Genomic DNA, 60,948 nt, shown 5'->3' on the forward strand with positions numbered 1-60,948 from the left:
TCTAATATCAATGTCAAGTCAAGAAGTTGGTCTTAAGAGCTAAAATCCACTGTATTCAGACAAGAAGTAGTGCAGCTGCTCATAAAATTAAAGTTAGGTGAAACCTTGTCACAGGAGCAGTGACAGAAACTGGAATTTTAAAAGGTCTTGCTACTCAGACAAAAGCATAGCAGATTGAGGCTGTTCTAATTAGTTCCTTGCAGTCAATTATGTCCTGATCTTCCATCACTGTTTAAGTCTCTTATTGCAGATCACTACATAAAAAGAAAAAAAGCCTGAATTGTTCCTGGAGGTAACATCATGCAGGTTCCAACTGAATGAAAGTGCCAGCTTTAGAAGTCCAACTGGCTACATTTCTAAATCACCCCTTGTCTTACAGACCCTAAGTTACATTCAGAATCTTTATCAGATTCTCCCATCCTCCTTCTAATAGTATTGGATTAGGTTTGACTCTGTTGGATTGACTGTGCTGTTATGTAATGCTGTCAAGTGAAAATCAGGTCAAGTACCGTGTTAGGGCTTCCACACTAAGTTTTCCTGCCAAGTTGTGTGCTACACTGGTTTTGGGTTTAAAGCCACACCTGTGTTTTGGGTTTAAAGCCACACCTGTGTTTTGGGTTTAAAGCCACATCTATGTCACTGCAACACGAGCTAAATTTGGAAGTGCAGTGCCCAAGCAGGACCTCAGTCACCTGTTGATAGTGGGTGCAAGCAACACTTGCTCAAGCTCAGAAGCAGATGTGGGCTCATTGACAGGATCACTGAGAAGCCCAGCAGCAGCGTGGTGCAGGCTCTGAGCAGCTGTTAACCCCTTCCTTTCAGCCATGCTCCCTGTGAAGGGCATCTCCTGCTGTACAGCCTCTCTCATGTACAGCCGTGCTCCAGACAGCAGAGGAGGAGCTTCTGGAAAGGATGGAATGTGCAGGTCTCAAACAGTGTCTAGTTCTGGATTGGAATGTGCAGGTCTCAAACAGTGTCTAGTTCTGGATAAAGCTACCAAGAGCATTGCTTCCAGCCAGAAGAGGCCTCAGTTTGGTCCCCAAGGTGGCAGTCAGAAAGCCATGGCCCTGCATTCCCTGGGGTCACTGAAGGAAGCCCTTTTGTGACATTTTCTTTTACCAGCCCAGGGGAAGAGCCCAGGCAGTATCAGTGGCACAGAGCAGGAGCTGAAATTCTGGTTGGTGGTGACTGAACAAGAATGACTTAACCATTTCATGGAACATTCCCAGGCAGGCAGTTGTAACTGCCCAGACATTTCAAACACAGAGTGGAAGGCAGTCAATCCTGGCTGCACCACAAATGAGAGCTCCAACTGTGTTTCTATAGATTGTGCCCTGCACCAGCCTGCACAGATGGGAGAGATGCTGTTGCACAATCTCTGACCCTGAACAGTCCTCCATCACCATGTTCTCCTTGCTCAAGGTTTAACCCTCTGCAAGAGCAGCTGAGTTCTGTGCATCAGACACATTTGTTCATGCTCCCTGGGCAGAATTAGAAAGATTACAAGGCTTATCTCACCAATGACAACCAACCAGCACAGCACAAGCAGTAGCAAACATTGAGCATTCAAGAGCACACCATGGGTCAATGACTTTGAAAAGTTAAACACGTTAATTTACCATACTTCATCACCACACAGGAGGAAATAGTCAGGAGGAAACATTCTACAACCCACTAGAAGGTAGGTTTCTTAACTCTTCCTTGCAAATTCTCACTTATATTTAGCAGTCATCCCCATTAGTTACAATTTTGAGAGAGAATAGGTCCACATTCCACAAGGAGCAGTTTCTGTTCTCCACTCTCACCTAAAGGTGAGATTTTATTTTGATTATTAACTTGCTTGAACTACATTAGCTGGGAGAATGTGAGCTTTGCATCCTTGTAGCACTTCCACTGCAGTTTCACGTGGGAGCTTTGTGTGTTTGCAGCTAGAGGATTCAAACTCTTTGATGTGTATTTGCACTCCTATCAGCTGAGTATCAGTTCAGCCTCCCAGAGGAGAAGGAACATCTGTATTAAGGCTCAGTATCAGCATTTCCCCTTCCTGATTGCACCACCTCCAGCAAAAGCTGTCCCCATCTCATGAGTGTGTTCAGCAGAGAAGCGCTGGAAGGACACCACGCTCAATATCAATATCAATAAGAATACTGATATTGATAATATCAATTATCAATATGAATAACAGGTGTGGGTGGCAGGGTCCCACTATCAGCAGATAATTCCTTCAGATCAGATGTCAGATAGCCTTAGCAGTTTAACAAGGCTCCTGAAGTTGGATGGCTCATTCCTCTCCCAGTGAAAGCTAATGCATACACAGTTGTGTCACCTCACAGAGTCAGGTCTTTCATCCCTGCTACATTTTTGTCCAGCCCAGGAGGATTTCTGAATTGTTTGGGTTCTCACCCAGTGAAGGACTGAATGATCAGGGCATACCAGGGAGTCCAGTATCACATTAGTAACTTTGAATATTCAGCTTCATTAAGACTGGGGCCACTTTTGACTTAATGATATGAAGTAGTACACATGACTGGAAAGTGATAAATATTTAGGGAAAAATGCAACTGGAACCTTTCAATTGATCATTACTTATTCTCTCTGCAAAATTCTACTTCAGCACAGTTTTTATGTAGATTCACAGCAAGAAACTGGTCAGGCTCTCAATTTTTTTTACTCTAAACCTATGTCAAGAGAAATACTTCTCAGTGGGAATAATTACACTACTATTATCACTGTTTCTATTCCCTAATTAAATTGCAGACAAAAAACCCCAACCCATCAAATTCATTATTTTTATTTCTATGAATTCTTTTTAGAAATTCTAAAGGAGTTATCCTAAAAAGACATTTTCCTGAATTTCCTGGCTCAAAATTTGATTAATTCATTTATAGTTTGGTTAAGGATGATTAAACTATTCACTGTTTTAAAAAGAAAAACAAGAAATTCACCAAAGCATAAAGAACTTTCTTTCAAGCCACAATATATAATTTCTTTTAATTACATCAAATGTTAGTTTAAATTAATTGAGTATAATAGGTATCTCAGCTGAGCACTTTACAAAGATGACATAATAGTCTATGAACTATCCACATGCACAAATTAAAATATATCTTTTTAAAGCCTATTAACACCCCTACTTTCAACAGTGTTTCTGTTCTTTCCTCTTCTCCAGGAAAGCTTTGCTAGGCACCCTTCCCTTTCTCAGCCTCTCCCCACTGTTCCCCCCTGCCTCCTTCCTGATTTTTGAACCATCCTGGCAGTGGGGACCATTTCTGCAAACTGCTGCAGAGGCAGCTCCCTCCCCAGAGCTGGGCAGACATCACCAACGCTGCTCATGGGCCTCAGGTCAGGGCCCAGTTATTGGGGATTGGCATCCCAGAGATGTCCCATGGAACCTGACAAATGGGACCTTGAGTTTTCAGCAAGAGACTGCACCTGAGCCATTTGTGGTGCTTGCATCACCACTTCTGCATTTCCCTTGGCTTTTTCAGGACTGTGCTAGCTAATGCTTTTTGGCTGTCACACAGGGTTTTTTTTCCTTTCTGGCTTTCATATTGAGGCCATCTTGCTTGTTTAGAACACCAAGAGGTGTTTTCCATGAGGAAAAAGATTAAATCCATAAAAGATGATAAACCAGTCTTTATTTATTTTACTGCAGACAAGGTTTTTAGACTTGGATTCTACATCTAAGCTCAAAGAAATCTGTGTTTGGTTGGCTAAACTGAAACATGATATCTTACATGAATACTTAGAGGTATCACTCTCTTCAATGGGAGTAGCAGATACATCTGACAATGGATTTTGCCATCCAACTTTAGAAGCTCAGATTGAGAATTTTGGTCCTAATGTTTGCTGCAACCTTAGATTTGGGTCCAATTCACCTGGCAGTGTCCCTTTAAAACAGGAGCTTCTCCACAGCTGCATTCTCTGATTCTGAGATGGTTTAGGATGCTTTTCATATACTACAGTTTCTGAAGGTCAGTGCGTACACATCTTAAGACACAGTGATTAGACAGTGTATGGAACTACTTGGCAGTATTTAGCTGGTACAGTTTCTTGTGGAAACAACAGAATTCCAAAATACACCACACTGAATGCTTATGGGTTATTACAAGCAAAAATCCCAAGACAGCGGGAATTAAAAAGCGGAGTTCAACAAAGGAACACTGATATCGTCGGTTGATATGAACAAAGGTGTGCCAAGTCTTCCTTCTCTGCTTTTTCAAGTGGAGAAATAAACTGGGAAATGAAACAGAAGGAAAGAAAGATTAAAAGAAAAGACAAAACCCAGGAGTTATTACAGTTACTGTAGTGCTTTGTCTCACAGCAGTGTGCGAGGACTGCAAACACCCTTAGCACATCCCAGCTGAAGGAGCGTGGTGTGTGGCAGACACAGGGATGCTCCTGGGGAATTTGGAGGGGAAACTGGGGTAGAGAGCAGGGGAGACTGTGGCTCAGAAGGCAGAAAGGGCAAGGTCTGGCAGTGATGTTATCTGCTGTCCCCAGTACAGCAAAGCCATGTGCTGTACTGCATCCTCCTGCAGGCAGCACCATGGCAGCTGACAGGGATGGCTCCATTTGTCTGCACCCACAGCCACCCCCGTGGAGGGGATGGCCTTGCTCCCACTCAAATCAGACTGGAAAAGCCATGCAGGCCTTGTCTGACAGCACCTGGAGGCTTGATGTCTATGGCATTTAAACATATACTTGAGAGCTACTGTAAATAAACACAGCATTGAGTCAAATACACAAGGTCCTTCGTGAAGCTGCAACCTTTAGATGCAACTTATTACAGAGGAATCAAATAAACTGGGAAAATAATTTGAACAACAGGTACACTCAAATCTCACTGACCTGGTACTGGATCTCACTGTGGTGAGCTACAGCCTGGGTTGAATAATGTGACATTCAAGTTTGTGATTAAATACCCTAACTCAACCTAACCCACATCAAACCTGCACTGGCTTTTTCTTCTTCTTTTTTTTTTTTTAAATTTAGCAGAACAGGCATTCAGCATTTTAAACCAGGATGAAACAATGTTCCTACTTGTATATGTTTCAGCCTAAACTTCCATGGAGGTTGATATGAGCTATCTTGACCACATTTTACTTTCTTAAAACTCACATAATGCTCAATGAGGAATATATACCCAGCAATTACTTCAATGGCTGCACATCTTCTTTTGTCTGGTTGCTGCACAAGGGCTGGTCTTTCTCTTGAGTACCCAGTTAATATAGTTAATTAATATCTAAGCATTTCCCATGCTTACTGTATCAGTGTTACGAAACCCTGGAATTATTCTGGGTCGCTCTGGTGCCAGCATTCATAGGGCTAATAAACTGTCACATGTATCTCATTCCTTTTAGTCATGTTTACAGGTGATCCTGCAAGCTTTCTTTACAGGAGCAACAGAGGAAAATGGAAACATGCTGAGTATCAGGCATGTAACTTGAGAGCTGGGAATTAACTCACATCCACAGTCTGGCCTTCTGCTGAATCTCTTCTGGGTTACCACCTGCATTGTGTATCTGAAGAATCTCCCTTTTAGGAGTTAATGCCATATTACAGTTATGTCACCTAAAAGCTGTTGCTAACACAGGGTTACATAAATGAAATGTTCAGTTCCTGTCATTACAAGGTCCCTGAGTCCCAACCAGCAGGACTGCTATTATTCATTCATAGCTACCTTCCCTACACAACTGTGTGGAACGAGATGATCTTTTGAGAAAAGAAGGCAGTGAGACTTTGGGCCATCTTTTAACAACATTTGGGCATTTGAGGTGCAAAAGGATCTTCAGAAACACTGACATCTCAAATTCTAGCTGATATGGCAGAAACCAGGCACCTACATGCTTTTAAAAAATTCATCAGATGCCTGTTTGCCTTCACCCTCTTTTTATAGGCATGAGGTATTTCAAGAATTACTGTTCTTAGCAGAAAACACTGGGACTGTGGCAGTCATCATCATCATCATACTGAAAGGAAGATCTCTGAGACTGCATAAAAATTTATTTAAAACATAAAAAGGGAGAGCTTTTAATCCTAGGGAAAGTTATGTAACATGCTAATGTTAAAAACATTAAATGTCAACAAATTCTGCCAATATGTGTCCAGGGAGTTTGCAGTAATTCTCACTATAAAAGCATAACACTAGAAGGGAAATTTCACAAATTAATCAGTTTAAATATTTTATATCCATTTTTTTTGTTGCTTTGTTTTTTAATGTATCAGCCATTCTTAAGTCACAAGCTATTGAGAACATAAATAAAAGAGAAAATGAATTACTCACTTATAATTATAATGAGAATGACTGCACATACTACACCGAGGATGATCATCATCTATAAAAAGAGAAGATATGAGAAAGAAAAAGAGAAAGTCAGGTTTCCACGTGAGAAACATTAACCCCTCAATTTTTTTTTTCTTTTACTTAATGACTCAATCCTCATACTTCTAACTCTGTAAAGACTTACTCCAACAGAGTTGCTAAGGCCCCAGATTTATTGCTGGTTTTAAAATGAGCAATGAGCAGAGCCTCTTGTCAGAGCTGGCCAGACACAGGTGGGTGCCAAGCAGAGCAGAGGCAGCTGTGCACAGCCCAGAGCAGCAGGAGATGCCCAGAGCCCCCTGAGAGCCCTCCAGGGAGGCTGCAGCCCAGTGGCCATCGTTACCCCAGAGAGCAGAAAGAATGAAAAACAGCAAACATGGGAATGTCAAATCAAAGCCTTCATTCCTCCCAGCACGAGGACAGAGCCAGCCACTGGCTTGCAGGAGATCCTTTTTAAATTTCTTCCCTCTCTTTGCAGAGTTTGGGAGCCTGAGGAGGGACAGGGGGATTGTTAGGCAGGAGAAAGCAGGAAAGGAGGATGAGGGCAGGTTTGAAGGTAGTGCAGCTCACTGTGGTGACTGCAGGCACATGGGTGAACCTAACTGCAAACCTGTGCTTGTAGCTCCCAAAGCCCTGCTTCCTGCACTTCTGGATTTATCAGTTGGGCAACAGCTAAAAGAGGCCCAGAGGACCTGCTAAGCTAAATTTCTAATGCAGATCCTTTTATTTCTGGGGTGTTTTTTACATGTATTTTACCCAGAATATTTTGTCTGCTCTACATTTCATGGAACTGTGGATTGAAGAGACAAAGCAGACAACAGCCCAGTGAGGGACACATGTGGGATTCCCCCTTGGGAACAGCTGGTTTGATTTGGGTGGACATAAGTGGTCAGCAGGAAAGTTGGTGTTGAGAAATGGAAATCAAGCTGAACTTTTGGCACAGTGTTTGTGGTGGTGGTGGTGCATGGGCAGGAAGAAGCAAAGACATGAGCCTTAGAAGAGCAAGAGAAGATGAAGTTTCTGGGTCCAAAATCCACAAATATTGGAGAAGGTCTGAAAAAGCAAAGGAGAGTGAGGCTCCCTCTGCTCTTGGGGAAGAATTAGACTTTGGAGACAGCAGAGAAGGCAGCTGGTTGATCAAAGTCCTGCTCTGTCCTAACCAGCCCCTCTTCAGAAGAGACTGTCATTTTATCCCTTCTCACAGCAGTTTGCAGAACCCAGTTTTGGGTATTTTTTATGGTTTACAATCCTGAAGAAAAATCAGATCAATGATCCCCACAAGGAAAAAACTTCTTTTCTCCCACTGCTAGATTTCCCTGCACCTGATCAGGTTTTGTGATTCCCACAGAGAACTGACATGAATTAACATGGAATGGTTTCCCATCCCTATTTGAAGGCACTGGGGAAGCATTAAACGTTGTATCTACATTTTATATACTGCAGAAATTATGGGTTCTGGTAAAGATCAGAGTTGCTTGACTTCTGGAGCCTTGAGGTCAAGGCACCTCCTTCTCACCTTGACGAGAAGAGATGAGTCAGAGGTGCCATACTGCAGGCAAAGTCCCACTAAATGCAGGTGAAAGCAATTCCTGCCATGAAGTGATTCCAAACAAGGGTTTCTATTTCTTACCTTGCAATTTTTCCACCAGTATTTCCTCTTCAGCTTGGCTGCACTGGTCTCAAACTGTGAGGCACCTGCTTGCAATGCATCTGCCCGGTTGTCGAGCTCTGACAGCTTCTGGTCCCTTTCCAGCACCTTGTCCACGTTCATCCTCATGATGTCCACCACCTGTGAAGGCACAGACACACCTGAGACCCCTCCCACAGGAAAGATGAGAGGCAGGTCACACCCTGGAGTGTCACAGCTCATCCTAAGCCCAGCTGTGGGAATTGGAGACACAGAAAATTCCACAGACACAGGAGGGTTGGATCTGCAGCCTTGGAAGAAGCCTGGATTGATGTAAAAATATAATACACAGACATTAAGCAGAAAAATCATAAACTTATGTTTCTGTAGTTGTAAGTAAGGGTATGCCTTAAGTGAGAAACTGCATTGATAAGATGGTGAAGGGTTATAATATAGGGGTATAATTGTGTAGAGCAGCTCAGAGTTGGGGGTTATAACAGAAACATTTGTGTGCATGTGAGACAGAAGCCCATTGGATAAATGTATCTGCAGTGCAGTAGAAGTGAGTAAAGGTGATAGGTTAGAAAAGCAAAATAAACCCAGTGGCAACTGTCCATTGGATCAGAAGGTTCTATATTGCCTTGTAATGAAGAACTTGTGACTGCTTTGAGCTGTGGCTGACTGCTTGCTCCTCTAAAATCTCACAGCCTCTGAGACTGATGTTTATCTGAGCAATATATTATTCTCAGCCCCAAAATAGTTCCATCCTTCATTAAAAGCAGCAGCAGTGATGCCCAGCCTTTTGCCCTGTGGTGTGTGATGGCATTCCCTGAGCACTGCCTCAAAACCCCAGCCTGTGGAAATACCCTCAGTGAGCTACACTGTGCTGGGTGTCTTTAAGGGAGAAAATAAACAGACCTCATGAAACACCACATTTAGTTTGATTAAAGTTTTTGGCTTCTTTTATACAGCTACAAAGACCTGATGAAGATCTCTACAGCACAATTTGGTTGGCATCACTAAGAACAAGCCATTGTTTCCTTGTACATTTAATACCTTCCTTACCTGAAGTAGAGAAAGCAGACAGACAAAAGCCACTCTAAAGGGAACTGGGTGCATTTCCTTACCAAAGCATTTCCTCATTCTGCAGATCTTTTGGGCAAGATGACTTCTCAGCCAGGATCTGAAGTCCTGCTTGGAAGTGGAGGAGGAGAACGTTTCACCTGAGCCAATTCACCCAAAGAGCAGCAGAGAGCCAGGATGCAACAGGCAAGGGCTGCTCATGCATGGATTTTATACATTGGCTAAGGTGAAAATCCTCTTCTATCAGGCCAATAATTAAATAGGAATCCTGCAGAAATTCACCACTAATGGAAATGTCAGACAGCATCACAATCTCTGTAAAGTTGGGTCCAATTTTTCTAGCAGTGAATGAGGCTGATGGTCTGTTAATTCTCACACTCTATAATAAGGAATTCCATGTTATACATATTTAATAAAATTTAACTATTACCTGCAAAAATCCAGAATTATTTAAAGGATACATTATTCAAATACAGCGAGAGGAAATTGATAGTGAAAGAATCTTTAACAGGACTGGAGAAGGTCTCAAAAGATTTGTTTCACTTGTCTACCAAACCTAAACCAAAATGAAATATTTTGATCAATCCAAATTTTCATACTTGCTTTTCCAAACCAAAACCTTCCAAGCACTTATGCTCATATAAAACAATGCTAATTTTTTTAATTATTGATTTCTCAGCTAGTAATTAGTTGAATTCTGTCTTGCTACAACGATTTGGAGTGAAAATTATAAACTATTTTAAAATGCTGATACAAAATACTTTGCTATTTCCTACCCATTATCTTCATTTTTGGGGGGTTTTGGTTGGGCTTTTTTGTTTGTTTGTGGTTTTTTTGTTTGCTTGGTTTTTTGGGGTTCTTGTTTTGTTTTGTTTGGTTGGCTGTTTTTTTTTTTGGTTGGTTTGGTTTTGGTTGGTTTAGTTTTTTGTTGTTGGGTTTTTTGTATTGTTTTTGGGGTTTTTGGGTTGCTTTGTTTTGGTTTTTTTAGGTTTTGGTTTGGGTTTTTTGGGGGGTTTCTTTTTTTGTTTTAGTTTTGCTGGGGTTTTTTTGGCTTTTTTGTTTGTTTGTTTGGTTTGGTTTGGGGTTTTTTTTTTTGCTTAGTTTTGTTTTTTGGTTCTGTGTTTGTTTTGTTTGTTTGTTTGTTTCCCTAGAACTACTTCTTGAATTTACCCTGGCTGCAGTGAACACTCACCCAGCTGGGATTTCATTTTCTCAAATAGATAAATGTTTGTCTGGGCCTTAGAAAATAAACTCTAGAGGAATCGGGGGGGAACCCCAATAGAGGAACAGCTGAACCATCCCCGGGCACTGGGGCAGCATCACCAGCACCGGAGATCCCCGAGCCCGGAGCTCTGCCCGGGCTCTGCCGCCACCTGCGGGCGGCACGGAGGGAAAAGAGCCGGGACAAAGCCAAGGTGAGGGAGAAAAGGGGTTTGACTTCGGTATTTCATGAGTATCGTTGTTGTAGGTGTGAAAAATGCATGTATTTTATGAGTGGCTTTTCGCAAGTATTAAAATGAATATTATATGTGTTGTGTTAGAAAGTAATGCTGTGTTAATTTTATTAAGTAGTGTGTTAAATACAGTTTTAGGTTATAAAAATTGTTAGAATAGAAACTATGCTATGTTGGATACTTTCTTTAAAGAAAGGACTTGCAGCAACACAGCAGCCACAGGACACCTGAATCTTTCAGAGACAGAGAATTTATTGCTCCACTATCAGAAGAAATGAACTTCTGCCTGCCTCAAAGGCACTGTTAGGATTCAGAGGAAGAAGCTGACACTGCCCAGACAGAATCCTGTGTTTGAATGGAATTTATGCATAATGTATGAGATGTATGGATATGCAACAGGCTATTGTTTTTAAGGGTTAATCCTCTGTTAACGTGGGTCCCCTCTCAGGCTTATGCTGCCCAGAAAGGTACCCGGACATCTGTAACTCTTCATTTTTATTGTCTCATATTGTCCTAATCCAAATTGTCCAAATTATTATTACTGTACTTGTATTACTATTTTTATAACCATTGTATTACTATTAAACTTTTAAAATTTTAAAAACAAGTGATTGGCATTGTTCACAGTAGTGATGCCTCTGGATTTTAGCTTTTATATTTTTCACATCCTGTACTGGATCAGTGCAGAACTGTAAACTCACTGTAAACTCCATAACCTGTCAGCTGCTGTTCTCCCTTTTATTCAGACAAAACAATTCCTCTCCAGGCCTGGAACCCAAGGACACCCCACAGCCTCAGAACCCAAAAGGTACAAACAAAAGTGAATTGGGGGGAGCAAACTGGGGGTCAATGACTTCATTAGCTGAAGCTGTAACTGGAGAATTAACCCCTGATATGTAAATGGACCAAATTTATAATTGTCTGAAAAACTGGTGCCCATTGTCCAGCTTGGGTGTAGCCTCTGGGAGGCTGTGGCTGCCCAAGGTGTGGCTGTTGAAGGCCTTCAATAAATCCCCACTTTATTCTCTAAATCTTGTCTGGCCTCTGTTCTAGGCAGCCCCTCCAAGGCATCAGTACAACAATTCACCAAGGTGCAATGTGCTGAAATGCACACACACAGGAGATCATGTATGTAAATGTACAGACCTTGCAAATTAGCATGTCTAACAAAGATGCCTCAATGAGAGGCTTAAATGAATGGCCTGACACCTCCCTATTCTAAAGTATTCCCCCCCAGAGGGGCCTAATTTTAGTTTACAAGATATTTTAGAGTTTTAGAGGGGGCCTTGGTATCTCAGGATAGTGTGAGGCTTTCCAGTCCCCAGCTGCAGGGCTTTTAAGATGTTTGGCCTTCTGGCCTAGCAAAATACCAGGACTATGTTAAGATATTAAGTTTAAAAAGTTACATATATGCTTGTTAAGGGTATTGAGAATGCATAAAAGGCATATAAAAATAAAAAGTAAAAAAACCCATCATGGCATCCCACACTGCATCCCTTGGTGTTACAAACCAGCATCACTCCAGCAACCTCACAGTGCTGGAAGTGCCAGTTTGCCTCCCTTGGCTATGCTTATATTGTGATTTCCCTGCTAAAAAGGACCTGCTGACCATGTGCTACCAGCTCCAAACCTGTGAACAATTCTTCACAGAAAGAGTGATTGGGCACTGGAAGTGTCTGCCCAGGTGGTGTCACCATCCCTGGAGTGTTTAACAAAGCCTGGATGGGGCACTCAGTGCCATGGTTTGCTTGGTGAGGAGGTGTCAGGGCACAGGTTGGACTAGATGACCTTAAAGTTCCTTTCCAACCCAGATCAGTCTGTGGTTCTGTGACAGCAGCAGCCTCTCTCTCAAATGGCAGCAAAACCCCCACGAATCCTGGATTTCACCAACATAATCCTCAAATCCAAGAATTACTCATTGTCCCCCATACTGGGCAAGAGTAACATCCAAAACTATCTCATCTTCTCCACAAAAAGACAGATTTTCATGGGTCTGAGTGAAAAGAATCAGAATACAGAGTATCTTAACCACAAAGCAGGGGTTCACTACCCTCACTGATGCCATCTCTACTGATCTACTTGAAGAGCCCTATGTATCTGACAGGCATCACTCATTTTAAGGTAATAAAAGACAATTTTTATCATCTTTTAGGGATAGTTACTTTTGCTGTCATTCACATAAACAATTACAGGGCCTTCATGATGGAACATATTGAGGACAAGAAATTTATTTCATTATTCTGACCAAAGACAAAAGTTAAAATGTAACATTCCTTTCCCCACTGGAAGAGGAAATAAAGAGATTAAGAGAGAACCTAGTCTAGACATTTCTGCAGGCATTTCTGCAGCCAGAGGATGTTGTGAACACATCTGAGCACCAACAATGGGAAGACCAGAAAGTTCCAGATTTTCAACAAAGAAAAGCTTCTCAAAAAGACAAGGCCCATTTTGACAGGTGTATTTAACTCATCTTAAATTCATTTGAGTTGGATATTTTGAGGTCTTCTCTACTATCTTTAAAGCGTGCCCAAAGCTTTTGAAAATAGAGGCTTTTAGGCATGTAAGTTATTGTATTTGCAGGGTGCCCTGTGGCAGGAAGGATTGATGAGTCTGACTCCACGTTCTCAGAAGGCTAATTAATTATTTTATGGTACTATATTGTATTAAAGAATACTGTACTAAACTATACTAAAGAATACAGCAAGGATACTTACAGAATGCTAAAAAGATAATAATGGAAACTCCTGACTCTCTCCAGAGTCCTGACACAGCTTGGCCCTGATTGGCCAAAGAGTGAAAACAACTCCCAGCAGAATGCAATGGAACAATCACCTGTGGGTAAACAATCTCCAAACACATTCCACATGAGCACAACACAGGAGAAGCAAATGAGATCAGAATTGTTTTCCTTTTCTCTGAGGCTTCTCAGCTTCCCAGGAGAAAAATCCTGGGCAAAGGGATTTTTTCAGAAAATATGAATACCACAGTAAGTACATATTTTCTAATGTGTATTTTATCAGATTGGCTTTTAAGAATCACACAAGCTCTGTGCACTTCACCACAGACAGTAAGCATGAGTGACTTCAGCCTTTGGAGGAGTTGAACAATATTCTTTCCTCAATAGCCAGCACACAAAGGCCCCCAGCAGGTGTGTAAGGATGCTACAGCTGCTGCTTCCTCCTGCTGCACCCAGGAGCAGTGGTGTGCTCACTGTTACCATTCCCACTGCAGCTGGAGGGACTCTGGCATTACAGCCAAGACAAGAATTTAAGAATGTGCTGGAACAGGCATATGGCCCCCCAAGAGCAAGAGAAGGAGTGGGGATTTGTTAGAGATGCTGTTATGACATCATGTGTGGGTGCCTTTCTTTGGGAATAAATTGAGATGATTAATTAATAGAGCTCCTGCTAATGAACACCACCCTCAGTGGCTCAGTTCTGGTGGTTTTAATCTATCTGGGAGAAGCTGATGCTCTTCTGTCTCTGTGACACAGTCTGAGAAATTAGCATCTAACCTTTAGGAGTGCAGAACACACTACAAGAGCTGCTTCCACTATGACATCTCCTCCTGAGCAGACTGGGAGGAATTGCTGAACCGGCAGTGTTGGAAAGATGAAACAGGAAATCTTTATAAATATGATTGCCTGGCAAAAGATTTTGAGAATATAGAAACTGTAAGTGAGATTGAGATGAAAGCAAGCTTTGAGATACTTTAGTTACTGAACAACTAGAAAACAGTGTATGGCCAGCTGAAGGTGATCCCCTTTTGATGGAACAACACCTTCTGCTTGCAGACAGGCCCAAGGGTCAGAGCAGACCCTGCCAGCTTGGCAGAAGAGGCCCAAAGAGGAGTTTATAGGGTTTAAAATGTAACACAGTATGGTAATGTAGTGATTCTTACAGGCTGTATGGAAATGCTATAGGATTTGTATATTGTACTAGACTGGTTAGTGAGAATCAGAATATTCAGCACAGAAGAAGATTTATGGTATTGTAACGGGAACCTTGCTCTCTCATCCATCCTCTTTTACTCTTCCTTGCTCTCTCATTTTCTCTTTACCACTCTCCTGCCTTCTCTCTCCCTCTTTGGAGCCTGCTCTGAGCTGTGCCTGGCAGCTCCCAGCAGGGCCCTGCACCCAGGCCCTTTGCAATGAACCCCCAGTTCCTGCCCTGGCTGCAGAGATCTCTGCTCTCTGTCCATCCCCACCGTGCTACCCCTGACACTCCTGCATGGCATTAATGCCCACATTTGATCTGCAGAGCTGTTCCTGGTGCAGGGATGTTTCTATCCAGGATCTCTCTTTACTCTCTGCCTCCTCTGGTAAATCTCAAGTTCTGGATCCTTCAGATGAGCAGGAGCTGCACAAGGGGGACCAAGCACAGGAGTACCTGGTGCTGAGCACTCACCTCGTCCACCTGGGCTTGTGTCTGCTGCAGCCTCTTGTTGCTGGACACGTTGGTGGCAGGAGGGGGCCCTGCAGCCCCTGCAGCCCCTGCAGGACCCTGGGCAGATGCTGGAACAGACCTAGGGCAAAACCAGAGAACCTGAGTGACCAAACCATCCTGACTGGCTCATGACCCCTTTTCTGGAACTCATAAAATGTACCTTTCTCTTCAAAGAACTGCTGAAGTTTCAAAGCACTTTCTTTTTCTTCAAAGACCTTTTCCATTATTTCAATCCATGTTTTCCATTCCTGGATCACAACCCTACTGTTCCATTCTGTCAGACAGTACTATTTTCTGACCCAGAGATGGCATTTTATACACTTTTATTCCATTTTCAGTCTCATGGGAAGGGTGAGACAATACAGATGTTACAATTCACACCATCACAATCAGAAGCCAACTCTTTTTTAATTACAAAACACTCTAAGCCTTTCTTGGCTTATCAGCTTTTAGCCACACCATGCTGCAGATGCCTTAAAGCCAATAATTTAAAAAGCCCTCATGGGTCTTACTACAGTGCATCTTTCATACTTCTATTTCTCCAAAGTATGCAGTCTTTTTTATAAGGCCATCCTTTGAAACTTGTTTCTAGTTCCATTTCTCTCTCAACAATTCCTGTCCTATTCCATGACATTTCTAAATCAGCATTTCCTATCTCAAGGTTTATATACAGAGGCATGCTATGTGAACCTGCTGTCAAGTTTTGAAAATTTTCTACAAATCTACTTCTCACACTATTCCTTCTCATACCACAATCAGTTTTTACACTATTTCCTGATGGGACTTTATCAAACTCTTCCACCTCCCTTGCTGCTTTTTTAAATGGCAAACAATTCAAGTTATCTACCCTAAGTCAGGCCAATGGCCAAAGTGACCACAGGCCTGAGTAGCAGGGCAGAGCTTCTGTGGCACAAGGGAACCCCCTGTGCTCTGGGCACTCTGTGTTACTGCAGGAGGGGATGGGCTGTGACCCTCTCAGTGAGCTGATAAAGCTCTGCCCTGCTCCTCCTGTTTGGAGCTCACCAAGCCAAGAGAAACAGAAGGAAACAATCTGAAACAGGAGGAGATCACATCCATCACAAACAGAAGAGAGGAGAAACAAACAGAGTGTCGGAACTCAGTGCATCCCTCTGGGTGTCCAGAGCTGCCAGGACCCCTGCCAGGGGCTCAGAGACCCTGGCACACAGCCCAGAACACCTGGGGGTTTGATTATGACCCATGGAGCAAATTACCAGCTTTGGATGAAGACCTGAAAGCCACAGAAGTTTAAATAATGTAATAATAAAATTATCACTGGGTGAAGGGGTAGATTTTGGGGTTTTTAGAATGGGGGTTTTGGGGACAAGATGGAGGGACTTGGGCATGTCCAGCCTTCCTTCTTCTTCTTCTCTATCTTCATCTTCTGCTGTGATGATGGCACTTTTGGATTGGTCTAGAGTAGAAGCTCACTGTCTAACACAGGTGATAGGTATAGGAAAGTAATTGTAAACATGTTATCTGTAGTTTGCAGTATAAAGAGATAACACCGCCCCAGGGGCGGGCAGAGCACCGCTGTCTGTCCTGCTGAGCGCACCTCGGCTGGACAGGAGAAAAATTGTCATAGATAAGATACAACAAACAACTCTGAGAGCGAGAACTGAAGAACTCCGACTCAGGCCGAAACAGGGACTTTTCCCGTGTCTCGGGGCTGCAATAAACAGCAATCCCGAGAGCAGAGGAGGAAATGGGGCTGAGAATTGCACACAGCATGGGGTCAGTCACTCTGACCCTCCCCATCTGGTCCCCAAATACCCCCAGAGCAGCTCCAGCACCTCCACAGCCCTGGAGGAGGAGGTCAGAGCCCTGCAATGATGACCTTCCCCATTTGGTCCCCAAATGCTCCCCAGAGCAGCTCCAGCATCTCCACAGCCCTGCAGGAGGAGGTCAGAGCCCTGACTCCCTGCACAGCAGCTCCCAACCTCCAGCACTGCCCTCCTCCAGGCTGCTCTGCAACAAAGGACAAAGCAAATGTCCTGAAAACCCAAGAGCAGATCTGCTCTGTCTCAGAGTGTGAGTTTGTGCACTCAAATCTGCCCCCCAGAGCAGGGTCCCTGAGCCTCAGCCAGTGACACCCACACTCCATCCTGTGGAACCTCAGCTCTCCTTGCAAGGGACCCCTCACTGCTCCCCACAGGGAAATAAACCCTTCCTCAAGCTGCAGAGGAAATCCCTGAGCATGTGAACTGAAAAATATCACAAATCCCACTCATGCATCACCAATGCCTTCCCACAGTGACAGACTGAGAGAACACAGCGTTTCTCTGTGAATCATTCCCTTCTACATCCTGGGCTCTGATTAATGCTGCTGGAATTATGGCCTCATTAATGCACTGTCAAAATGCCTGGGGCACTGAAGTTGGCTCCCCAAAGGCGCCTTTGGCTGCAAAATTCAGTCTGGCAGTGTTGCCTGAGGGCTGGGATCCCTGTGGGCAGCAGTGGCTCCAGAAGCTCCCAGAGCTGTTTGCAGCCCTGCTGGGGCTCACACCTCACCCCTTCACTGGGGCTTGAGCTGAAAGAGCAGAAACTGAACCTTGCCCATCCTTTGAGGACCTCACAGCCACTACTAAAACCATTCAAACCAGAGGCTGCTGCCACCTGCCAGGGAACCACTCCATCCATGGCCACATCCCAACAGGATTTATTTTGAGTTGCCACAAAGGATCAAAATCTGACTATAACACACATCACACACAACACAAAACAAGATCTCCCTGGAGCATCAACAGCCTCAAAGGAGATCCTTCCACAACAACAGAGCTAAAATTAAAATTGTTAAACTTCTTTCCAGTTAAGGAAGCAAATAGGCATTTTCCCAATCAGCACAAGCAGATTTTCTCCTGTGGAAACACTGTGTCACTACTACAAACGTCAGGAGAGTTCCTCTCTTGAGTTATGCACTGTTGGAATCCCAGAGACCACAGAAGAGCAGTATGTGAGAAGAGCTTTTCCCTGCCACATGTTTTGCTGTAAGCAGAGCTTATAAATTCAGTGATGTTCTTGGTCAGAGCTATGAGATAACTCCACATTTGGAGCTCTGCCAAGCACCTTTTCTGCCTAGCAATTCTCATCTGTTTTTCGCAGCTCCCAAGCTGTCCTTAAAATGACTTAACATACAGTAGATACTTTCAAGGTTGTTCTCTTCCAGCATTCTTGCTGCCATCTAATTTGGTTTCAGCTGCATTTTCTGAGCTTCTCTGCTCCCTGCACAAGGCAGGAGATGATGGGAAGGATGGGTGGGTTTACAGCTGCAGGAGTTGCAGGATGTGGAGCTGTGAGGGTCCCCAGGACAAGGTGAGAGATGAGAATCTGACTCCAAGTTCTCAGAAGGCTGATATTATATTATTATTATATTACTATATTACATTATTACATTATTATATTATTATATTATATTATATTATATTATATTATATTATGCTATACTAAAACTACACTAAAGAAAGAGAAAGGAGACATCAGAAGGCTTAACAAGAATGAATAATAAAAACCCATGACTGACTTAGTCTGACACAGCTGGCTGGGATTGGTCATTAATTAAAAACAATTCACATGGAATCAATCAAACATTCACCTGTTGGTAAACAATGTCCAAGCCACATTCCAAAGCAGCAAACACAGGAGCAGCAATCAGATCATTCTTGTTTTCATTCCCCTCTGAGGCTTCTCAGCTTCCCAGGGGAAAATCCTGGGCAAAGAGGATTTTTCAGAAAATATGACAGTGACAGCAGGAATTACTGCAGCCACCAAAGAGAGGTGACAAATCTTTATGCTCAGGCACAGCAAGCTTGTAATTAACATGCCCATCCTAATTAATTACCTAAAATCTCATCCAAGCTTTCTGGTAAAGAAGGGAACTGAAGGCCTGCATCACTTGAAAGCACAAACATTCTCTGCAATATCACAGAGCAAAAATTAAAGCTGGAATTAAAGTCCAGCCTACATTTACATCATTCTTCCTGCATTTACATAATTCTTCTATTATTGCCTCTGGACCATGTCGTATCAGCTTCTAATTTCTCAGAAGTGTTAGTCAAAGAAATTTATGCAAAAATATTAGCACTGTGTTGTAGAAGCTTCCTTTTGAAATACATGAAGCAACACAACTTTAAAGTATAATTTCTCATGGTCTGGCATGATTTTGGGGAGCTACAAAGAATGCAAAATCCATATAAAAGCTCCATCACTAGGCCCCCAGCCATCAGACTTGTGTACATTTTTTTTTTAGGAAAAGAAAAGAAATTACCATTGGTGCTGAGAACTGCCATTCCCAAGAACAAGTCAAATTATTTTTGAAAGAGGAACAAAATTCTGCTATTGTTGCTGAAAAAGGCTACGAATCCCTAGGAAATACTCTTGAATGGCAGCCACCCTGTGCCATCAGAGCACCAGGAGGTGTGGGTCAGTCAGCAAACTGGGAGCACTGCAGGCTCTGTGTTTGCAGCCACCTTGGGAGAAACGTCCAGGGATTTTCTGAGTGATTCAGCAAAATGGGCTCAGCTGACTCAGACATGCTCAGCTCTGCCAGCTGGGCCTGGAATGGGGGGTCAAATCCATGCCTGGGAGGTTTTGTCATCTCACTGAGATGTTTTGGAGACAACTTGCTCTTTGGATCTGACAGTGAAAGGCAACTCTTACTTGAGAGACAATTGGAGATACCCAGTGTTACTGGTTTGCATTTCAGCACTGGCTGAAAGAACATTAAGGACGATTGTGTATCTAATATTTTGGCAAACCATCTGACACACACTTTCATTTTTGTTCATATGTGTGAGCTACAGAGCAGAATTTTTCCCTTAGTCAGGATAGGGAAGGGAGAGGCAAATACCAGGAGGATGCCAGGCCTTGGTACAGTTCACATGAGGACCTCCAAGGCTGCTTTCAGCATCTTTTATCTATCCAAAGTGCTTCTTAAAGCCTTCAGCTGCAGCACCTAATCCCTTCAAAGGCTTTATCCTGACAACAGGCACTGAGCTAAGGAGCAGCTGCTATCCCACACATGCCAGGAACAGGTACAGGGGATGAAGGGGCTTCTTTCTCCCTGGCACAGAAAGCTGGGGCAGAGCAGCCTCCTCACTGTCCTCCTCCTGCTCCTCTCCCCTCTGACTCCAGTCAGAGCTCACAACCTATTTCTAGCAGCAGGAGTTATTTTCCACCCCTCAGACTCAAGCAGGGAGAAAAGCTGAGGCTGTGCCCATGGAAGTGAGAATCCCATCAGGCAGCTCCAGGGGGTGTCAGTGGCACAGCCCAGGGGAGGGGCACTGACTGCACCAGTGCAGCACATCTGACTCATGATCCCTACCAAAAATGAAAAGAATTGTGTAAGAACCCCAGTCTGAGTCCTCTTTCCTCAAACTCTTTCCCTGTTGTTCAAATTAAAGAAAATTGAACTGCCTCTCTCCCCTTTTTTATTACTTTTTTTTTTTTTTTTACTGTGCAGGTATGATATTTGTGTAGTACATATTTACTGCTGTAACTTACACATATTTAAGACACTTTTTCTACATGGACCCCTTCAAAAGGCACCCACCCATCTGGGCTTTGCTGTGGGAGCAGAGTCTGACAGTCTGTGGTTTCAAAGGCACTTGAAAAATACACCACAAACACCCCTTTGTTCAACTCTAAAGTAAATCAGAGCACTTCCATAGCTTTGTACTCTTCAGATTTAACTCTAAAACAATGACTAAAATTAGCTATAAATGCACATTTATACACTATTTTAGTGCATGTCAGTGAAGGTTCTGGCCCAAGGAGCAGCTGCAGAAACAAACCCATCTCCCATTGTCCCTGGTGCAGTAATGTTCATCTGGGAATTGGGATGCTTTGAGGCACAAGGGTCTCTAAAGAAATAAAGGAGCTCCACAGCCCTGGGGGTTTGCTGTTAGTTTTGGGCTTGCCTTGTTTATCCCTATGCAGTAACAGCTAAACCAATTTTTCCACTGCTGGTTTGCAGGGAGGGACTTTTACTGCCTGTGCTTGGAGATTTCTGCATCCTGGGGGAATTTGCAGCTTTCCAGATGTGTTAATCCCACATGGGATTTTATTTCTGCATGGGGTCAGTTTAGCCAAGCCTAGCTCAAAAATCTTTCTTCCCAATCAGCGTGGCCATGTGAGGTTTGGCACCACCCTAACAAAAGCCAGCCTGACAAACAGAGCAGACTCAAATTCTGTGCTCCTCTATTCAGGTGTCACCTCTCAAAGAATTGATATTTAAACTCCTTAAGATTCTGAGCCTTCAGACTCAGAACCAAGCTCAACATCAGCATGGGCCCACCACAGCTGTGGGAGGACAGTCCTGTTTCTCCTTGTGTCCAGGAAAGAGACATTCATTATCCACCCCAGCACCTCCCACCAATGTGTTTTTGCTTTGCCACAGTGAAATGGGGTAATGTCAAATGGCAGGTCCTGCTACTCTTTGAAAACCACACACTAATTCTGTCAGGAGAGGTGCAGAGACTTCCAGCACCCCCATAAAATTAAGTGTTCTTCAGGCTCCCATTCCTCTCACAGGTAGTTAATGAAGTTCTCTGCCTGCAGAGTGAGGACTCTCCAAGGACAGCCCTGGCTGGAGACCATCCCCTCCCACTTCTGAGATGCTCTCAGAGGGGTAATTTGCTTTTCAGTTCAGCTGTATGTATTCCAGATTTCTAGCCCATCTTCCCCCTCAGTTACTGCCCAGCCTATTTTAATAAGCCAGGTTTCTCCTTGTTTGCATTCTACTCCTCTCACTTCTGCAGGGGAGCAAACAAAAGCTGCTCCAGGGGAGTAAAAAAGCCACGATATCATAAAACTGGTTAGGCTGAGGAGATAAGAGCTGAGTGACAGAGGAATATCACTGCTGGGCTGGTGGCCATCTGCAGGGATTTTCAGACTACAGGAAGATGATTTCAACCCTCTGAGATCTTTAGAACTAGCTCCCAACAAGAGCAAAGAGGCTCCCTTCACCTACAAGAGAACAGAGATTGCTCTTCATTGTCTTTTTTTCCATCTGAGCCCTTCAGTATTCAGTAAAAATGTGACTATTGACAGGTAAATGGCTTCAAGCTTGGACTAATTCCAGTCCAGGACTATCAAGTTTCAAATTATTCCTCATGTTTTTTGTAATAACTGTGTCATGATTAATAGTGAATTGGTGGTAGAACAAAACCCCAGGTATAAATAATTAGCATTTGAGATGTCTTCATTTTGGGAAGAAAGTTCTGCTTTGAACACAGCTCTGTTCTCAAATGTGCTTTTCATGTATTACCAACAATATTCTACAAGGACTCTCCCTTATTACCAAATATTTACTCTGATCACCAGCCAAAGAATAATGCTCTGCATTTAATGTCCTGGGAACACACTTAATTAAATATTCCCACTAGTTTATTATGACTGCATTAACCATCTGGTGTACTAAATATGCACACAGAGGAAAAGGAGAGGAACCCTAAGACATCATCTTTAATTTGATCAATGTTTGTTAGGTTAGTGATGACCGACTGATTTATCTTCTCCAGTATCTTCTACTCAAGCCAAATGAATGTTGCTTACTAACTTGAAGGATTAGAGGAAATTCTGATATTTTTAAGAACATTCTTTCATCATTTGAAGCCCTTGAATTTACATACCTGCACCTTGACATTTTTTTCATAAACACTATTTGCTCTCTGTGTTATGACTGTGAGCTTTTTGTGTTTCCTTTCCTACCAAGAACAGAGAAATATTTTTATTTGTCACATCTTCATTTCTAGCATCTATAACATCGTATTCATTTAGAAACATTTCAATTTCTGGACACTTTGCTGCTGGATACAATAACAAGGCAGATCTCAGTCTCTGTCCACATGGTTCAGCAGTACAGAATTGATGCAGGTGACTGATGGGGACTGTCAGCCATGCCTTTAGATCCCACTTGCCCAGTCCCATCTTCACATCTGCAAATTTATATACTCACATGCAGAACAATGAAAAAACCCAAACTAGCTCTAAAGCAAATCTCCTTTTGTGGTAATTTCCACAGACTGACCTGTGACTTCAACCACTTTTAGTCCCATACTATGTGCTTTTTCTTAGAAAAGGGTTAATTCTCATTGGCTGGTATGAAACTAATTGTAATTTTTATACTAAATGAGATTTATTTTCATTAGGGAATGAAAGCAAATACAGGTGTAAGCAATAATAAAAAACCTTTCTCTTAATATTTATACAGATATTAACATTATATTGTAAAAGGAGACAAATGTCATTTATGGTTTTCTACATTTTGCTTGTTTAAATTCATAATTTGCTTAATTTCCATCAGGCTGCTTTCAGACAGAAATTTGTTTAGTAAAACATATGGAAAATAATTTCTGTGATATGTTCATAATAGTTAAAAATAAAATCTATCTTCAGTGCAATGTCTACAGAGAAGAACACCAAAACACTGTATTGCACTAAAGTCAGCTTTCAGAAGGAAGTGTTATCTCTAGTTCCTAGGTAGTATTGATTGCACCTTCTGTTAATTCTTACAAGGTTTCAGAATTTCCAGGTGGCAGGGTCCTGTAGTAATTTCTCTTCACCAGCTGAAAGAACACAAAACTTCTTTTTTTCCCCTTTTTAATTTTTTTGATGCTTTTCATCTTGTTAACCTTGAGTCATCTGGGTGAAGATGTGGGCTAAAGGCAATAAAACTGGCACAAAGATCAGCTCTGTGATCTCCTTTTCTCTCAAAACAGTTACTATTTCAATACAGATGAAATCTAGTGTATGTAAATGGACACACAGTTACAAAAAACATCCAGAATTTTCTTTTACCAAGGTTCCTTATGCTCCATTAGCCCCATCAGTTATGTTAGTGGGGTTCATTTGAGCTGAAGTGGCCCTTAAATCCCTTTCAGCACCTTCAGCTCTGTCCTGCACACTGAGGTTACACCCTTGGAAAGAGAACCCAAATTCTGACCATCACAGGAAGAGGTGCACTTTTCTCCCCAGAAAACTTTATTAAAGGAATTTTAGTTTATAAATAGGAAAGTGCTTTTACTGGGCATAAGAAGACACAACCCCCCTCAGCTACAGTGACAAAACCCCAACAAACCAAAACAAGAGAATCAGCAGAGAAGTCAGATCCTGGATAACACTGGATAAATAAAAGTAAAATAAATAAATAAAATAAATAAATAAAATAAATGAATAAATCCTGGATAACACAAAGCCTTTCTTTTTCTTGCCCTAAGTTACTGATGTGAAATTAGGGAAAGAAAAAGGTGATTGCAAACACACAACGCTGGATTGGAGCATAAATCACCAAAGTACAGCAGTACAGAGAGAGAGGAAGCCTAACAGAACAAAGCTTTACTCAGAGCCTTGGTGAGACACATCTGAAACAAAGCAAGAACAAAACAATAAATGAGTCACTGTCACTGCTGCCATTTCTTACTGGAAGCTAAGAAATGCAATCTGCCTCCATAGCAAACTATAGGGCAAAGACATAAATAGCAAACACGTTGCTAGAGAAACGTCTCCGAAATTCAGGACTCCAAAGCTGGAGCAGATTTGAAGAAGCCCAGTGAGGTTGAACACCCTGGCGTGGTCTGGCAGAGTTCCAGACTCACAAACCTGGAAGGAGAAGCTTGTCCTGGATTGTCAAGCAAATTGTATTCTATTTGCCATCTGTATGGCAATTGTGTTCTGTTCACTGGGCAGTTTTCCTTATCTCTTCCACAATTGGGGAGAAATCTGCTGATAACAGCCATTGAATGTCACTGCATGGCTGATAAGAACTACAGCATCCCATTGGGAGATGTGAGCCCAGGGGGAGGAGCCAAGCATTCCTACCTGGATATAATCTGGAGATTCTGGAACACCAGCACGGCTTCTGCACTGGATTCCCAGAGGAACAGCAGCTGCCTCTTGCCCTGGATCTTCAGAGGCAGAGACTGCACCTTTCTCCAGGATCCCTGCTCCAGCAGAACCAGCCCTGACACTGCAGGAGGGCTGAGCCACAATTCCAATGGTTCTGCTGCCAACAGCCTGACCCACAGGGTGTCAGGTTGGGTTCTGACTCTGTCAGTGCTGTTTTGGTTTACTGCATTGTTTATTTTATCCTTTCATTTTCTTCCCCCTTAAAGAACTGTTATTCCTGCTCCCATATTTTTTGCCTGAGAGCCCCTTAATTTGAAATTTATAAAATTCAGAAAAGGTGGAGGGGGGGGGGGGGGGGGGTGTGTTACATTTTCAATTTCAGGGGGGGCTGCTGCCCTCCTTAGCAAACACCTGTCTTTTGAAACCAAGACAAAGCACCAGAGAAGTCCCAGACAACACAGGTCAGCTCTAAGCAAAGTTCCTGTCTCTGGGCAGGTGTTACAGGTGTTACCTGCAAAGTTCCTGTTTCTGGGCAGGTGTTACCTGCAAAGTTCCTCTTTTTTATGTGTCACCTCAGGGTTGGACATCACCTGTGCAGAGCAGTGAGAGCATCCCCTGCTTCCAGCTCCGTGGGGGTTACTCCAAGGAGTACCCAGGGAGCAGCTGGGCAGGGGTGGAGGGGAGGAGCAGGGCAGCCTTGGCTCAGCACCCCCTGCTCCTGACTCATGGGCTGCTGCTGACGCTTTTAAAAGAGCAGAAACAGAGGGAAAAGATTGGTGAAACAGTACGACCCAGCTTGTGATGACACTGTTGACACATGGAGCAAGGCTCAGAGAATTGCAGGTGCAATATTCTCACCTCAGGCAGCGTCAGGAGCAGCCCTGGCCCAGCTGGATCACATGGGTTGTTGGCAGAGCAAGCAGGCTCGTGCCAGCTCTCTTACACTGAGTGACAGGTTAACAGACACCAACAGTGTGAGAGGAGCCCTTCTTCAAAACAGGGCAGCAATTGATTATTTATTGCTGGCACATGGGCACTGGTGTGAAGAGTTTGAAGGAATGTGCTGCATGAACTTGTCTGATCACTCAAAGTCAATTCAAGAAAACATAAAGCAATTGCAAGAAGATATGGCCAAACTTGGAGAAGTTACTGGATCTTGGCTAAATGGTGTGTTTGATTTCTCTGACCTTTCACCATTGTAGAAGGAATTTTTGAAAACAGCTTTTTTACATTTTAGTAGAGCTCGTAATTCTTCTGCTCCTTTTGCCATGAGTTTTTCAGTGCATGTGATGGGCCATGAACAGGGCTGCAAAGGAGGTGTTCTTAGTGCAAACAGGAGAGGGAGATGCCAGAACCCAGGACATTGCTCTGGCTGCCCTGGAGGACTCCAGACCCTGGCAGGGGCTCAGAGACCCTGGGATGGAGTCACAAACACCTGTGCCTTTGATTTTAGCCCATGGAAACAATTCCCAACTTTGTGTGAAGAGTTACAAGCCACAAGGGTTTGAGTAAAATGACAGTGAATTTGTCACAGGGTGAAAAAGTAGAATTTTGGGGATTTAGAATGGGGGTTCAAGAGGCAAAATGGAGGAATCTGGGCATGTCCTGTCCTTCTTCTCACCCTCCATCTTCTGCTGGGATGGTGGCATTTTTGGATTGGTTTAAAATAGAGACAGACTGTCTAACATAGGGGATAGGTATTGGAAAATTATTGTCAATAAAGTACACGTAGATCTCAGTATAACAAGCCAACACCACCCCAAGGGCAGTCAGTGTGCCACAAACCAACCTGCTGGACAGATCTCAGCAGGTCAGAGATGGAATGGAACAGATAAGAGAAAATAAACAACCTTGAAAAGCAGAACCAATGAATCTCGACTTCTTCTTTGGTCACAGGGCTGGGAAAAAAGACCTTTTAATACCTCAGGGGTCATCCCAACCACAGAAACCTGGGAGCTGCAGCCAGGGAAAAGGGAACTCTGACACAGCAGCAAGGAAGGCTCTCAAAGCACTGCTGAGGCTGATAAGCTTTCCTTGCTTTTAAGCAGTATTTCCTTAAGAGTGAAAGATGGTTTTTCTTCCTGTCATTTAAGAGACTCAGATTAAAACCCAGAGAGACTTCTAGCACTCCCATAAAATTAAGTGTTCTTCAGGCTCTCATTCCTCTCTCAAATGGGCAATGATGTTCTCTGCCTGCAGGGTGAGAGGACTCTCCAAAAGACAGCCCTGGCTGGAGACCATCCCCTCCCACTTCTGAGATGCTCTCAGAGGGGTAATTTGCTTTTCAGTTCAGCTGCCCACTAACTGTATGTATTTCAGATCCAAACCCAGGAGGCTTTGGGGCTTCCCATTTTTCTGTACATCACTTCCCAGCATTGCTGATTTAGAAGCAAATTTTAGAATTAAATAATTTTAGAATTTCTGCATTTTAGAAGTAAATCAACTCTTAACATGTTTTTTGTTTGTTTGTTTTTAAAGTCCCAGAAACAACAAAGCAGCTGAAAGAAAGTCACATTTCCTTCAGCATGAAGAGTTTTTGTAGCCTATGTATTTGCCACTGCTATTCAGTGGCAGTTTCATCACAGCTAAACTTCACGGGGTAATTACCACCTCTACTTAAATCTTAATTATCAGGAGGCTTGTTAAGTTGAAATCTTGTCTAGCTACTTGGCCAAGCAAACTGCAGTGAATATTTTATCCCACCTATTCATTACTTAAATAGCAGCCTGTGCAAGTGTCAGAGAACAGCACAGGGATCTGTACAGAGAGCCAAACTCTCACCCTCATTGCTCCCAAAAGGTCACACTCAGTTCCTGAAGAGCTTCCATGAAGTGCAGCTATCATTTACAAGTGTCTGTCACAGGGGCTGCACCTTCCCACAGTGATATATTCACACATAATATCCCTTCTTCCCAGTTTCAACAGCCATCAATTCCTAACACTGGATTCCATTTAACCAATGAAATACATTGAACCAATAAAGGGTAACTTCTCACTTCAAGTTCTCATTGAATTGAAAAAACCTCTCCAAAACCACAGGATATTTTGAATAAAACAAAGCCAGAGCTTTAAAGATATTTCTAAAAAGATTTTTGAGATTATCTGGCCAAATAAATTGCTAATGCAAATTCATTACACACAGAAAACTATGAACTATATTGAAACTTCAAATATGCCAAGTAAGATTGGTCTATAGCATTACAGCCACCTCTCCTGAGCTCCCCATCCTCATGGGATGCCCAAGAGCCCTGTGGTTTCTCCTTGGGCTAAGCTCCCACTTTTATTTTACCATCTCTCTTGCCCTCCAACTCTGATTTTTAAAGATCCTCTTTGCATTACACAGAGCCCATGTTTAAATCCCATTTCCAGAGCCCTGGTGTGGTTTCTGGAGCTCACAGCCACGCTCTGTGGATCAGTGCTGTGAACATCTGCAAAATGCCACAGGCCAGAAACTGAACTTCAATTTTGCTTTTCTTCCCCAATAAATCTATGAATATCTACTAATTCAGTAGAGACTAGTTTACTCTGGTTGTATCTTTCAGGTTTGGTACATTCTACCTCTTGCTATTTGTGAAAATGCCCAAACATTTTCCTGCCTGAAAATCCCCAGAGATTTGCAGCATTCCAAGCAGCCCTTGGGGCTCTCTGGGTAAATGGAAGGAGTCTCCTCCCTGTCTGCTGAGGGAGCATTTCTACTTTGCTTTCCATTCCTCTGAAACTTGCAGGTTAATTATTTCTACAATACTTCAAAAGTAATCACTTGTTCCTCATGTCCTTCTTTGGAAATAAAAGCTCCTTGCAATTGAGAAGTTTGAATTTATGCTTTAAAAGTCAAAGACTCAATAAAAATTTGAATTGCCCATGTTATTGAAGTGACAAGAAGAACTGGTGACAATCATACTTGGGACAAAACAACACTTTTCAAATCAGCCATAAACTCCTGTTGATATAAATAGAGCAGAAATCAGCTGACTGGAACATTCCCATAGTTGGCATTCCCTGCCCTCAAAGCTGCTCTTCAGGCTCTCTCAGTCTTTCCATCTGCTACATCATTTGAAGGGCAAAGGATTACCTGCTGCTACTACAATTCTGATACAGATACAAACTTTAAAAGTTAATGTTATTCATGCATTTTATTTCCATAAAAATAAATAACTTTCTACTGCTAGCCCAGCTGAATATTGGGAATTACATCCACCTATCCACAACAAATTCAGCCTACCTACAGCAAGATTCAATGCACTGACAGAGTTATTGCATTTTATTACTATTTTTGGCCTCTGTGTCCTTGTGCAGTGCAGTCATCGCTCTGGGGCAGTGCTGGGCTGTGGGATCCAGACTCCAGTGCTGCTGGAGCCCTGTGGATGGGATGGATGCCTTGTAGAATGCCTCAGGATTTCAGCTTTTATATTTTTCAAATCCTGTGCTGCATTAGTGCATAACTCTAAATGTCATATAAAGTGTTAACTACTCTCTTCACATTTTGGTCAGACAAAACAATCCCTCTGGGCCTGGAACCCAAGGACACCCCACAGCCTCAGGCCCCGAAAGTACAAACAAAAGTGAATCAGGGGGGAGCAAACTGGGGGTAAATGACTTCATTAGCTGAAGCTGTAATTGGAGAATTAACCCCTGGTATGTAAATGGACCAAAGTTATAATTGTCTGAAAAACTGGTGCCCATTGTCCATCTTGGGTGTAGCCTCTGGGAGGCTTCTGCACTGCCCAAATTGTATTTATTGAAGGCCTTTAATAAACACACACTTTATTCTCTGAACCTTGTCTATCCTGCTCTAGGCAGCCCCTCCAAGGCATCAGCTGGCACACCTGACAGGCAAAGAGAGGAAGGAATGAGCAGGGCTGGAGCCAGTTCCCTAGGTAACCAAGAGATGTTTTAAAAGGGAAAGTGGTGATAAGTAAATAAATGCACACAATAAAGGCCCACACACATGACTAACTTTCCTAGATACCATGGACAATGGAGGGGCAGAACATGGAAATTCATCAATCTGTGAAGAACCAGACAAAATTCTCCCCCCTGAAATGGTTACATAATACCCTCATTCACAAGCTCCTTGTGATGCCTGGAGGTGGCTACCTAGAACAGAGGCTAGACAAGATTGAGAGAATAAAGTGGGGATTTATTGAAGGCCTTCAATTGTTGTTATTGAGTAAGAAATGATACAGACTTACTAGAAGGGTGACTGGTATAACATGTTGTATATTTGGATTTGTTCTTTTTTATAAGTTGTTTTGATCTAGGTGGATGTGATTGGTTATTTAGTTAACACATTTTACCTGATTGGTTAATTAACAAGATGCTTTTCTTATAAAAAAATCTTTGAGGAAAACAAGAAAATGGAGAGTAGGAAAACAACACCTGTGAGCTGTTTATAATAATAAGCTGTTGTGTTATATATCAAGAGTTCTATTATCATTATAGTGCAAGGGTTCCATATCACCCATATCAAGAGTTTCTTACCTCCCTGATGTTTCTCGTGGGCAGCTCCTCTAAGCACTGACTGTTCCTGGTCCTTGCAGTAACCATCTGACTCCAGGTCCCACCAATCCACTCTTTTATGCCACTGTTCTTATTGGCTACAGCTGTGGCCTGTTAACATCAGGCCTGCTCCTAACCTTTAGTAATTGGTTCAGCTGGAACTCGTTGGGGGATAAGATTGCATTCTACACCACCTTCATTTACCCATACTGTATCCCCCTACAATAACCTATTATTGTTTATTTTTAACTCCCTGAAGTCTCTCAGGCCAGTTCTGGGAAAACTTATTTGGTTTCCTCTCTCTCTCTCTGACCAGGCTGTCACATCCACATTCAACAGCCACACCTTGGGCAGCCACAGCCTCCCAGAGGCTACACCCAAGCTGGACAATGGGCACCAGTTTTTCAGACAATTATAACTTTGGTCCATTTACATATCAGGGGTTAATTCTCCGATTACAGCTTCAGCTAATGAAGTCATTTACCCCCAGTTTGCTCCCCCCATTCACTTTTGTTTGTCCTTTTTGGGTCCTGAGGCTGTGGGGTGTCCATGGATCTCAGGCCCAGAGGGATTGTTTTGTGTGACCAAACTGTGAGGACAGGAACTCACACTCTGTGTGGAGTTTGGAGTGATGCACTGATGCACTACAGGATCTGAAAAACACAAAAGCTGAAATCCTGAGGTATCACTTGCAGGCAGGCAGGAGCACTCTGCTCCCCTTCCCTCCCCATGGCTTCCCCACCTCTCCCATCTCAAGCAGCTCCTGAGCAGCAGGAGCTCTGCAGAGCTGAGTCACTGCCCTGTGGCTGATTTTCTGTGTGTGGAGCTCAGCCACCTGTCAGTGCTCAGCCCAGTGCTCCCAGAAATCCAGCAGGATCCCTGAATGCAGACAAGCTCAGGAACCAGCCCTGCTTTAGAAGGATGCAGTTTTAAGCCCCACCTTGAGCTCTGTCACACTGATGGTTCTGGCCCGGGCAGGGACTGCTCCCTGCAGATTGCTGACACATGGCAGCAAGCATTTCACACCAATAAGGCACCTTGAAGTTAATTAAACAATAGATTAGTGTTGGAATAGTAAAAAAAAAAAAAACCCTAGATTTTATTTGGATGGCAATAGGAAATCATTAGGCTTTGGAATGATAGTAAAAATCATGGGAACTCTCCACACAAGGTCAGTCAGTTCCCAATGTGAACAACTGATTTTGACATGACTGGGAGTGTTTCTGGCAGGAAATTCCCTTCTGTATGAGGTTTTAATTTCTTTTTTTTTTTTTACTCCCCCTAAGACAACAATGGAAAAGAGAAAATTGATGTGAAAAAGGACTGGAGAGGCCACCCTGACACCCCTTGTCTCCAGGGCTGAGTGAGTGCTGCTTCTGATCTGCCCCTGCCTTGTCTGTGCCCTCCCCAGCAGGATTTGTGTTGGACATTCTGGGGCTCTCTGAGCACTTCTAACCCTTGCAGGGATGCTCTGCAGTGCTCAGGGTCCCCAAAATGCACCTGCAGCATTTCAGGCCCTGCAAGCAGGAATCAGCTGGGAGAACACAGCACCCAGAAAAGAAAGAATTTTGACTTGTGAGGACAAGGAAATCCTGGTGCCTGCATGAAAACCTTAAAATTGGGCTCTTTATTTTATCCATGAAACCCTAGAGTGGCTGAATATTCATAGAGGAATTCAGTACAGAAATGAATAGGAGTAATTTTCTCTGCTAAAATTTCCTTGGATAATCTTTCCTTTCCTAATCTTCCCTGGCTAAAGTTGTACCTTGATAGAAACCACACCTATTCTGGAGAAGTGTCTATGAAATCACTGGCAAAGTACATTTTACCCTGTTCTGTGCCCCCTCTCTTTATATCTTTATAGCTTTAATTCTATATATCTATATCTCTTTACATCTTTATAGCTTTGATTCAATTCCCTGGTCTTAATCAGAAGTAACTTGTTAAAAATAATTTAATAATATACTCATCAAAATGTTGAAATTTGCAGTCTGTGACCTGCTGCCTGTGAATATTTAAATTATTTAACTAAGGCAAATATTATCAGAAATACAAACTACAGAGTCATTGGGAAAAAAGGTTTTGAAGTTGCATTCCAGCATTGAAATGGAGGAGAAAATAACAAAACTAGTCCAGCCTAGATGAACAGACCACATTTCCATTTTTACAATAAAAATTTAAACAAAATTTTAAATTTATTAAATTTAAATTTATTTAATATTTATTTAAATTTATTTAAATTTATTTAAATTTATTATTTGAATTTAATTTTTTAAAATTTAAATTTATTTAATTAAAATTTAAAAATTTAAATAATTTTTAATAATTTTAAATTATTAAATAAATTTAATAATTTTAAATAAAAACAACCAACAGCTTGTGAGTAATCCACTGAATAGAAGTTCCCAGAGATTACTTCTAAATAATTTTAAAAAAAATTAGATTATCAGACTTCTCATAGGCAATTCTGAATTGAAAAGTTAAATAATAAACTGTGAGGTATTCACTTCAAAATCACAGAGGTTACTAGCACAAGAGTTTGTTATGCTACTTAGGAACCTGCAGGAATCCCACAAATATGTAAGCATGGATATATATGTGCATGTGTATCTCAAAACCAGAAACCACCAGAGCTCAGGGAGATGTCAGACATTAGATTATTCTCCAATCTAGCCAACAAAGCCACAATGATCCAGGATTAGTGGGTTATCAATTTAAATGGTTAAATGAAGGCTAAATTTCAATTTTAAAAAGTTGAACATCAACACACTAGTCCTTGCTGGAATTCAAAAAAGTTGTAGTGGCTTAAAGAAACTAGACTGTGAAATAATCTATCTACACAACACAATAAATCAGGATTTAATGGCATTTTGGCCTTAGACTGTGTTCCAAGCTGCAGTTCCTTTGAAAAAAAAATCAATTTCTAGCTGAAACAATTTGATTTCTATCAATAGCTGTTAAATTAAAGTCAGATGAAGTATATATTTGGTGATTATGCTAATCTCTCCACCTTGCTACATCCAGGTTATTCAAGTATATGAATTGTAATCTGTAACTTGCAGAAAAAAACCCCCAATTTTGTTGACAATCTCACCTTCTGGGTTGTTGCTGATTCTGAAGGCTTTGTTTTGCTCACACACTGTTTATTCAGTCACTGAGCACTACAGAATCCTTTAGGAGTGAAAAGAGCAGCATTCCCTGTCCAGAATGAGCCAATAATCCCCACAGTCTCACCAACACCATCCAACCAAGCAGGGCTAAATTATCTTTTACTCTGTGCTCACACAGGGAGCAAATATGGGGAAAAAACGGGATCCAACTTGTTTTATCAATGGAAAAACTCAGCAGTTTCTCCTCTCCTGCGCTCTGCTCTGGATAAAGCTGTCCCAAACTCCCAGATTTCCCCCAGGCAGTCTCCTGAGGAATCAGGACCTCACCAATATTGGAACAAATATTAGAAATATTAGAAGTGACTGCACAGCATCACAGCTTTTTAACAACAAGTGCAAGTTGTTTCCAGTTGCAGCGATTGTGTTGCACTCCATCCCAGCAGCACCAGGTGCAATGCACCCCCTGCCCATGTGGATTTACAGCAACACTTCCATGCTTCCAACCAGCATAAAAGAACAGTTTGGAAGTGGTTTTTGATATTTTGACACCCCATAAGAATCTTTTATGGCAGCTCCCTGTGCTTGTTTCCATGCACAGCCTTCCTGAGCAGCTCCAGAGTGACAAAGAACCTTCTGACACCTTTTCTAACACCTTTAAACATTTTTAAATGAAGATTTTTACTTACATTTAATAGGATCTAAGAGATTTTAATGGCCCAGTTTTCTTAAAAATATTCTTTTCCAGGAGTTTGTAGTACCCCACTTTGTACTGGGGTTTTTAAGGTTTTTTTTTCTTTCTGTTTTGGATTGTTTTTATTTGTTTTTTTTTTTGTTTGTTTGTTTTTTGGGGGTTTTTTTCTGGTTGTTTTGTTTTGAAAGAGCTTCAACTCTGCCTCCAATCTTGAACTTGCAGAGTTTTATATCAGGGATTAATTACAGGCATTATGCAACTCCCCACCTGATGGTTTGTGCAGGTAGTTCAGAGATTTTGCTTGAATTCAGCAGGATTACTGTTCTCCCATCATAGAGGGAAAGGGGCTAATCTGACACAGGTATTTTCCTGCTGAGAAATGCCTTGATGAATTGCCTTTAATCTGAAGAACTTTCCAATCATGTAAATTCAGAGCATTCTGTCAGTGAGCAGGCCTGAATCACACATCTTTGGTTTAACTCACACAGAAAAAGTGACAGCAAGTTCAGCAGCCTGTCATCTCCTTAGGAAAGCAATTATAGTAAAATATTACTGTCACAGCTCCAAAGTCTATCAGGCAATGTCCAAGGGGCTTTTAGCTCCATCTCAGCCCTTCAGCCTCCGCTGGTGCAACTGCAGACAACAGTCAGTGTGCAAAAGGAAAGAATATTTCCATTTGATTATCATTTCTATGTTAGTTTGCTTGGAAATGAAATGCATCAAAGCAGGACAAATACCCCATCCACTGGCTTATTTACTTATAGAACAAACTTATGGTATATTATCACACTTTTTCACTTTTCATCGATTTCTGCCTTTTTTTGTGGTTGGGCTCCCCTAGGAGCTGTTATTGATACTGAGCCTTATCCCTTCTCCTGGTCTAAAACATGAGAATTACTCCATTTATCCTCTGCTTTATGATGTTATAATTATCAGCAAAAAGAACCTTTGTTGCTGCATTATGAACTGTTCCAGGAGGAACTAAACCAAGAACGCCTGGCTCCATCCCCAAATTCTACATCCCACCAAACACCTTCAGCTCACCTCTGTTACAGGACTTGCTTACCTGCAGTTCCTGCTCCATCCCCAGCCCTGCTCCAGCCTCTCCCTGCAGGGAGCACCAGCACAGCTCAGGTGAGGTCCCAGCACGGCTGCAGCAGCAGGGAGAGGCTCTGAGCTGCTCCTGCTCTCTCCTCTCAGCTGCCACCACTCCCTGGGCCTCTCCTCCACCTGCCTACTGAATTTCCCACCTGCCTACTGATTGATTGATTGATTGATTGATTGATTGATTGATTGATTGATTGATTGATTTTCCATCTGGCTACTGATTTCCCACCTGCCTACTGATTGATTGATTTTCCATCTGGCTACTGATTTCCCACCTGCCTACAGATTTTGCACCTAGCTACTGATTTCCACCTGGCTACTGCTGATTTCCCACCTGCCTACTGTAGGGGGACACAGTTTGGGTAAATGAAGGTGGTATAGAATATAATCTTATCCCCTAAAGAGTTCCAGCTGAGCCAATTATTAAGGATTAGGAGCAGGCCTGATGTTAACAGGCCACAGCTGTAGCCAATTAAGAACAGTGTTATAAAATAGTGGATTGGGGGCAACTGCAGTCAGTTGGTGGCTGTGAGGACAAGGAAGAGTCAGTGCCCAGAGGAGATGCCCACAAGAAACATCAAAGAGGTACAAAACTCTGGTAATATGGAACCCTTGCAATGTAATGACAACACCTACTGACTTAGCACCTACTGATTTTCCACCTGGCTACTGATTGATTTCCTACCTGCCTACTGAATTTCCACCTGGCTACTACTGATTTCCCATAGGAATCTGCATCTCTGAGCTTTTCCCCACTCCATGGAGTTCAGCAGCGTGGTAAAAGGGCAATCACACAAACTGGCCAAAGCCAGCACCATTTAAAACCCTTGCATGTGTCTCTTTTTAGCCTCTGCTGTTGCTTTTGCTCCTCAGTTTTCTGCCTCAGCCACACCAGTGGCTCCCAGGGGAGGACACTGTTCATTTTACATAAAAGTGGTGTAAGACATGAGCAGCAATCATTCAGCCTCCAAGGAATGCTGTTGCTCTGCTTTTCTTCTGCATTCAGTCACTCAGCTGCCCTGAATGAAGCAACATGAAAAATGTGGGGTGCTTGGAAAGTACAAATAAAAGAAGCCACCACAAATGTTTGTATTGATCTCAGTTCAGAAGAAAATTAAAAATGCTTGCCTGGAAATCCAGATGTATGGCTACTGAATGTGTAGACCAAAGACATTTCCATTAAGAAAGATCCCACTGGAAAAGCACAATGGAACAATTCAATTCTAAATAAACCAAGTCCTGTGAATTTCCTTACAGAAGTCAATGACAAGGAGTTCCATTTCCACCACAGACTCACACAGTAAAAAAGGAGCCAAAAATGTTTATTGGTTAATAAGTAGGCAAGTACATGCTCTTGTGATCGGTTTGATGACAGGTTTTAAGAATTTAATTTTAAATTAATTTTCTAAGAACTCTTTCAAAATCACACACTTGGGGGTACACATGAAAACATGTACAGACACCAGCTGATTAACATGATGGATCTTTAGTTTCTGTAATTTAGCATTAACTGATCACTGATTTTCTTCCAACTTTATGCACATCAGTCACTATTGTACTTGTTTCCATTGGCTTTTAAAATCTCTTAAGCATTTTAAAATCCCTAGGGAAAAAGGAAGTGGGTAGCTCATTAGGTCTTTCATTAGAAAAAAAGAAAATCTGGGGCTTCAGAGTCACACCTCTTTGTAGCAGCTGAAGATCTGCCTCAGAATTTATCCAGCAAAAATACCAATCTTCAAGCACTGTTATGAAGAGTTTTGTGCTTTTTTTTCAGAGCTTGTAATTGGGTGAAAGGTAAGTAACAGGTGCCTTTTGCAACATCTTTAGAGTTTTACAGATGAGTAAATTAGCTTTAAAAAAATCAATTCAGGATTTCCTTTAAATTTTATCTATTGCTGCCTGCTGGAGTCTGTTGTCTAAACTGAACAAATATTTCTAAGTTATTTATTACAAAGAGTATTGGCTATGAAATCTGCCCCTTATTCAGCACTTGAGTATTTCACACTCTGCATTTTCTCCTGTTTCATTCCTGATCCAGACAGCCCAAATGTATTTCCCTGCACAATTCAATTATTATGAGGGGAAAACCCTCACCCTGTGTAAGGCTTGCACATTACATTTTTAATTTGTGAATGTCTACTTCTCAACAAGATCAACCAGACAGTAAATGTGCTTCTGCAATTAGTTCTTTAAAGTGAGATGTATAGTGAGATTCCCGGTATTGCTTGGTTTGTAATCTTTGGAATTACTGAATTCCCATCCAATTAGGCACAAGTTCTGAGCAATGAGCCACCCTGACTCAGAGTATCTAGAATGCAGATAAAAACCTCTTGTTTATTCAGCTCCTTGTAAGGACAGGGAGCATCTCCTCAGTATTTGCCCATGATCAAGGAGAGCAGAGACTCTGAACTCCCCTGTTATACCAAACAATAACAGTTTTAATGTGGGTCTGATGCTCCTTTCAAGCAAATATGGAAATTAAAGGAACACCCAAAGCTCTATCTCAACCACACTAATCCTGTGAAAGCAGTGACTCACCTAGTAATGGCTTTCCATAAATTAGGCAGCTAAAAACGGGTAGGAAGCATGAAATCATTCACAGTTCCTATAGTGTAAATTCTCTCACTGCATGTGAAGAAAATCCATGGCAGTAAAAATAAGAGATGAAGGTGTCAGCACCCGTCATGTTTAAGTATGCTGTTAATAATTCAGATTTTCCTCCCTTGGAGCCCATGGCTTCAGAATGAATCACTCTATTTCCTTCCTCAAATGAAAACTGAGCTGCTGTTGCTTCTTAATCCGTTTTGTTCCCAACTATGAGAAGAGAAGAAGCCAAGGTGGCCAAATGTGTTGTTCACAGTGGAACAACGATGTGAGACAGGAATGTTGATTTTTCAATATGTCCACAGCTAATTCTTGCTTTTATCCCACCTTTATTTTCTGACACCTCTTGCAGCAGCACTGTGTGTGCTGTCACCTTGCACCCTCCACACTGCCATGGACGTGACTGATGTGACCAAAAGTGACCCAAAAGCAAAGCCCCTCAGAGCTGAGTGAAACAGGAGGAGTCACTGCATCTTTGGGAGCAGCACTCCCTTGTTCCTGCTGCTCTGGGCCTGGCAGGGACACAGTGCCAAGGGCTGCCCCTCTCACTGCTGCTCTGCACAGGTGCACCAGGGTAAAATAAGGGTTAAAACCCTTAAGGGTGGAAAACTGAAATTTTAGGGCTGGTATCTAAGCTTAGCTGGGAACTAAGATAGCAAAAAACAAACCCCAAAAACACAACGAAAAGGTGGTGCCAGACACAACAAAGTGCTCAATTTTCTCATGACACAGGAAGGACTATAGCAGGGTGTCGCAGACATCTTTCATGAAAAAGCCTTTCTTAAGATTTTTCCTTGTGAGAAGCTGCAGTTTCAGCAACCAAAAGTAAACAATGGTTATCTGCTGCTGTGGAATGCAACAGGTGGACCCATGATTGGTCTCCTGTGGATGTTTGGATTTCTTGACCACTCATGGCAGAGCTGGCTCTTGCTCTGTCTGAGACACAGATCTTTGTTATTCATTCTTGTCTATTCTTAGCTTAGCTAGCTTCTGAAGAAACCTTTCCTTTTCTATTGCTTTTTAGTATAGTCCTAATGTAACATATATCGTAAAATAATAAATCAAGCCTTCTGATCATGGAGTCAACATTCTTGTCTCTTCTTCATCCTGAAAACCCTTGTGACCACAGTCACAGCAGAGCATCCCAGAAAAGGTGGGAACACATGGCCTCACACGGGGAGCTGGCAAAGGCCTCGACACTGTGATAGTTCTTGACATCTGCCTCAGTCACTCTGTGGCCCTGGCCAATCACTCATGTGAAATTCTGTTGGCATCCAGCTATCAAGAATTCTGAATATCAAATATTCACCTCAAGGTCTCTTACCTTCTCATTTCCAGAGCAATAACATCTCTCATCAAAACCATTTGTTCTATCCAACCCAGTCTTGCTGCATCTACTTCCCGTAACTTCTTGGGGTTTGTTTATACTTTGCCAAGCTAAACAAGATCTTGAGAGAAGAGAAGATAGCAGTGCTTTGCTATTGAAGGCTGAATTTTGCACTCATGTTGCTCCATTCCTTCTGGACCATGCACCCACTGAGATCAAATCCTTTCTCTAATTCCTTCTGATCATGGGGACAGATGTTAGTTTAAAAAGTAACTGTCTAACCAAAAGAAAAGCTTAGAATTTATTTTTAATTTAGTTACATTTTTTTCATTCCAGGTTGTGAGCTGGAAGCAGCAAATGACTACATCAGTTTAGGCACTTCTTAGAAGAGCAGAGGAGCACCCACAAAGCACAGGCTTTGTGCTTAAGGAGGAGCCAGGGCTGTGTGACAGATGAGTAATGCAATCATTGACTCTCACAATTAACAGACAAATATCACGTATATAGGCTAAGAAAAGTTTTATGTATTTATAGTTATGTTTTACCCCCTCACCTGGTTATCAAGGGACACCTGGGAGGGCTGGCTTGTCACTATGGAACACCTGACCTCCAATGAGGATTTGAGGAGGAGATCTCCACCACTGGACAGCAAAGAAGGGGCTGATGGACAGAACTTTGGGAGGGGTTAAAGGGTTAAACAGGGAAAGCCTCCATGGTGAGGGGGCTGAGCACACGGTGGGGAAAATCTTTTGCTCCCAGCGCTGTAACCTTTTTTCTTTATTCAGTCTTCTGTTGTATTCTTGATAAGGTTAATAAACCTTCCTAAACTATGAAAAGTGAGTAGTTATTTCTCATAGCTGGGATTTTCTAGGGCTTCCATTTCCCTCTGTCCCCATCTGGTACCAACACCCCCCCCACAGCAATGGCCACAGGCACAGCTCCAATGGGATGTGCTGAAGTGCACCCCAGGATTGTTCAGCTCTCCATCAGAGCAGCAACACAGAGGTGACACACATAAATAAATTTGCTGTGACCCTTAGGGTCTGTGAAAAACGCCAATCACTTGTTTTTAAAATTTTAAAAGCTTAATAGTAATGAAATGGTTATAAAAATAGTAATACAATTAGAGTAATAGTAATTTGCACAATTTGAATTAGGACAATATGAGACAATAGAAACAAAGAGTTACAGATGTCCGGGTACCTTTTCTGGGCAGCACAAGCCTGAAAAAGGACCCACATTAACAGAGGATTAACCCTTAAAACCAACAGCCTGTTGCATATTCATACACCTCATACATGATGCATAAATTCCATTCCAGCACAGGATTCTGTCTGGGCAGTGTCAGCTTCTTCCTCTGAATCCTAACAGCGCCTTTGAGGCAGGAAGAAGTTCATTTCTTCTGATAAGAGAGCAATAAATTCTCTTTCTCTGAAAGATTCAGGTGTCCTGTGGCTGCTGTCTCACTGCCAGTCCTTTCTTTAAAAAAAGTATCTCACATAGCATAGTTTCTATTTTAACATTTTTTATAACCTTTTTTAAAACTATATTTAACACACTACTTAAGAGAATTAATACAGCATTACTTTCTAACACAACACATATAATATTCATTTTAATATTTGCGAAAAGCCAATCATAAAATACATGCATTTTTCACAGGTCACTATACAAATCTGCTGCCTTTACCCAAATGAGCTTCTGCAGACAAAGACAAGAGAGGCAGGTTGTTCCTTAAAAACTGAAAAGGCAAAGGAGCAAGTGACCCAGGAGAGAGGGCAGGCAGGTGCTGCTGAAGGGCACTGAGTGTTGTTTAGGCAGGATGGCAATGAAGGAAACAAGCAGCAGGTTTCTGGAATGCTCCAAAATTGGAGCAATAAACCAGAGAGACCAGCAGCAGCACCTGCAGGTGGCTCTGAGGGGCTCTCAGGACATCCAGCACTCTGTGCTTAGGGCAGCTGAACTCCTGGCTCAGGTGAAGCCTGGCACAAACCCTGTCACTGCTGCTTTGTGCTGAGGCTCAGGGAGGGATGGGATAGGAACAGGACAATGAGGTGCAGCTCTGCTGGGCCCAGCCTTAGACAGAGTCACTGATCTCAGCTCCTGGAGGCTTGGCAAAGCCTGATTCCCCCTGATGTGCCACTGACAGGGACATCCTTGAGACCTGTCTCTGCTGCTCAGCTTTAGCTGCTGTGGCTGTGACAGAGGAGAACTGCAGCAGTGAGTGAGGCTGGGCACCTCCAGCAGGGCAGGGGATCTGTAGGGGGACACAGTAAGGGTAAATAATATAGAATGCAATCTTATCCCCCAGTGAGTTGCTGCTGAGCCAATTACTAAAGATTAGGAACAGGCCTGATGTTAACAGACCACACCTGTAGCCAATAAGAACAGTGGCATAAAAGAGTGGATTGGTGGGAACTGGAGTTAGATGGTTACTGTAAGGACCAGGAACAGTCAGTGCTTAGAGGAGCTGCCCACGAGGAACATCAAGGATGCACAAAACTCTGGCGATATGGAACCCTTGCACTATAATGATAATAGAACTCTTGGTATATAAGATAACAATGGTGACCCTGATGTGATTTGGGACTAAACTGTATTGCCCTGTGGATTCAGGATGACCCATGGATTTGGGACTAAACTATATTGTCCCATGGATTTGGGATGACCCATGGAAACCGGATTTGAATACTAAACTATTGGCAAAATTAATCAATTACAGCTATTGGTGTTTGTTAAATATGAGTGTAAAAGACCTTGAAGATAAGTGCTATGTAAACTGGGAAAAGCTATAAAACTGAACTGACATTTAGAAAAATACATTATATATATCTGTACTATAATATGCTGTTTGAACCTTTGTATAACTCTTAGTTCTAAATGAAATATATGAATTTATTTGAATATGTACTTCTGGAAATGATGCAACTCTGTGGTTAAAAGAAAAAGGGGGAATTGTAGGGGGACACAGTTTGGGTAAATGAAGGTGGTATAGAATGTAATCTTATCCCCCATCGAGTTGTAGCTGAACCAATTACTAAGGATTAGGAGCAGGCCTGATGTTAACAGACCACACCTGTAGCCAATAAGAACAGTGGTATAAAAGAGTGGATTGGTGGGAGCTGGAGTCACAGAGTCAGATGGTTACTGCAAGGACAGGAACAGTCAGTGTTAGAGGAGCTGCCTGTGAGGAACATCGAGGAGCTATGAAACTCTGGTGATGTGGAATCCTTGCACTATAATGATAATAGAACTCTTGATATAGAAGACAACAGGGACCCAGCAGGGCAGGGGATCTCTGCTGACATAACCTGAACCAAAGTTTTTTCCCAGAGCTCTCCACCCATGAAGATTTCCTAGCTCACCAGATGCATTTCTGCCTTTCTTTCTGGGATAAGCTCCATGCTGTTTCTGACCCTGGCAGGACCTGCTCAGACTATTAAAGTGACTTTTTAAGATTAATTGCAATTATGTCAGTCTCTTGTCAGTCTGTCAGGATCTGTTTGCAGGGTGCATCAGGCTGCAGTCACTGCATAGGGCATTGCAATAGGGCAGGAATTTAGGACTACAGCTCCAAGGTTATTTTGACACCACAGAAGTGGAGGCTGCACCAGACAGGAAAAAAGCCCCAATTCCCACTAATAACCCTTTAGCTACAACATATAATCTCAAGTACTTAGCCAGCCATCAAACTACCCTTTATCTCCAACAAAAAACCCTACTCCTTCCTATTCCCCTCTTTTATGTTTGAACTAACTATTCTCTCCAGGTGTTTTTTTACCTTGTCATAATCCATTACCTTCATATGCTTTGATCTTTCCATAGAGAATTTATTTTCTCTCTTCAAAGATCTTTTCTAGTCAGAAGATATTTTCCTCACTCCACAGGCTCTGTTCCATTCAGACATCCCAGCGTGATGCTTGTTTTTCCCTGCTTTTTTAAATTTTTTTTTAATTTATGAACATTTAAGAACTCAAATTTCAAATTAGAACCAAGCCAGGCAAGTTTATTCCTGATGACACAAGAAGTGGCCTCTGATGAAAAATCTAAAAGACACACATTGTGTACACACTGCTGGAGCAAATTCACTCCACAGAAGGTTTTGTGAGGCAAAATAGTTACAGGAGAGCAAAGATATTCAAAGGTCAGTCCTAGACCAACAGTTGTTATTCTGAAGGAAAATAATCCAGAAAATATATTCTATACAGCTACATTTGCCTTAGTTTTCCAAGGAGATTTTAATTCTTCTTTGGTTCATTTGTCAATGTTTGTGTTGTGTAAATCTGTGCAGTGCTGAGGTTGCCAGCATTGCAAGAATCAATTTGCTTTCCTTACCATGTACATGACAGACTGGGGACAAACAGGCAAGAGAAAGATGCTGGATGCATCCTCTTCCACCTGGTAGGGTATTGTATTATTATAGCCCAGGATTTTCTTCTTCTATGAACAGGGCCAGTTCCTGTGCAGGCAGGGGTCACCCATTGTCCTTCTGTGAAATAAATTCTCCACTTCTCTGATGCTGTAAGCACAAACTTAAAATAATTGTTCCTGGTTTGTTGTCATTAGATTTATTACAAATGATACCTTCATGTGGAGAGGGTGAGCACCAGCAGCACACCCTGGGATCAGCAAAGTGACAAGAAACAAGAGCTCTGCAAAGCCAGATCCCCAGCCTGGACAGGAGCCACCCCAGTGCACTGGACCCCAAAAACAAAATGTTAAATTCCAGCATTTAAATTTGTCAAGTAACTTCTCCATTGTAGATATTCTGAACAACAAACAGAACAAATTTCCCATCCCAAACCAAGGCATCTAATGCACACACCACCATAGAAAAACCAGCAGCCTCTCAGAGCTTGATTTCTAAAGACAGAACAAAACACTGAACTGTCAAACAGAACATGCTTGAAATCATAATGTTCATATGTAAAATAGCTCTTGCACCGCATCATGGAAAATTCTGAACTGATGTTTCTTTATACACATTTGCACAAAGCAACTGTCTTTATAAATAGCAGCAATTTGAAAAAAAACATCTGCATGCTCCCAGACAGAGGTGTTTGTTCCTGTGCTGAATATCTTCTCACCTTAAATCTCACACTTCTTGGGGAGTGTTAATATCTTCCCTTAATCCTTGCAAGGTCAACTTGTCTTTGTGATGTCTGAGCTATGCACCCTGAGCGTTTATCTGGACACACCCAAGAGCAAATTCTGTGTAAAATCTATGTAAAAAAAATCACATAGGTAATTAGAAATACAAAATACACCACAAGTAAAGTAAAGGCTTTAAGGAAAAGTAAAGGCCTCTCAAGAAGAACCCTGCTTTGGGTATAAGGAGTTCCCAGCTCCAAACAAGCCCCCACTACTTGGGCAATGGTTTAATAATTGAAGATAACTAAACAAAGTCCTTTTCTTTTTTCTTCTTCTTCCCTTTGTTGTGCTTTGCAGACCGGAGGCAGAGACAGCAGTAATTTCATTCTCTGCACAACAGAGAGGCAGAGTGATCCCAGCCAGGCTGTCCTTGTGTCCTCCTCACTTTGTCCATCATGACAATTCTCAGTTTTCTGTGCTGCTCCCAAAAAAAAGGATCTACCAGGTAGGAGCTTGTCAGAACAGAAGATGCAAAGGCTTTAGAGAAATTAAAAAGTTCTGTAAGAAAGAGTCGAGGCCCTCACCTCAATCCCTCACATATTCTAAATTAATTTTCTTCTGACCCCAGCCCACATCCAGTCTGTTCTGTTATGAAAGAATGAGCAGAGTTTGCCTAGTTTGTTCTCTCCAAGAGACAGCCAAGAAGAATAAATGCAGATTATTCTACTTTGACCAAATTGAAGGAAATTGTAGCTCAGAGCAGAGGGATTCCCTTTGTTCATCTGACAACACAAAGGAATTACTGCAATCCTGTCTGCTGTCACCACTGACAGGCTGTTGGATGTGTTTCTGTTGCTACTCCTTCCTCATTTACCTTCAAAATCCCTTCAGCAACCTGCACCATCAGTTTCAAAGCAAAACAAAGATAACAGAAATCAACCTCAGCCACTGCAGAAAATCCCTTCCACTGGAGGGGTTTTACAAATGGTTACATGTGCCCAAACAGTGAAGAACAACCACCCTGATCTACTTTGAGGAAACAGCTGCCTTTGCTGTAAACACACAAGAAGTACCAGAACAGACCCAGAGACAGGCACCAGCACCAAAGGACAAAAAAAAACCAAAAAAACACCCCAAAAAAAAACCAAGAAAAAAAACAAAACAACCTAACAAAAACCCACAAACAAACCAAGGGAAAAAAAAAAAAAGAAAAAAAAAAAAAGTGAAGTTTTAAATTAAACAAACACTTGGCCGGTCACATTGAGGTTTTGTTAAATGTCTAATATTTTGCAATATTTGGGGATTTTTCATGTTCACTCAGCAAAGTACTGCTCAATTCATTGGGAGTTACCTTCTAAACTACTTTTGGCTACTTTTTTTGTGTTTCCCTTCACACTGTGCAGTGCTCCTGCAGTGCCTCAGAGGGAAAGCCCCTGGTACAGGAGGATTTGGCTCTGAGCTGAGCCTGATCCACTCAGCAGCCACGTTCTGAGCATTCTGGGTTTGCCTCCCCACACAGATCTGACCTTCTGCACCCCTTTTCCCTTTGCTGCTTAGCACTCATCTCCTCAGGGCCTTCAGGCCTTGCAGCCCCTCAGTGCCACCAGATGTGTGAGTGCTGGTTCCTCCCCTGGACCAGGGCCTGCAGGTTCCTCCAGGACCACAGAGAATTACTGAGAAACCCTGGTGCCCCTTGGTCCCTGCCAGCACACAGGAACAGGGGATTCCAGGAGGAGCTCTGCTCTCTGGGGTCCCTGTTTCCCTCTCCAAGGTTTTTCAGAGGAATTTTGCTCTGTGGGGTCCCTGTTTTCCTCTCCAAGGTTTTTCAGAGGAATTTTGCTCTGTGGGTTCCTTGTTTCTCTCTCCAGGGTTCCAGAGAGGAGCTCTGCTCTGTGGGTTCCTTGTCTCCTTTGCCAAGGTTTTTCAGAGGAATTTTGCTCTGTGGGGTCCCTGTTTTCCTCTCCAAGGTTTTTCAAAGGAATTTTGCTTTGTGGGTTCCTTGTTTCCTTTTCCAAGGTTCTAGAGATGAATTTTGCTCTGTGGGTTCCTCGTCTTCTTTTCCAAGGTTTTTCAGAGGAATTTTGCTCTGTGGGTTCCTTGTTTCTCTCTCCAGGGTTCCAGAGAGGAGCTCTGCTTTGTGGGATCCTTGTCTCCTTTTCCAAGGTTTTTCAGAGGAATTTTGCTCTGTGGGTTCCTTGTCTCCTTTTCCAAGGTTTTTCAGAGGAACTCTGCTCTGTGGGTTCCTTTTCTCTCTCCAGGATTCCAGAGAGGAGCTCTGCTCTGTGGGTTCCTTGTCTCCTTTTCCAAGGTTTTTCAGAGGGGCTCTGCTCTGTGGGTTCCTTGTCTCCTTTTCCAATGTTTTTCAGAGGAATTTTGCTCTGTGGGTTCCTTGTTTCCTTTTCCAAGGTTCTAGAGATGAATTTTGCTCTGTGGGTTCCCTGTTTCCCTCTCCAAGGTTTTACAGAAGAACTCTGCTCTGTGGGTTCCTTTTTTCTCTCTCCAGGGTTCCAGAGAGGAGCTCTGCTCTGTGGGTTCCTTGTCTTCTTTTCCAAGGTTTTTCAGAGGAATTTTGCTCTGTGGGTTCCTTGTTTCCTTTTCCAAGGTTCCAGAGAGGAACTCTGCTCTGTGGGTTCCAGGTTTTCCTGTCCAAGGTTTTTCAGAAGAACTCTGCTCTGTGGGTTCCTTGTTTTCCTCTCCAAGGTTTTTCAGAGGAGCTCTGCTCTGTGGGTTCCTCGTCTTCTTTTCCAAGGTTTTTCAGAGGAATTTTGCTCTGTGGGTTCCTTGTTTCTCTCTCCAGGGTTCCAGAGAAGAGCTCTGCTCTGTGGGTTCCTTGTTTCCTTTTCCAAGGTTCTAGAGATGAATTTTGCTCTGTGGGGTCCCTGTTTTCCTCTCCAAGGTTTTTCAGAGGAATTTTGCTCTGTGGATTCCCTGTTTTCCTCTCCAAGGTTTTTCAGAGGAATTTTGCTCTGTGGGGTCCCTGTCTCCCTCTCCAAGGTGCAGGCTCTCTCTTTGTGTTCACACACACCAACACTCAGAGTTGTTCTTCCTTCTGCCCCAATATTTGCTGTTTGACTCCAATTGTTGTGTTTTACTCCAAGCCCTTTCTGCAGGACAGGTTTCAGCATCCAGGCTGCTCCTGGAGCAGGAAGGGCTGGGCTGCCACAGGCACACCAGGACTGAGCAGGATTTGTCCCCAAAGCTGTGCTGGTGAAGGAGCTCTTGAGCAAGCAGCTCTCTGGGAGTCAGCACCAAGGAAAACACCAAGTGCAGAGTGCCTGACTGGCTTGGCCAGGTGGGGTTCAACAGGAAAAGCTCCTGTCAGCTGTGATTTCTGTTAGGAGATCATCCTACTGCTAAGACACCTCAGTCTGCACAGAACTTAATCAAATCTGCTCATTCTCCCCCAGAGTCAAGTGCATAAGGGTGATTGTCACTGCAAGGGCAATGAAGATGCTGATGGAAAGGTCTGTGCTGGAACATTGCTGCTGCTGAAGCCACAGATCAGGCACAGAGATGAAATACAAGAGAGCACATCACCTCATGTACATGCAGCAATGAGGCTGATGTGGAAATGTCATTCCTGCCAGCATGCCAAGAGGTGTGGGGCACATTCTGCCTTCCCATTCCCTCCCCCATCTCCCTAAAATGTTCAATGCAAAGAAAAAAGCATCAAGGTGTTAAGTGACTTGAAATATTTTTGTATTTGTATCATCTAGTAAACAAAGTTGCTGAAAAATGTCATTGTGTGATCTTCACATGTGTGTGGGAGACCAGCTCAGCTGTCAGGGAATGACTGTACAGCTCCCTGCTGGAAAGAAGAAGTCAAACATTTCACAAGCAGACTTTTATAGCCTGCTGGGATCTCTGCTGAGCACTTGGGATATCCAGGCTGGCAGTGGCTTCCAGGAGGGTGGATATCTGCTGATTCATGCTGGCACTGCCCACCCCAAGGGAGCTGTCCCAGGTGCCAATCAGCAGAAATGCTCCCAGCACAGCTCTGACACCAGCTCAGCAAATTCTGCCTTCAAACCCTGGGTGAGCCAGTGGGACAGAGGGCACCACCAAACCCCAAACCCCAAACCCCAAACCCCAAACCCCAGATCCCAAACCCCAAACCCCAAACCCCAAACCCCAAACCCCAAACCCCATCACCTTCTGAGGTGCAGGAATCAGCCCAGCAGCCAGAGCCTTCTGGAAGGGCTGCTCTGTCACTCAGTGCCCTTGGGATGTTTTTGCTGCTATTGATTAAAGCTCTTTGTTCCTCTGCTTCCCTTCTCCTTTCCCCACCTCAGCTGTCACAGGGTGGCAGCTGCTGGCACCAGGTGCTGTCTCTGGGCACACCTGGAAGTGATTCTGCTGCAGATGTGTGAGGGGAACCTGTCAGAGCTATCAGCAAACCCAGCTGCAGTTCAGAAACAGGTTCAGTTAAGAAACAGGTTCAGTTCAGAAACAAGTTCAATTCAGAAACAAGTTCAATTCAGTTCCCACAAGTCAGCCTAAAAAGAGTGAGGGGGAGAGGGGATGAGAGAGTTTTGTCTCTTCTTTCAGTGTTGCTCAGATCACTGACAGCAGTAAGGAATGTCCAGGCACAGAATGCCCCTTAAACTCCAAAATAATGCACAGAACACTGACCCCTGCAGCAGTCTGTGCCACCAGCTGGTGGGGCCAGCAGAGCAGGTCTGTGCCCTCTGCCTTGCTGCAGCACACTGGAATTCAGGCCCTGCACAGGGCAGGCACAGCAGATAGAGAGGAGCTATTCTTGCATGTGAATCCAAATGAACAAATGCACTTTCTAACCATTGACCTCCTGTAGCAGATAACAAGTGGGTTTAGGGATAATTAATAATTTTCATAATTTCTAGGAAAGCTTTATCAGGATCCTTACATTTCTAAAATGCTGACACATCACACGACCCCAGACCTCAGTGTGTGAAAAGCACTGAGTGCATCACAGCACCCCCAGCTCCCAGGGGTTTCTGTGTGTGCAGGGGGTGCTGAGAAGCCCAGGCAGGTCCCAGGACCTTTCCCTGATGGATGCACAGCTGCCCTCACACAGGCTCCATGCTGTGAGCTGAGCACTTGGATCACTGCCTGGGAGGGTTCAGAGATTGATTCCAGCAAGAAATGCAGTTGGCATGGGAAACTCACTGCTCACCTCCTCCAGAGGCACACAAAATCTACAGTGAGGAGGGAGATCTGAGAGGAAGGGAAGGTGCTGGGCTAGGGATCCATCCAGCTTCTGATGGTGCCTTAAGATGTCAGCTTTTATATGTTTCAGATCCTGTAGTGCATCAGTGCATCACTCCAAACTCCACACAGAGTGTGAGTTCCTGTCCTCACAGTTTGGTCAGACAAAACAATCCCTCTGGGCCTGAGATCCATGGACACCCCACAGCCTCAGGACCCAAAAAGTACAAACAAAAGTGAATTGGGGGAGCAAACTGGGGGTCAATGACTTCATTAGCTGAAGCTGTAATTGGAGAATTAACCCCTGATATGTAAATGGACCAAACTTGTAATTGTCTGAAAAACTGGTGCCCATGGTCCAGCTTGGGTGTAGCCTCTGGGAGAAGCCTCTGTAGCCTCTGGCAGTTGAATGTGGATGGGACAGCCTGGACAGAGAGAGAGATTCCTTAGGATTTTAGCTTTTATATTTTTCACATCCTGTACTGCATCAGTGCATAACTCTAAACTCACTGTAAACTCCATAACCTGTCAGCTGCTGTTCTCCCTTTTATTCAGACAAAACAATCCCTCTGGGCCTGAGATCCATGGACTCCCCACAGTCTCAGGACCCAAAAAGTACAAACAAAAGTGAATCAGAGGGGAACAAACTGGGGGTAAATGACTTCATTAGCTGAAGCTTTAATTGGAGAATTAACCCCTGATATGTAAATGGATCAAACTTATAATTGTCTGAAAAACTGGTGCCCATTGTCCAGCTCGGGTGTAGTCTCTGGGAGGCTGTGGCTGCCCAAGGTGTGGCTGTTGAAGGCCTTTAATAAATCCCCACTTTATTATTTGAACTCTGCTCTGGGCATCCCCTGGTGCCCTGGCCAGGGGCACTCCCTGCCTGCTGTGGGTGACCCCTCTCCTTGCTGCAGGGGCAGGGATTTTCCTTCTCCTCTGCTGTGGCCTGAACACCCCACTTGGTACCATTTGGTTTTATTGAAGTGACCAGTGTGCTCTGCTGGGGCAGCACTTCCAGGAGCAGCTCCAAGGCTGCCCCCAGACCCCCAGGCCCTGTGACCCTTGCAGGGAGCTGGGAGCTGGCACCAGGCTGGGGCAGCCTGTGCTGAAGGTGAGAGATGGCAAAGCTCACTTGCAGAGAATCTGGGTTTTGTTCTCTGTGGGAAGAACACAAACTTTTGCATCCAAGACAAAATTTTATAATTTAATAATGCATTCCAGTGATCTGGATTTTTCCAAGCTGCTCCATTCCCTCCCTTCCTGAATACCATATGTTTGCCCATTCTATCACAGGGATTTCTGTGGCATCCACTGCCAGTGGGTTGAAAATCAAAGTTATCATGGATGAAACGTCAGGATCTTGAATGTTTGGGAAACAGCCAAATGTTAGTTTAATTAACTCCAACATACTCAATTATGAGTGACCTTTTCAAAGAGAGCCAGAGAAGCACTGAGGCTGGAAGCAGCCTCTGGAGATTATCTAGAGCAACCATCTGCTCAAAGCAGAGCCCATTACATGGACTTGCTCAGGACACCATCCAGTCAGACCTTTCATTATCTCCCAAAACAATTTTCCAAACATCTCTCCTCAACACAGGCACTGCAAGAAGTCCTTCAAGAAGTTACTTCAAACCAAATTTTCTAACTTCCTTTCCTTGAATGCAAAGAAGTGTTTTGATAATTCTGTAATGACACATTTTCCAGAATAGGAAATAAGAAAAAAACACTTTTGCTACAATGACTGCATTTTTAATACTGTTTGCTTTTCAAATTTCAATTACTAATTAAAAATGTAACATTTCAATATACAAATTCCCACCTGGATCTTGTGTAAGATCACATCTTAAAAGAAAACCAGCACCTCTCCAGTACCAAGCACTGAGAAGAGCCCAATTCAACACTCATACATTCTGTGTGTTTCCTCTCTTCAGCTCTTTTCCAGATCACATAGGGAGTTCTGGAAACTCTGGGGACACATTTCTGCCTGCTCAGGCTCCAGCCCATGGAGCCTCATCCTTTTTAGGGGCCACTGGATGGGACAGGACCCACCAGAGCCTCTGGGCTGTTCCCACCACGCAGCAGCTCTGCCTCTGTCTCCAGCTGCTTGCAAAGGCTGCTGCAGTTCCCTGTGCTTTCCACTGGCTCCAAAACAATGAATTTCCACTGAGGGTCACAGCACAGACCCCTCACAAACACAAACTTCCAGCTCTCTGGTGCTTCCAAACGTGCAGCGCCCACATGTTGGAAACCATGACCATCCATCTACTGGTTCACACTGGAAGTGCACTGCAATGCAGTGAGAGAGATGAGAAAGATGAGAATGTACTTCAAAAAAAGACCAAAAACCCCCAAACTAAACAAAACACAACCCCTGAAACGTTATGGGATTTATCTTCTAAAAGGTTGTCATAGGAGAATCTCTGCTTTCCAGAAGAGTTCTCTTTTGATGCTGTGATACTGAGTCCAGGTGTAAGTTAAAACACAGATAAATTAAATTTTTCTCTCATTTATTCTGAAATATAAATACTTTTATTTCACTTATTAAATTTTTCATCCAAAAAGATCAAGGAACTGGATCATGTAATTCAGATTATTTGGTCAGAAACCTCCATTCTAAATATATCACCCAGCACAGAAGCAGCAATATAACTGCAACCAACAAAACACTTGCAAAGGTACAGACAGCTCTATTTCAATGAGTTACTCACTAATTTACACTGAAAAAACATGAGGTTGTCATAGCTGAGCAGTTAAAAAACCCCACCTTGCAATCACTTGATGCTTCTGCAGTGAATAATGCAAAAGGGTTTCAAGTGCTCAGCCACAGGCAGGGAAAAGGAATTGCATCATTCCAGAAACCCAGGCCGGTTAATTGCAGGTAATGGCCATGAATAATGACAGCAGAGAGTGCTCAGTGACGTAGGAGAGTAGGAGAGGCAATATTCTCCCTCTGAGCTGGAGCTGCTTCAAACAAACACTTTGGTCAGCCTGAGCTCACTGGTGCCTGTCTGTGCTGCTGGAGCTGGAGCTGGGCAGGTTGGGCTGGCAGGGAGCAGCTCCAGGGGCTCTGCACCCACAGACTGGCAGAGGAGCACAGTGGGGTTCAGTATTTCTGATTTCTCTGTCTGGTGGTTAATGACTGGAATGCACAGAGCTGATGCTTTGTTGGACTGGTTGCTCCCTCTTTGCCAGGACCCAGAGCATCCCTCTGGCTGTCCTGAGCAGCCCAGACCCTGCCAGGGGGCTCAGAGACCCTGGCACAGAGCCCAAAACACCTGTGGGTTTGATTGTGACCCATGGAGCAAATTACCAACCTCATATGAAGATCAGCAAGCCACAACAGTTTAGGTAGAATAATAGTGAAGTTATCATGGGGTGGAAAAGTAGATTTTAGAGTTTTGGTATGGGGGTTCAGGGGGCAAGATGGAGGGAACTGGGTGTGTCCAGCCTTTCTCCTTCTTCTTCTTGGCCTCCATCTTCTGCTGTGATGTTGGCACTTTGGGATTGGTTTAGAGTAGAAGCTCAGTGTCTAATACAGGTGATGGGTATTGGGAAGTAATTGTAAACACTGTACACATTGTAGTTTTTAGTATAAAGACATAACCCCACCCCAGGGGCAGGCAGAGTGCCTGGAACTGTCCTGCTGGATGGACCTCGGCAGGGCAGGAGAAAGAATTTTATAGATAAGAAACAATAAACAACCTTGAGACAGAGAAATGAAGAGCCCTGACTCCTTCTTCAAGCACTGGGCTGGGAAAAGAGACTTAGGAACTCTTCTTGGGGTCACTCTGAGCAGCCAGAGACCCCAAGAGCTCTTTTTTCCTGCCTTCCACCCTTCTTCCCACTTGGTAGAAAGCCCAGTGGCAGTCAAGGAGAGGGAGAACATGGAACCCATTCCTGCCCTCAGCCCTGCCTGTTCATCCCCCACCCAGGAACATTCTCCACACCCCTGCACACAAACGTGGCTCTGCCTGGTGCTCTACAGCCTGATCAGGAAGACATTAATTACAGAAATAGTTCCTGAAGAAGGAGAAATGTTCCTTTGCCAGACCAATTCATCTACTGCTGCAGCCACTCTCAGTGTCCTGTGAGTCACTCCACAGCTGGAGCTATCTGTGAAAAATGCTGGGAGTCAAGGGGAACAAGCTGTGGTGATGCACAGCAGAACAAGGGAGAGCTAAGTCACAAGGAAAGGGATCTCCAAACTACAGGTATTTGGGTTTCATCTATTTCACATTAGCCAGTTTGGAAGAATGTTTATTAGGACACAATCTTTGCCTACACTCGTCACATATCCTTCCCATTAGCTCCTTTCTGAGATTACTTCCTTGGCTGAGGCCCTCAAGACACCACACAGTTTGATCTCCACACTTTCAAACACTCATCACCCAAATATCCAAAAGATTTATGACCTACTTGGGCCACCCTTACTTCCAAGAGCAAGGTGAGTGTATGAGGAACAGCACCTCATGTGAGCTGGAAGCATTTATTTCTATTGCAGTACATGGAGCTGATCTGTGTCTGCATGATGCCACAAGGGAGCAAGTCAGGGGAAGCCAACAGTGAATAAAGCACCTGAATCCCCCTGGTGATGTCTCCAGGCAGCAGATTAAGCAGCAGCTCCTACTCCTTAAAGGCTCTTACAAAGAGCTGTGAGCCTCAGAACCAGCACAGGGGCCAGGACAGAGCTGTGCTGAAAGTTGGGCTCTTCCCACTCCTCAGCATCCTTTCCCAATGTCCACAGCCCTGCTGCTCTGAGCTCAGCCTGGTTATTTTCAAGCTCCATTACAGGCCCTGGATGAGAAGAGCAGCTCCACAGCCATGGCTGTGTGAGCCAGCCCAAGCCATCATCTCTGGCTGCCTGCAGGAGGGGCAGAATGGCAGAAATGTCACCCCTGACCTGGGCTGGCTGGGAATGAGCACTGGCCACCAGGTATGAAACCCTGACAGCTCCAGGGGCTCCCATCTTCCTGCACCCTGGCTCTACAGAGCCCTTGTGGAAGACATTTCTGAGGGAGCACAGACACAGCTGCATCCCTCTGAACGTGTATTCCCCCATCTCCTGCTTGCTGGACCTGCCCAGGACATGCCCTGGCTGAATGCACTCCTGTAAGGCACTGAACTCCCTGCAAGCAGTGGATCAGGACTGTGAAGAGGATTATACTGAATTGTTTGTCTCTGCTGATTAGTACAAGAAAAGGGCAGGGAGATTTTGACAAGTTTTATAAAATTATGGCCACAAAAGCAGGGCTAAGCACTGCTCTGCAAACAACAGGAGACAAGAGTCACGACATTGTTCTCAGAGAAACTGAACAGACACTCAACCAGAACAGACTCACTCTGCTGCTGGAGCCATTTTAATCCCACCCATCCCCTCCTTACTGCTCTAAAACAAGCACAAGAATAATTCTTTTAAGAAGCTCGAACTGCTGCCTGGGGAATGAGGTAGGACTTTGCCCCAGGTGCTTTTGCTGTCTCACAGAAGGTGTCCCTGCCATGGTGCTGCACTAATGCAGCCAGAGGCACCCTGCAGCCTGGCCACTGAGCTGCCTGATGGCCCCATGCCTCCAGCTGCTATGGTATGGGATTGCCCATTGAGCTGTGTGAAAAATGCATGTATTTTATAATTGGCTTTTCTCAAATATTAAAATGAATATTATATGTGTTGTGTTAGAAAGTAATGCTGTATTAATTCTCTTAAGTAGTGTGTTAAATATAGTTTTAGGTTATAAAAAAAGTTAAAATAGAAACTATTCTATGTAGGATACTTTTTTTAAAGGACTCGCAGCGAGACAGCAGCCACAGGACACCTGAATCTTTCAGAGAAAAAGAATTTATTGCCCCATTATCAGAAGAAATGAACTTCTTCCCACCTCAAAGGCGCTGTTAGGATTCAGAGGAAGAAGTTGACACTGCCCAGACAGAATCCTGTGTTTGAATGGAATTTATGCATCATGGATGAGGTGTATGAATATGCAAGAGGCTGTTGTTTTTAAGGGTTAATCCTCTGTTAATGTGGGTCCTTTTTCAGGCTTGTGCTGCCCAGAAAAGGTACCCGGACATCTGTAACTCTTTTTTTTTATTGTCTCATATTGTCCTAATTCAAATTGTCCAAATTACTATTACTCTCATTGTATTACTATCTTTATAACCATTTCATTACTATTACACTTTTAAAATTTTAAAAACAAGTGATTGGCATTTTTCACAAGCTGTGGCCATTGCAAAGGAGACAAAACCACCACTTCACCTGCTGCTCCTGTCCTGTTTTCCAGCCAGGAACAAAGCCCAGGAGCACCTCAGCTCTGAGCACCATTTTGTCCTTCACCGCTTCTCATATCTCCTCCAAATGAGTTTGTGTGCTCTTCCTCACACCTGGAACAACTTTCCCAGCTCTGCTGGCAGGCCTGACCTTTCCCTGTTCTTGCTTTAAACACCTTTTATGTCCTTCTCCTTTCATTTCATTTCATTGATGTTACAGCTTCCCCTCCTCTGCCTGTGTAAAGGTGAAAGTTCTGTTACCTGGATGGATCCCACCTGCCCTGGGTTGTGCTCACTGTGAGAGGCCACAGGCACAGATTCCCACCTGATGTGGACCATGCAGCTCTGCTGGGGTGACACACAGCCATGGGTCACAGAAAACACGGTGAATAAGGAACACTCTTCTCTGGTTTCCAAAACAAGGGCGAGATCAGGCAGAGCCTGCTCCGTGTCAGCTCCAAACCAACAGGGAGCTGCTGCCACACACTGCAGAGCTCCTCAGCCAGGACACCACAAACTGAGCACCTGACACCTTACTGAGAGAACAAAACCCACCAGGAGACGTGAAATACAAAGAAACATGAAATACAAAGAAACATGAAATACAAAGAACTCCCTCGAGGTTCAGACACTGCCCAAGCTGGAGACTTTTTCCTGAGCTGGAAACTGAGAAAGCGTTCTGGGAATAGCTCAGCACAGCCCTGTACCTTCCTGAGCAAACCCTGCAAGCTGCTGCAGGGGACAGCACAGGGGCTGGGTGGGGCTGGCACCTGGCCCAGGGCAGATCTTTATCCCAGCAGTGGAGTCAGAGCCCCCTGGGTGTCAGCGCAGGTCTGGGCAGGCACAGGAGGAGCCCAGCACGGCCACAGCTGGCACAGCAGCACGAGGGACCTCAGAGAGCAGCTGGCTCTGATGGCCAGGCAGCTCCAGCTGCTGCTGCAAGGCAGGAGCCAGCCCACCCTCACCTCTGGGGCTCAGCAGCAGCTCCAGGGACATGACATCCATGGAGACGTTCAAAGGAAAGGTTTCATTACAACATCTGGCAGTGAGACAGAAGCTAGCTGACACTGTCAATGACAAGGTGCTTATTTGACTTGGTTTTCTTTCAATTATCAAACTGAAAGTCCATTTGGCTAAATTAGACAAAAACTGCCTTCCCATTTTCCTCTAATTTTTGTCAGAAGTCTGATGTAAAGCACCTACAGGAGAAGTATGACCAAGTTATATCAGTACCACCCTTTCTACTTAATTTACAAATACTCTCATGAAAACCTACTTACACTGACTGAAACACATACAGGTTATGTTAAACATCATCTGATTATTGCTTAGTGTCAGAACAGCTCAGGTTGTACAAAACTGCAGCAGCAAACTCATATATTAATCATTGAAGAACAGCTCACGTACAAATAAAAGTGTTTGATGTCATCATCTGGCTCAACAGAAACACAGCCAGGCAACAGGAGCCTACAATGAACTGGCTTTAACTGACAGGCTTCAGTGTTTGCATAAGGAATCTTCTATTAGAAAGTGGTTTTTTGAATTCCAAGGAGTTCCTTGCTTTAGAAATATTTTGGACAAAAGCTTCTTGTCTGAGATATTATCTAGGAAACAGCATTAAAGACAAAAGCTAATGTTTCAGAATATGCCATTGCAGACTCTATTTTGAAAATGCCTCCTGAAGAACAGTTGGTTATTGGAAATATTTTTAAAGCAATTTAATCACAGATTCCCAAGGCAGTCTGCACTCCTCATGTTCTCTGAATCAACCAAGCTCCAGTCCTTGCAGGATCACCCAGTACCAGCACAAGTGACTGTTTGTTTGAGACATCTTCCTGGGCTCTCCCTTAAGGTCACTGGGAATGAGCCATGAATTGAGGCAATAGTAAAATGATGCATTCAGCTGCCTGAATCCTTTTGTGAATGAAGAGGGGTCTGATCAATTCCTCTTTACCTCAGCACAGTTCTGATTTCAGAAGGGGCTTTGGGGGTTTCATCGCTGCCTACCGGAGAACGCTAACGCTTCCATTAATGCTCCATGTAAAAACTTGGAGCAGGTATTTGGAGAGATGGGAACAAGAAGGAACAGATTACTACCAAGCACTGCTGACAGGAAGCCATAGGCACTGGAGAAGGTGAGGCTGGCCTGATCAGACAGCTCCCGTCTGCGAGAGAGCGTTTCATTAAACACGGCAAGCAAACAGGACCCGTGTGCCGGGAGCAGCAGCGCCGGTGACTCATGCTATTGAACCACCCCGGCTCGAACCTGTTGAGGATCTTGGCCCAGCCTTCCCTTTTCAGCATGAATCCGACCAGAAACGAGCCAGTGACCCCCGGGCTGCTGGATAAACACGGGGAGAGCCCATCCGTGCGCTCAGGTGCAGCAGCAGCAGCAGCAGCGGGTCCGACGGGCGGTGCTGCCGCAGCTCCGAGCGCGGCACCTGCCGAGCCCCCGCCCTGGCAGCCGCCCCAGCCCCGGCCGTGTCCGCCCCGGTCCGTGTCCATCCTTGCCGTGTGTCCATCCCCAGTCCTTGTTCATCCCCGACCCGTGTCCGTCCTTGCCATGTGTCCACCCCCGATCCTTGTCCAGCCCCGGCCGTGTCCATCCCCGGTCCTTGTCCATCCCCGGTCCGTGTCCATCCCCGCCCGGCCCCTGTCCACCCCCGACCCGTGTCCATCCTTGCCGTGTGTCCATCCCCGGCCCCTGTCGATCCTTGCCGTGTGTCCATCCCCGGTCCTTGTTCATCCCCGACCTGTGTCTGTCCTTGCCATGTGTCCACCCCCGATCCTTTTCCATCCCCGATCCTTGTCCACCCCCGATCCTTGTCCAGCCCCGATCCTTGTCCAGCCCCGACCCCTGTCCATCCTTGCCATGTGTGCAGCCCCGGCCCAGCCCAGCCCCGGTGCGGTGCCAGCCGTGTGCCCGGCTGCCCGGTACTCACATGGCGAGCGGGGGCTGCGGGCTGCGCTGCTCCCTCTCCAGCAAAGATGGCTTTCGGCTCCGCGCCTGCTGCCAGCCGGCTCCTACTGTTGCAGGCTGTGTTGTTGGGAGAGGAGGGGTAGGCACCGGCTACTGAGCATGCCTGCGCCTCGCATCACAGCCCGGGAGCGGGGCGAGGCTCGGAGCGCCCCTCCACACCCTCCTGCCCGGAGCCGGCAGCGGGGACAGCGCCGGGTGTGGCACCGGGGGCGGCTCGCTGCGGCCTGGGGGACAGATGGACAGCGCTGGGTGTCTGTCTGACCACCCTCCCTCTGCCTCTCCTCGCCAGAAAGAAACATCCTTGAAAAGGAGAAGAATGACGGAAGGTGCTGCCGTTCGATCCCACGCTGTCGTGCGTGTCATTTCACCCTCAGAGCAAGTCCAGAGACAGATAAGCTACCAGGTCAGGCACTGATTCTGGAAAGGTTGGAAAGGCTGGGTCTCAGAGGAGGTACAGCCCGGGCTCCCACCCTCGACCCATCCAGCCTCACCCTCCATGAACACCAGCACCTCCCTGGCATGCCCATCCATTCCCCTGTGCAGAACTGAAACTCTGAAACAGCACAGGCTCCTCTGCATCCAAACCAAGGCCTTCACATGCTCTAAACAGAGGTGAAGGAATAAGAAAGTCAGCATGGTTTTTCAAGAAGTGGCATTTAACACTGCTGCCCCAATGATACCTTGTTCACTTATAAAAAGAGGCTTCACCTCTTGCTGCCTTCACTAATTTTCCGTGGGTGTCAGTGGCAGCCAGCACTGGCCATTCAAACCAGGTGTTGGGGTAGGGCAAGTAGCTTTGCTAAGTGCCTGGACCTCAAATCTTGGGGTGCCTGTTGGGAATAAAGGGCAGCAGTGTCATCAGATCAAATCTATGTTTTCTGATGTGGAAATCTAAGAAAAGATGAATTGTTCCTCAAAGCAAGAGGCAAAGGCAGCAGAGCTACTGGGGGTGAGCAAGGCATCAATCCCCATTTCTCAGCTTGTTATCGACCAGCTGAGTGTTTTCATGCAGAATGTAGCCAGGAATGTGACATCAGCCCCAGCCCAGACATCAGGACACAGCTACTGCCCAAATCTGGGCTCAGGTGTCACCACAGCCTGACTCAGATGTGAGCCATGGGCTGCCAGCTCTGAGGGGATGCAGCTCCTTGGGGAACCAGGGAACTCTCCCAGGGACAGTCACAGGAACCCCTCTCCTTCTCTGCTGCCTGAGAGTTTGGTCACTGCACTGGAGACTCCTCACACCTCCTGCCACTGCACTCTGTCTCTTGTGCTGGAGCCAATTATCTGCATGAATGAATGAATGTCACTTTGGGCAGCACTTCCAGCCTTAGGTTTCTGCTCACATATCACACTCATGAGAGCCTGGCCATAGAAACTTTTCCTGATGGAAGTAGAAAACACTTCAAACTGCATTTTCTCTATGTAAAGATGGAGTTTCAACCATGAGGCACACCCTGATGACAATCAGGAGATTCCCAACTACCTTCAAGCTTCATCCACCCACAGATTACTCAGCTCAGCACTTCTCATCTGGAATTCCTCCATAACTATTCCCTCCCAAGGAGAGTTTACTTTTCAGATATCCTAGACAAAGATACATTTGTATCATACTTTATATATATGATTGTTTATATAATACATTTATATGATTATTCGTGTGGTGCCACAGCAGCACCCACACTCAGGCTGGCACCAAACACAGGCACCTCCTGCTACCAGGGACATCCTCACCTTCATCTTCAAACCCAAGCCACACCTGAATATTGAGAAAGTGACAAGTCATGGAGCTTCTGGGACAGAGAGACCTTACACCAGCCCTTCCTACCCTTCCTGTGGTCTCACTTCCAGTCATTATTACATGCAGGGTGGAACAAGTGGTGGTGCAAGACCAAAGCTCACGGGTCTCAAAAAAGAAAAAAAAACCAAACCAAAACAAACCCCAAAAAACCCAAAACCAAAAACCTGGAAGACTCCAAACCCAACCTATTGAAATGTTTTATTATACAAACTGTCCAGAGCAAATGGTACAATGTTTGTGCTGACCCCATGGCAGCTTTATCCTGATTGAAGGGGAACAGAAAATATCCACACAAGCATAAAGGTGAAATGGCAGCCAGGAAAACTGGAAATCAGAAATTAGCAGAAGTGTTCCACTAGAGGGAAAACACCTCAGCCCTTGTGAGCACAGTGCAGAATCAGCTGAAGCTGCCAGTGCCCCACATCATCAGGCCATGGCTTCCTCCAGAGCAGCACCAGAGAGTTCTCTAAACCAAATTAAACAACATCATTG

The 60,948-nt window shown here is 44.0% G+C and overlaps 1 protein-coding gene across 1 annotated transcript; it reads right to left on the reverse strand.

The window, feature by feature from the left end:
* Nucleotides 1-3,623: 3,623 nt before the first annotated feature.
* LOC129124358 (vesicle-associated membrane protein 2-like) lies at nt 3,624-58,827 on the reverse strand. The gene is made up of 5 exons (XM_054639281.2): nt 58,618-58,827; nt 14,896-15,013; nt 7,956-8,114; nt 6,287-6,338; nt 3,624-4,236 (listed from the first exon to the last, which is right to left on the reverse strand). Coding segments are annotated over exons 1-5 (348 nt in total). The 5' UTR covers nt 58,620-58,827; the 3' UTR covers nt 3,624-4,219.
* Between the last annotated feature and the right edge of the window lie 2,121 nt (nt 58,828-60,948).

Source organism: Agelaius phoeniceus, chromosome 10 (genome assembly GCF_051311805.1).
Source record: "Agelaius phoeniceus isolate bAgePho1 chromosome 10, bAgePho1.hap1, whole genome shotgun sequence".
Taxonomy (NCBI): domain Eukaryota; kingdom Metazoa; phylum Chordata; class Aves; order Passeriformes; family Icteridae; genus Agelaius; species Agelaius phoeniceus.

Bases quoted from the DNA above. Each gene is read 5' to 3' on its own strand.
- LOC129124358 (XM_054639281.2), bottom strand. The intron at 8,115-14,895 runs GTGAGTGCTCAG...GTGCCTTCACAG, and splicing joins CACAAGCCCAGGTGGACGAG to GTGGTGGACATCATGAGGAT. The intron at 6,339-7,955 runs GTAAGAAATAGA...CTCTTTTTATAG, and splicing joins ACTGGTGGAAAAATTGCAAG to ATGATGATCATCCTCGGTGT.